The 72,089-nt window shown below is 35.7% G+C and overlaps 3 protein-coding genes across 3 annotated transcripts; all 3 read right to left on the minus strand.

Moving 5' to 3' along the window:
- Nucleotides 1-8,595: 8,595 nt before the first annotated feature.
- LOC131030508 (pectinesterase) lies at nt 8,596-11,485 on the minus strand. The gene is made up of 2 exons (XM_057961359.1): nt 10,375-11,485; nt 8,596-9,379 (listed from the first exon to the last, which is right to left on the minus strand). Exons 1-2 carry the CDS (start codon nt 11,450-11,452, stop codon nt 8,685-8,687), a joined length of 1,773 nt encoding a protein of 590 aa, XP_057817342.1. The 5' UTR covers nt 11,453-11,485; the 3' UTR covers nt 8,596-8,684.
- Nucleotides 11,486-22,917: 11,432 nt separating this feature from the next.
- LOC131030517 (pectinesterase-like) lies at nt 22,918-29,216 on the minus strand. The gene is made up of 3 exons (XM_057961368.1): nt 29,036-29,216; nt 24,894-26,006; nt 22,918-23,612 (listed from the first exon to the last, which is right to left on the minus strand). Exons 1-3 carry the CDS (start codon nt 29,214-29,216, stop codon nt 22,918-22,920), a joined length of 1,989 nt encoding a protein of 662 aa, XP_057817351.1.
- A 6,826-nt stretch (nt 29,217-36,042) lies between these two features.
- LOC131030518 (pectinesterase-like) lies at nt 36,043-39,518 on the minus strand. The gene is made up of 2 exons (XM_057961369.2): nt 38,477-39,518; nt 36,043-36,734 (listed from the first exon to the last, which is right to left on the minus strand). Exons 1-2 carry the CDS (start codon nt 39,516-39,518, stop codon nt 36,043-36,045), a joined length of 1,734 nt encoding a protein of 577 aa, XP_057817352.2.
- Between the last annotated feature and the right edge of the window lie 32,571 nt (nt 39,519-72,089).

Raw genomic sequence — 72,089 nt, forward strand, 5'->3', positions numbered from 1 at the left:
TGGAGAAACCCAACCTTGCTATTGATTATTCTTTAAAACCTAAGATCATCCCCACCCACTTTAACCCCATTAGAGAAGTGCAACAAAAGCTCTCTCCGACTCCACCTACTAAGAAAGTGGAGGTGTTGAAATCGAATGAAGAAGAAGAGATTGAGGATTATGAGTCCTCCTATAATTTGTAATCTGACTAGTTCCCTATGGCTTCCAAGGAGGTTTCCCCCTTCCCTCCTAATCAGGAGACTCCTTACTCCAAGAAGGGCCCCTTTAACTTGGAGTTCATCATTTTAAAGCTGGAGGAGAATGTGGAGTGGTAGGAATTCGTGACCAAATGGCTCTTATCATAGTTCTACATGGCTATTAGGAAGATTAACACAGGCGATCCTATGATAGAGGTTAGGGTGAGTAGATGAATGGGTTATGGAAGAGAAGGATGAATGGGTTTGAGAAGTAACAAGAAATATGGTCGAGAAGTTGGAAAATTGGGAGAAAATTGAGGGGGTGTTAAAAGAGCTTACTAAGAAGGTGTTGCAAAAAAATGAAAATAGGATTATTTTGGAATTGAAGGAAAACTAGTAGATCCTTAAGAATAAAATTGAGGAGATATTTAAGCGAATTCAGTAGACCGGTTCCAAAAAAATAGCTTTTAATTAATTAGAACATAAATTAACTAATTAAATTTTATTTTTTAATTTAATTTGATATTAAATAATCTATACAATAATATTATCTTTAAATATACAATTAAATAAAATATTTAAAAATATAATACTTAAAAAATAATATAAAATAAAATATTTAAAAATTAAACTAGAAATTTTGCCTTTTAAAATTAAGAAATATGGAAACATGATTATTATAAAAAATAAATGAAAAAAATTACTTATGAATTATCTAAATCCCATCCAAGATGAATAAAGCATAGAACTTAGGCATGTAGAAACTATATGATGGCTAAGATTCTCTAATAATCTATTTTAAGAAAACTTCTTTAAAAGACAACAAATTTAGGGAGGCACAAAAATGGTAATTTCATCTTTTAATGTTTTTAGGCTTACAAATATTGTTGTTCGCATTCCTCATCTTTTACATTGCTATACTCTACTTGGAGAAACATTACCATCATTTAAAAATTTGTGATGTCATGTTCACATTTATTATACAAGCCATGTTTAGTCTTGGTGCCAAACTAATCAATTTCAATTCTTTGACAGTTTGCATGTGTAACTCAACTTCTTCATATTAGTCTAGACTAATGAATAAGGACTTTTTCCAATAGTTACACATCCATTAAAATTTATGAAACCATTCCCGGAAATAATCAATAGTAAGAGTAATTTTGTTTTGTCTTTTTGATTGGAACTTTTCATCATAACTTACATTAAGAAATATATAACATAATTAAATAGTATTTGGTATTTAGCTTTGTATAGTTTTTGATAGAGATAAACAGGTTTCACAAGGACCTGAAACCTAAAGTTTTACAAACCAAGGCCAGCAGCCAAAAATACATTAAACAAAAGCGAAACAGGGGATAAACCCCACATAGACCCAACACCAAAAAACAAGACGAAAAGACCCAAAAAATAGGAAAAAGCACTCAACTGAGAGAGTGCACCAAATCAGTGTTCTTTTGAATAATCTTCTTGTTGATTTTCTCCAGATCCTCCAAGATAAATTTGGAGGTACCCTATTCCTAGTTTTGGCTCTTGGTTCTAGTACAGGGACCCAAACTAGTCTTCCCACCAGCAGCACTCTGACCACCCTCCAAAGCATTTTTTTTTATGTTTTTCCCCCAAGGGAGGTTCACTGGCTATGGGTCTGGTTCTATAGTTTCCCATCATAGCATTGATTTTCTCCAAACTTGCAGCATTGTTACTCATCGCCTCCCTTCTGATTTCCACCAGATTAGTTAGGATGTCTTTGATGTCATACACATACTCCTCCAGCTTATCAATTCTATGCTCGTGGAAGATCTTCAGAGTTTCAACATCTTGAGATATCTTCTGAATCATACTCATGATTTTCTCAATTTTACTAGGCCCAGGGGAGTTCGTGAAGGTTTCAATAATTCCTTTAATTCCATCTTTTAGAGTTCCAATTTCCTTATCCACCCACTTCCAACATTTTTCTTGGCCTCTAGTGCCCTCCAAAAGCAGGCCTTACAGCTTCTTCTCCCCCTTTTTCTCCCCCTTTTTCTCCCCCTTTTTCTCCCCTTCTTTCTCCTTATTCACAATCCCTTGTTTCTCTTTATCCACATTGATGGGAATGTCTAACCTAATCTCATGGTCCTTGTCTTTGGACCCACTTGACATGGTCAATTTTGTTTTCATTTTGATGGGAGTCTCCAAGTCTTGCATTTTATAGCTACTGGATTTAAATTTGCTTGTCGCACACCTTGGAGGGTTCGTTTTTCTACTACTGTTAGTTTTCAGGGTCACCATAGGCTCCCCTTATTTCTTCAGTCTATACTTAGGGTCCTCTGAATCCTTGATATCATGCAAATCTAGAGTTGTGCCACTATCATCCTCTTCCATCTCCATGTCAAAAACAAAATCCACCTTAGGGTTAGAAGAATAAATGTGTTTTTTATCCATGGGGGAGGGTTTCAATTCATGGGCTTTGGCATACTTCATGATTAACATGATAAGAGCCTTATGAAGCACCGGATTATCTTGGTTCTCAACATGTTTAGCTAAGCTATTTTCCAAGGATAAAACCAAATAGAAGGGGATTAAAATAATTTAACCATGCCTAAAGTGATTTAAGATTGTAAAATGATACAAGAAAATACTAGCATATCTGTCATCAAGAGTGATATACCTCATAATGAATTATGTCATGTTAGCCCAGAGGGAATTCAGTTCTTTCCTATTGTGGCCACCATCAACCATTTTAAACACCCTCTACCATTCCTTTTCCTTGTCAAAAAAGCAATAATGGCCTCCTCACCCGAGTTCCTCTTTCTATAAAATTTCATGCCCTTCATATCAAGACTAGTATTAATGGCAACCAGGGTTTCATCAACCTAAAATTCAGCTCCATACATAGCCAACACACCCTTATTCCATCCTTTGAAAAATCTTTCAGTAACCAGGGGAGAGTTACCATGAAGTCTCTCTAGATAGGGAACCATCCCACCGTCAGAGATTTCCTCCTAGACCTCCTTATTTTTCTTCCACTTATCATAGGCTGTGGGTTCATGCCTATTCTTGTCCCCTCCCATTATGTTACTCAGGCACTCTAGGAAGCTACACTTCAGATGCAAAACCAGAAACTGGATGAGCTTAAAGTTCTAAAACTTCTCAAAGCAAAAATAGTTTGAAATACCATCCCAACGGCTCCCATCCGATCATAATCTTTTAGCATTAAAGTCATTTGTAAGGCCAAATATATTGGCATCATTTCTTTCCAGGTCGCACAAAATTTTCGGGAAGGTTTCCCTTCCCCTCCACCATTTAATCACCACATTATCAACAACCAAGTTGGCCACATTATTCACTTGTTTATTTCCTTCCCAAAAAATATGTGAGATCTTGAACTCCTCCAGGCCAGCAATCATTTCAAGGCAATCCTTAATCAGGTTCAAAATAGTCCAGCTAGGTTCAGTACTACCCCTGATGGATTTCAAAATATTAAGTGAGTCACTATCCAACCAGACCCGTCTAAAGCCTTCCTTTCTAGCCATGTGTAGACCTATGTAGGTGGCACTGGCCTCCACATAATGGTTATTTTGAGTGCCCAAAGGGAGCTCCACTGTGGAGACTAGCAAACCCAAATGATTCCTCGCCACTCCCCCACAACCTTTCGGCCCATAATTTCCCTTGGCCTTCCCATCAATATTGATTTTGATCCACCCTAGAGGGGGAGGATGCCAAGACACATTCACTCTGTTGTGTTTTATTTTATAGAATGGAACATATATATCCATACAAATCTACCATCATTTGATAGTATCCCATTCCTCCTAGTTAGAGTCAAGTGGAGGATCATTTTTTCTGCCAGGGCAATAATTAAGAAAGTTTTCTTTAATAACATTCCTTATTTTGATTGCCAACACTTGAGAAGTGGACTCCATATCTCTGAAAACACTATTATTTCGTTCCTTACATATACCCCAGGCAATATGAGACAGGGATAAGTTCCACAAAATACCAATTGCCTGGTTACCTTAGGGGCACGTCCATTGGCACCAAAAGTTATGTATAGAATCAGGAGGGACCCAATTAAAATTCCACAAATTGAGAAAGAAATACTAGATATCCTTGGCAAAGGAACAATGTCAGAGAAGATGACAATCATCTTCAGCATCTTCTTTACATAAAAAACATCTATTAGTGATGGGGATCCCACGTTTACACAGATTACCAGTTGTAGAAATCTTGTTTTGCGTGAATAGCCAAAAGAAGATATTAATTTTGGGAATTAAGAGTTACATTATTATTCAAATATAATATCAAATTAATTGAATTGAAACAATAATCATAGCGTTACATTGTTACGTTAATAAGAGTTCTACAGTCACATAAGGATGTAATCAATCAATGTAAACAAAAACCTCTTTTGGATATATTTTACTTCCTTGTGCTTATCTACAACTCATGCAATTTGAACATTCTGATGTTACAACTCAGTTGTTGGTCGCTTAACATAGTTGTCAAAAGTGGAAGAGGAAATGGTTGGAGTTCTTGACATTATGCAAATCTATTTTTTTCTTATATCCTTGGTGTGCTCAATTTGTTTTTGGAGAGCATGAGCATTAACAACATTTGCAGTAGGTGGAAACCAACAATAGCTCAAAAGCACATATTGGACTCCATTCTTATGAATGGAACCATAAATCCTTCTTTGGACCAAATAAATGAGATTAGGATTCAGCTACAGTATCATGGCATTATGGAATGCAAGAATGTCTTCTAAAATATTTTTTGTGAGAGCATTAATAATGTCATTTCTGTTGTCCTAGTCTACTTTGGGGATGTTGCATGTTAGAATCAGTTTTTTCTGTTGCTATATAGTGCAATCATTGAACTTGAATTTTATTTATCTCTCAAAAATATTGGGGTTTGGTTGAATCTTCCTTGTCTCAACTATTGTTGGAGGTAGAAAAGGATTTGGATGGATAAAGCAAATGAAGGAGCTTCTTGATTTAATGGTTTGTAGTTTGTAAGAAACTTTTAAATGTTTTATTCCCCAACAAATCCCATTGACGAATCTTGTGTTTCATTTGAATTCAAATTTGTTTTGAGAAAAATTTGTATATGCAAAACGGAGTGATAGTCATGACTCAAACACTTCAATCTTCTAAAAATATTGAACACCACCATAGATCCACTCCCAAGTTCATCAATAATATGTTGAAGAGAAAGGGAGGTATTCTAATGATCATCTTTATGACATAATTTTCCATCATGAGTGAAATTAATCAAAGAAAATCACCGTGAATAGGATCAACAAAACCAAAATACCACGACCTAGTCTTTGTACTAAAGATTTAATTATACTTAGGAGATTCTTAGTTTCCTCAAATGTCTTCCCTAGCATTTGTACTAAATATTTAACTCTACCTTGGAGATTCTTAATTTCCTCAAATATCTTTCAGTCTCCTACATCGAGACCTGTGAAGAGCTTCCTTGTGTCATGCTTAAATTTATTGAAATCAGTAGAGGAATCTTCCTTTTCTTGGTTGAATTTTCACCATGAAATTATATCTGGGGCTTCTTACCTTTTCCATATCTGCTTTCATTGTCTACACAAGATGTCACTAAAACAATGCATTCCACAATAAAACTAAGGCAATTCACCCTAGGATCATGGAGACAATAGATTATGTCAATTGTATCTCCAAGTGAGACCAAAATGGATGTCAATTTTTAGACAATATTAGAATAGTTCTTCACTTTGGACCATCATTGTAGTATTATAGAAATTTAACAGTTATCTTTAAAATGATATTTCTCAGTGTATTCTACATTGATATTGTAAATTATAGCTGAAGTCATCTATTTTCCATACAAACCAGCACTTGATCAAAAACAAAAAATCTACAAATCACAACAGATTTTTATGCAATTTCTATTGGTTCAATCCTCTTAATCTACCTTCCCAATTCTATTTACAATAAAAAATCTGTTGAAAAACAATTGTGTTATGTGAATTTGTGCTTTTACAATTGTATTGTTTTGTATAAGGAATAGTCATTGCCATTATAATTATGCTTGTTATAAATTAAATGAAATTAATTCTAGATCATATAAACTACATATATTTTTTAACTAACTGATATAGATTGATTTACTAGTAAGCTTTTTTATAAAAAAATATAGATTATTTAATTTTTTTATCTTTTTAAGTGATAAAATTTATTGTCTTATATGTTTACACTCTTAGAATACATGTTCATCGTATTCTCTCACCATTCCCAACAAGGATCTCGATGACTAGAAAAAGAAAAATATGTTATTAAATACATTAATAATAATATTCTTTCAAAATGTATAATCACAACATTCAATATTAATGATACCTTTGGTTCATATTTATGGGTCAAACCATCATGGTTGAACTACTACATATAATTCTTGACATAATTGCAACAATGGTTTGAAATCATCACTTTAAATCATAGAGGATAAATAAGGACCCTTAAGTTTGAAATAAATTCAAATCAACAAGATTTATTCCTTAAACTAAAATGAATAATAATATATATTTAAGAAAATAATTCTTTGATCAAATTATGCATGACGAAACAAAATAAAATAGTTAACTTGAGAAGTAGTTTCTATTCAGGTAAGGATCAATCTACAAAACTAGTAGAGATTGTTATAACTTAAACAAGTCATAGCGTCCCCTAGTGAGTGGTAGTCGGTAAGCACTACCTAGGAAGAAGGGGTTTTAAAAAGGGATTTCTACTATAAAAATACAATTCACATTAAACTTAAATAGAATTACATATATTACACATTGATTTCATGGATACAAGTATATAAGAAGTATGAGTATGTGAGGGACATAAATAGTACTTGATTTTTCATATGTGTTGTCGTTAAGTTAGTTTTCAATCGAATAACAATAAATGTTAGTACAAATATATTATGAAATATTAGAAATAAGATAACAGATTTTTTGATACTTAGAAGAGTTCTAGGTGAACTTGAAGTCTTTGCCCAAAGCAATTGTCCTTGTTCCATTTGGACACAAGTACTGTTTCGTCTCATTCATACATAAGTTACTTGTAAATACTTATCTCGTATAGATAGATGTGCACAATGTTGCACTTCGTGTATAAATAGTTATTTCTCGAACATACAAACAACAAATAAAAGTATAATTAATCTTAGTTTTAAATTACAAAAATAAAATAAATTAAATTTTATGTAAATTTTGATACTCATATACCCTTGATCTTCATACATTTACACTCCTATGTGAAAAAGGTATCCCATTCTATTATCTACCATTAAAATTTCTTTTGCAATGCAATATAGGACTAGCTTATAGTTATACAATTAACATGAACATTGGATGAGTTAGCCATCTATAAGTCATACATAATAGTGGAGAATAATATTTAGAACATATATATAATTGCAATTTGTAGATTTGTATAGCTAGGGTGTCGACTATTGAAATTTACTTATCTTGATTTTGATGTCCAAGTTGTTGTAAGGGTTATTAGTATTTAAGAACACCTTGAAAAGTTTGTTGAATTGTGAGGATCAATTTATCTTTAGTTAAATGCCTAGTTGAACTATCTTTATAGTTTTGAGCACAATATTTAGAGACACCAAGAAAGTATATGATATCATGAGTATATAATGTAGAATATATTCTTCTTTACGCCATTTGACCAAGATCTTTCTTCACCTTCCAACATAATTTGAAGTAAGCAAATTGATATCTTTAAATACAACCAAGCACATGTATGAACCTAAGCGTGAATTAGGCTAACTCACAGTCACTAATAGAAAAAAAAATTCAATTTTATAAATTAATAATTTAAATTTAGAAGTGTAAAAGTATCCTTATCAAATATGTACCCACAAATATAACCAAAACAATAAAAATAACTATAGAAATAATTAAAAACGAAAAAATATTATAGACATAATACATAAAAAAAATATGACATTTATATACTTATTATCGTATTTAATACAATCTAATAAAAAAATATCTAGAATACGGTATGGATATACATACTAGGTGTAGATAATAAACTAGCATAGTTATAGAGAGGAAAATTTATGTAAAATTGCAAATAGATATCATTATCTAGAATATTATTTTAGTTCTACATTATTCCATTTAAATTATATTATTTTCTATCACAGTTGACCTATTAGATAGAGCAAAATCCAAATTAAATAAAACATGAAACTTGATGGATAAAGATATTTCAAAATACATTTTCAATTTATATGCTTATCCTTGCTTTTTGTTTTTCTTTCATGTATTCTTGCTGATCTCCTATAAAAACTTGCCATTATAGACACTTATGAACATAATAATTAATAAAAATCACAATAAAACAAAAATTGACTTCAATTTTTTTTTTAAATAAATATATTTATTAATTAAATATAATTACACACTAAAAAATAGGAGAACGAAAGATCACTCCTCCCAACGTAAATGGAATCGCCTTATGACAAAATGCAGACGTCTACCGCGACGCTCACATGTCAAGCGGTTAAACCTTCATCAAAGGGAATTCCCGTCGCCTTCAACCACGAAGTACCTATAAATTTCCCAACTGTAAATTTTAGGGCTTCATGTTCATCGGTGATTACTTTATACCCGGGCCATGTTACACGGCCGTTGACCACAGCTCCGGCACCAAAATTCTGATATTCGGCATAATACAATGTGCTCAATGCGAAATCTCCGTCCCATTCTAGCCAACCTGCAGGATTGATGATATCATTCAGTTCAGAAAGCATGATAACTGTTCGCGAATACAATTTCCACGGCCTCCCAAGGTAAGTAGGAAAAGTGGCAATGGAGGCAATCAGATCGGCTTCTCCTGAGATTTTGCAGTTTTGGATGGAGATTCCAGTATTCTGGTTGGGATCTGTTCTCCCTTGAGCTGTGATAGTATTTTTTTGGCTTGCACTCGGCACTCGAGCAGAAATGGTGCAATTCTGAAACACAACAGCAGCATTTCCGAAGATGAAATCTACTGTACCCGAAATGTCGCAATTCTTGTAAAATTGGCGTTGAGAAAGTGTGTATAGAGTGTCTTGGTAGGCGCTGATGTTGCAACTCAGGAAGAGCGACTTGTCCGATGCAACTCGAAGAGCCACAGCTTGATGGTTAGATGGGCCTGCATTGTTTCTGAATTGGATGTCTTTAGCAATAAATTCCGCTCCATCCACAGCTGCATTTTAGTTACAGTTTAAATTCAGTCAGAGCCTTTCATAATAACTTTGAATCATCATTCTAGAAACATGGTCTAGTCTTAGATCCTTAAAAAAATTCAATAGAACTATCGAACATTCAAAGGAAATGATATACTGCAACGCTTTCTAAATATTCTTTTCTATATCAAACAATTCAGTTTTTCATTTTTCCGGGGGTATCAAATTAAAGAGCATATGTATGTTTTAAGATTTTCACAATTATTTGTTATCTTAAATTTGACGTTATCAGTTTGAATCACATTCAAGAGGAAAGAAATTTCTAAAGACCAAAAAGTAAATGAAAGCATTGAAGGAGAGGGAATGGAGTAAGTACAAAGAATGAGGATGAAATGAAGACAATAATGAAAGCAAATATATAAAAGAAAACAGGATATAAAAAATGAAACAATATCTGTATGCGTGACTACTAACTCCATAGTTAACTTAGATCGAAAGTAAAAAATGGAAAAAAGTAAAATAGAGATATCTAATAACTGTAAAATAAAACTGAGAGAATAGGAAAATACATGAATAAAAATAGTGGTATGGTAACTGAAAATATATATACAAACGAATTACAAATAAACGAACGAACTAAAAACTAAAAATTAGAATTATTAATTTAAGATTACATCATTAAAAGTGAGAGACATAAATGAAATTTACAATTTTATATACTCAATAAGAACTAAGGGATTTAAAATTAATAAGTATTACAAAATACACATATAACTGAATATATTAATAAATAATAAAACAATGAATAAAAGACAAGAGGGAACTAGATAAAAGAATAATAAATAAACCAAGTCCATAAAGGTTCAACCCTTATATTAAATAAAAATATTTATCTATTACGTAGAATGGACCTAAATTCATAATAGAAAAATTAAAATGCATATAAGATATGTCTAGAACTATATAAAAGAACATATATTACAATCATAATCCAGGAATAACAATTGAGTCTTACCAAATGTTGCAGTACTGTACGTAGGTGTGCCGCCCACAAAGCTCTTACTCCCAGTTACAATTGTTTTTTCCATTCCATCACCGACTAGCATCAACATTGTCTTCCTTTTGTTCACTTTCACATACTCTTGGTAAATTCCTTCCTTCACCATGATAATATATCTGACCTTGCTATTATCAGGGGCTGCGTCCACTGCCTCCTGAATCGTTTTGTAATTTCCAGACCCATCTTGCGCCACAATCACATTAGATGTTACCTCACTCTGTAGAAGCCTTCGATCCTTTGCAGAGACCCACGCTGGAAACCCATTTGTGACAGGATATAAATTATCTGTCAACAGACGTCTGGTAGTGAAAGAAATCTTAAATTTTCCTAGCAAATTTGCAATATTGCTTATAATAGCCAGACAATTGCTGGTCAACTCCGTCAGATTTTGCACCATGCTCTGCATCTGAGCTTTAGCTTGACTTGAACTGGTGTTGGCCAAGCCCTCAACACAGGTGTCCAGATTTGTGAGCGCAGCACTGAGCCAAGTCCTTGCATCACCTGACGGATCAGTCAATGAATTGAAGTTGAAATTCTTCAAGTCATCATTAGAACTATTTAACTGATCTATAGTTTTGTCTATCAACTCCTCACAGTCATTGAGAGCCTGTTGTTCGACTGGATCAGTGATCTGTTGTGTGAGATTAGAAACCAGAGGGAGGACCTTTTGTGCTTCTCTTAAGGCTACGACCATTGCAGCATCAACAAGATCCTTGAAACCTAGCTTGGAGGAGCCAGGGTACGATGAAAGGCTTGAAATGCACTTCTCTGGATAGAGCGTGACATTACAAACGGCTGTCATGAGCTTGCTGGATGTTTGCATTTGGTTGGGCCATTCACCGTTTCTTTTGCTTTTGAATCGAACCACTGCAACTGCAATAGAGGCAATTATAGCTACCAGAACCAAGGAACATATGAAGATTATGATGATTCTTCTTCTTGTCTTCCGTCTGGCATCTAAATTCATTTGATGCAAGGGATCCGCTTTGCCATACCCTTTGAATGAATGCATCTCCTCGCTCAATGCATGCATTTTGCTTCTTGACTTCTTCTTCCCTGGGCTATAACTCAGTGTCAAAAAAGTGTTCCCTGAAAGAAATGCAAGCTCACATCAATTTATATACCGAATGCCCTGATATTTTCAATGACTAATCGTCCATTACTCGGTATTACTGATTCAGTCAGATGATTACTATATTTTAAAATATTATTTTACCCAACGGCATGTTCTGAATTGCTCGTTGGGTTGAAGTTAGGGCTATTTTAATGGGAGCCGGTTAATAGAATAAGATGATTGAGTAGAGAAAACTGTTGACAAAAAGTGGCAGACGTCACTGGTACAAGTTATTGCCTTCCCCATGCAACGATGTTAGCCCTGTTCCACCGCGTTTCGACCTGTCCGCGTAGCGTAATGTATGTGCTACGCGCCCACTGCCTTCACTGCAAACACCACAAATCCCAACTTGTCTTTGAGGTATTAAACTATTATCATTCTGTTAAACGTTGGAATCCTTCAAAGTTGTCTACCTCAAAATTCGTGTTTTACATTTGAGAATTACTTACCTAAATTCCTTTCCATATGTTACCTTCCAAGCTTGTGTTGTAGCTGTTAGTCTTGAATGTATCCACAATGAATTTCTTGAAAATGGAAATAAATAATCACATTAAATTTGTACCACATGGAACTGTCTATGAAAAACTATATCCTAATTGAGGCATTAAACTGAAGAATTGCCCGTATGGCCAGCCTTAAACAGAACAAACTAAGCTTTGACTACTTAGGTGGCTGTGGACCCATTTCTTCCCCTGACAGCTCATTCCCATCCGTTTCCGTTCAGAAAACAATCGTCATTAACCTTTTGAATTTGAACACTGTTCCCGTAATGATCGCCGTTAACATTTTGAATTCTGAATTTGAACACTATTCCGGCGTGTTTCATTGCATAGAACAAAGCGAATGGCATTCGAAACTGTCGTCTACCTCGCAGCTGTCATGGAATACCTCGCAGCTGAGATATTTTCATGACCTTTCCTGCTTTATGCAGCGGACAGAAGACACGGGTGTCCTCACAACACAGTCAATGCAGCAAACAAGCTTCCATTCTGATCAGTTTTATTTGCCAACCTACACCCTACCTGTGCCAAAATGGTAGCTTTGAAACAGGGTATGTGCATCTTTTAAAGCAGAATGTAAGGACATCCATTAAAGCAGGACGTAAAGGCAATTATTATCAGATGCTACAATTGGAAATGCTCTGTTTGACATGTTTGCAAAATGTGGAAGTATAGACAAGGCACATGAACTGTTTGATCGGAAGCCTCAAAGAAACGTGGTCTCATGGAATGCCATGGTTGCAGGATATGCACAAAATGCGTTTGTTGAAAAGGATTTAGAAACTTACAACCAAATGTGATTGGCGGGTAAAAAATCAGACTCAGCGATCTTTGCCAGCCTGTGGGAAAATGAGAGCTTCGGAGCAGGGTATGGACATCCATCACTCACAGAGATGATGTAGCTGCAACTGCCATGGTAGACGTATGAAAAATGTGTAAGCTTAGACGAGGCACACGAACTGATTGACAGAATGCCTCAAAGAAACGTGGCCTCATTTGAACGCCCTTGATTGCATGGTATTAACAAAATAGAATTTGAGGTATCTTCACGGACTGCCAAAATATCCAAAGATGGTCTGTAAAAGCACACCAAATATTTGAAAACCTTAAAATCTTTACAATTTCATTGGATGGTCACCAAATGTTTATAAGTTTTATAATCTTGGAGAAACTATTAATTTTTCAAATCACAATATTATTAGGTTTTATGATTTCTATACCTACAGCCTTCTTTACATATAATCTTGTTTTAAATTATAATTCTCTTAATTTTTTGTCATGCTTTTTTCTTATTGAGCTTCCAAAATTATATCTTCTAATGCATTTCAAGAATGATTACTATGTGCTTATGAATATGAAAGATTTGATATGCTAATATCTCATGGGATTGTAGTATTCACATGCACATTTACAAAATTCTCATGTTTCCACATTTTCCTAGTACTAAATAACTTTGTGAGGTTATGCACACTATAGGAATTCCGAACATTTAAGAATCCTAATAATTTTGTCACTTGCTTACAGCCTTCCACATTTTACACTTCTATTACATCTGCATATTATAAACTTTTATAATTTTAAAATATTCATTGAGGCTAGTTATTGTCTACCTATTATCATGGCCCATAGTATCATAAGATCACTACATGAAAACTAACTCCTTTATAGCCCTTATATATGAATTCACTCAAACCATAAGAGATGAAGCATGAATTCAAAGGAGTGTCCCCTCCATTTAACATCATCTCTACATTCAAAGATATATCAAATATAGATGATCTTGGATATTTAAATATGGAAACACTTCTTGTAAAGTATATATTTAGATAATACGAAAAACCCATGCAAGATGCATTATTAATAGTGGGGTAGTCTAAGTTGTTGCTTTCCCTACATCTATCCAGTATCTTGAATTAGTTAAATTACTTGTGTAAAGAATTATGATCCCAATCTAAATTAAAATTATTGGCCTTGCTAATCAAGTGTTCCTAGATATCATGCAACAGTGGACTGGGGAGCATTTCAAATTTCTCATCATGCAAAGTATAATGCCCTAACTATTGTTGAAGGCACCTAGACTTAACTTGGATCCTAAGCTATGATTTAAGGTTTCCTAAGGTGCCAAGCAAGAGTAATTTCTAAACATAAATAAACAATTTTTAATCCATTTTAAATATACTAGTAGGGAATCAAAATGTTAGAAATTTTTAACCTTGGATGTTCAAATTTGTGACTATCATCCTTGAAAATAAAGAAATAAATGATTAGGAAAACCTAATCAATGACACCTTACATTAGAAATAGTTACAAGTTCAAGATGCCAAAATTTTTATATGACATCATATTCAATTTATCTTATAGCAAGGAAAGCTACTTATTTTGGACTAGTCAAAGTTGGAATGATTTCCCTAGGGAATTTTTTTTTTTATGAATCATATCCTTAATTGTGCAAGACAAAGACATTTTAAAAGAGGATAAAAATGTGATCTACTTATGTAGTGCCCCGCTCCCTTGAAAGGTTGGTGCACATAATGAAGTCAAATTGGGAGGGCCAAAGCCGTATTGGTGGCATGACCACTTATGTTCTTAAGGTTAGATTTTTCCTTATACATGTGCCTACCTCATTAGGCATTCAACTCTAAGGAGTCAAATTTACTTACAAATCCATTGCCAAGATATTGAATTTTCACTATCATTCAATTATCAAATCCTTGACTAGGCCTACACATACTTTAGAGTTTGTTGGCATGTGTAGTCCTTGCTTACTATTCATTTTTGAGAATGAAGGCCAAGTTTGATGTGCTAAAAAATTGTGGAACTCATGGCTATCCAATTGGCTCATCAAATAATTAGAACCATAGATCATATATATTGAATAGTCATTGAGTACCCACAAGCATTTCTTCTTAGGAATTGTCTTAACTCCAGCAAGCTATTAGATCTTTGATTTAATGACTTATAGGGTGTAAAGTACAATACCACCTCCTTATTCTTTTTTCCATTGATGATCCATCCAAACACAAAGTGGGCCCACTTGAAATGCCATGTCACAACTTAGGGATTTTGTTATTTCATGGAACATATAGAAACTTAACAATTTCTCAAAGGAATCAATGAAAATGCATGCCATTGTTTAAAGTGGCCCACTATATTATTGTACTTAAATGGTTGATCTAACATAGACAAAAGATAGCATAATTAATCCAAACAAAATAGCTATATGAAATGGCAAAAGTAATTGCGAGAACCCCTCTCCCATTTCTTGCTACTCAAGCATTTTTCTATTTACTTGAAGTGTTCCTCACCTTTTATTTTTTACTCATGCTCCACCTCCTCCTCCAATTTTTGATATCATATATATGTTGATTTATGGAAATAATTCAATTAAATGTTTGTGTTATCATCATAACAATCTTTGATGAATACCCTAGAAGCATATAGAAGTAGTGATCTACATTGCACCCTATGGATACAATTTTACAAAGCCAATGTCACAATCTATAATGCCAAATTCACAAAATAGAAAACAAAGGTAAAGAAGTTTCTAGAAACTAAAAATACAACCTTGTTCCTTCAATATTAGTTCAACCATGACACAATGCATATTATTATAGTGCAAGCCTATTTGTGAGATCACTTCAATTAGCATCATCAATAATCTCCATAAAAATATCTTCAATGTTTAAAATCATAGAAACAATTCACATCTCTCACAACAATTTCCCTTCAAGCAATTGTGGAGATTAATTTCATTTTAGTGTAGCAATCAAAACATACTGAAAAGTTCTTCACAACTCTAATAGTTGTTCTCATAGGGCATGTCTAACATACCAAAAGGAATTGCCAACATTTTCACTATCATGGCAAGGAAATAATTTGTTTCCCTCCTTTTCCACATCATTGAGAAAATGTCTTGAATCTAGAAAATACTCTACTACCTTCATCTCCCAAGCCAATCTCTCCAACTTTGCATAGATCTCGTGTCTGGATATGATTTGTCTCCTATACAAAATGCATGTAGTATTTCATGGCCTTCAATCCAACTACATAGATAGGGATCTCTTTAATTCTTTTATCTATCATTACGCTCCTTATCATTTGAACCTCAAACCATTGGCCCATTTTTGCATAGATGTTTGAGAGAGGTGCATCATTTTTAGTATCAAAATCAAGAAACAACATCATTGTAAATATTATTAAGGTTGTGGTCTCATGGAGGGGCTTCAAGAACTATTTTTATGTAGGAGGGGGTTCCATGAGGCTTTCTTGATAAATAGCTACTTAAGTTTGTAATTTTAAGTTGGTGCATTTGGGGTAGGGTTAGAAATTATCCCTACTAGCGTAAGATTTTTTTTGCCACTTGTCAATCATTTAGAGTTTTTAGATTTCCAACCATTAATTTTTTTATTATTTTATATCTATATATAGTCTGTTCAATTGAATACGAAAAATAACAAAATTTATAAGACCACCAACTTTTTTTAATTTTGAAACTAAAACATTTAACAAAATTCATCTAACCTTTACACTATGATAGATGTCCATTCCTTGTTCCAAAGCTCTCATTTGGTACAGGCTGGAAGGATGCTGGCAAAAGGTTGCAGAGTATGGCTTTACTTTTGCCAAATGAAGTATCTTTCGAAGCTCCCATTTTTGCAGAGGCTGGGAATACGTTGGCAAATGTAAGCTAATGGGGTTGGAAACCTGCTTGATGCATACGTTGGAAAAGCGCGACTGCTTCCTGAGGGCACCCATATCTTATGTCCGCTGGAATAACAGTATTCGATGAGAGGCTATTCCCTTTTTTATGTGATCAAACACTTTATGGCAGCAGCGTGTGAACAGTATGAGTGTGAATTTGAACATGAGTTTCCTTATGCGCGGGAACTGATTACTAACCAGTGACTCTAACGGCAACTGTTTAGGAGAACGGGTAATGGTGGGGAACGAAACAGGTTGAGCGGGCCCACATGCACCACACTAAGCAGTCAACGTTTAGTGTGTGAGATTTAAGCCAGGCCTACCCGTGTTTGGTGTATAGCTTCTAGGAATCTTTATTCCTTAACAAAATTATCGTAAAGGAAAACACTTTTACTAGTGGAGAGGAGTCAATACATGATTATCCTAATTTTATGCTTTTCAAAATTATATGTGGACATTTCAAAAAAAATTCAATTTTACACAGTAGTTTACTTGTTAAGTCTTCTACTCAAAAACAAAATTTCAGTTCCATATGGTCAAATATGATGCCACATCAGCATGCATTTTTTGTGAAGGTGTCCAAAATGGTTCCAAATTGTCATAAGACCCATAGGTGTGCACTAAGTCATGTTTACTTGGGCACTGATGTGGCATCACATCATTGACTTTTTAAAAAAAAATTAGAGGTACTTTTTTGGGGATAAGCATTTACATGACAATTTTAGGGCACCACTATTGGTCTAAAAGTATCTATGTACTATAACATGTACTAGTACCCCTATCACCTACTGGTCCCTCTCCCCTAATGTTACAAATTTTATGAATGAATAGTTGAATGTTAAATGTTAATTAAAAATTAATGGTAAAAATAGTGTATTTAAGTATAATAATAATTAAATTAAATTAAATTTGATTCTACATTCAAATTTGTTTGCTTATATAGAATTTGGATAATTTTCTCATTTTTTATTCTATGTAATAATTATTTCTAAGTTGACTTCATGATACTAGATATAGTTTACAAAAATGTAGCTCTATCTTATAGTGTAACAATCTAACTTGGTGTTGTACATACTTTTGTTTCTCAATCAATTTGCATGATACCTTGGGAGGCTACCATATTATTGGAGTCAAGTCCTTTGAAGTCAACACCCTAAAATGATCAATTTTACAACCTCGGCAAGTGCTTGAAAGCAACAAATGAGTGAAACTATTGTATGATGTGAACTATGAAGAGACTATATTTTATTTAATGTTCAAATTCAACTGATTTTGTAATGAATGCTCCTTTTAAGATATAGGAATTGAAATGACTATCAAATATGAACTAATCTTAAATGAACAACTTTAAATACAAGTGAATCGAGTGGCAGAATTTTATGCCAATGAAGGGGTTTGTGCCAATGAATGCATAACGTGGCAGATGAGAGACTAACTCAAGGAGGTCATTGCCTTGATGAGGTATGACCGATCACATGTGCAAGGTGTCCATATCCCTATGGAATAATTATTATGGTGTTAGGAATGGATTTTATTTTCTTTATTATGTGGAGTGTGAAAGAAGCCAAGAGATTTCCTGCAAATATCATTCATTATCTTTCCCATGCTTTCTCAGTTTTTTGGGAGCTCTTCTTGGTAATATTTTTTCCTTGTTTTTTCTACTTCTCGTTTGTCATAATTGATTTGTGAAGATGGGAGGCGACAGAAGGAGAGTGGACCCCATAGATTGTGGAGAGCTAGGAAACAATGCTACTATATGGAGAATCTTGCTAAAGGGAGGGTTGTGAGATTTTGCCAAGATCTAGAGGCAATGGAAAGCACAAATAGAGAGACAAAATATACAACAAGAATAAACTGTATTCTCATCAATAGATAAATGATCAATAGATCAATCGTTGTTGTTGTTCCATACAATGTAGGAGAAATAGTAAAATATTCCACATGAGGTGGATCACCCACCGAAGGTGGAATTATCACTCCACAATAAGTGGATATGATAAAGCAACAACAAGATCACACCATAAAATGTGGAAATTCTCCTACATACACACTCCCAATGTATGCACATCTCCTTAAGTGTCTCATATGCAAAATACAATGTGGTGCATGTACCTAAGTAAACTTAAGTAAAGTGTAATTATATCCAACATGAATAATTAATTACACCAACACCCCCCCTTAAGTGCAACTTAGGGGAATGCACTTAAGTCTAGAATGCAACTGACCAATGCAAGATGGGTCCCGACTACAAGGCCATGTTAGGTACAAATGTACAAATTCAAATGCAATCTCCCATAAAGCGGGGAAAGAGAGAAAAACCACATGGGAAAAAACTCCCCCCTAAAAGGGAGATGATGAAAGCACACAATGCTCTCAATGATGAATAAGAGAGAAGAAGAGACCATGAAGCTTCCCCTCAATGTAAAATCTCTAAAATCTCCTGCAAGGATGGTCCAAGATGTTGACCAAAAATACCTCCCCATAAGGAAGAAAGAGAGCCAATGCTACACCAATAATGTCAAAGTGTGACAAAACCAAGTACCAGGTCGATGACAATGAATCACTCACTGCAACAAAACTGAAGATCAGGCATGGAGACAACCTGCTTTGAGCATCATCTAGATACTCATAAATAGCAGAAATATCGGTACAATCAAAGTCTCATGGGAGCCATGCACAAATGTGTAGAATCTAAGTCTCAACTAGAGCCATGCACCAAGTCTCACAAGATATTCCTAATCTACGTGTACAAGAGGATTACATCAAATAGTCATCAATGACAAGATACAAAGAGGTGTGGCACTTTATTATAGTGTGAGTACAAAATTGCTCATGCAAGAGCATACAAATATTGAAACATGAAGATGATGCCACCAAAGAAGCCCTATAGAATACTGTAGATGAAGATGCCTCCGATTGGGATGTCGCCAAGAAAAATATAGGAGCAATAGGCCCCCCCCGGCTGCCGGTTGGAAGTGTTGCATACAGGTATGAAGGTGTGCAAGAAAAAAATAGTATTCCCATTTTTGCTTATTAAATGACAAATTTTGTTTTTAAAAACTTAATTAAAAGTTTAATAAAAACAATTTATTAAAATGCCCCCCAAAAAAACTTTATTAAAAAATAATAAAGAAAAAATTAAAAAAGGCATATGTCATTTAAAAAAAAAAAAATTGATATTAAAAAAATTTAATAAAAATTTATTAAAGAAAAAACTTCGAAAAAGTTTTTTTTATTTAAAAGAGAAATATTTAAAATTTTTATTTAAATTAAAAAAATTACCTAAAAAATTATAATTTTAAAAACTTCTAAATTAAAAAAAAAAAAAAATGACTTACGCTTTGATACCATGTGAGATTTTGCCAAGATCTAGAGGCAGTGGAAAGCACAAATAGAGAGACAAAATATAGGACAAGAATAAACTTTATTCTCATCAATAGATCAATCGTTGTTGTTGTTCCATACAATGTAGGAGAAATAGTAAAATATTCCACATGAGGTGGATCACCCACCAAAGGTGGAATTATCACTCCACAATAAGTGGATATGATAAAGTAACAACAAGATCACACCATAAAAGGTGGAAATTCTCCTACATACACAGTCCCAATGTATGCACATCTCCCGAAGTGTCTCATATGCAAACTACAATGTGGTGCATGTACATAAGTAAACTTAAGTAAAGTGCAATTATATCCAACATGAATAATTAATTACACCAACAAGGGTTAACGTTGTATATTTAAAAACTCCATGGTTGGGACCCCAAGCTTATGAAGATGTTTGCAAAGGGATGGAAAGAAGGAAAATTTTCCCCCTTTGGCAATAAATTCACCATTCATGAGAACTTGGTTTTAGAGGTCACTAGCCTTTCCACAAATGGCCTTAAGTTTTTCACGGATAGGAAATCCTCAGATATGGTGGCAAAAAAATTTCCAAAAGAAGACAAGGAGAGAGAGAAATTGGTTAAAGTGTCCAAAAGTAGCTATGAAACGTCTCAAATCAATATGTTTGGCATGAAGTCCTGAAAGTTATCATGCAACAAATTACTCTAGATGGGCACTTCACAAGGGCTTTTGGTCATCACTTCGTGCTCCTAAATCACCTCAGGCACAAGGTTAGAGTCGATTTCCCTTTTTTTTTGTTGTCTTCCTTGAATGCCACTATTAGGGAACCTAGAAAGAACCCTAAGAAGAACCTTGTCCTTCATGAGGGTTTACTTTTGTTAATCTATGAGTATTTTAAATCTCTGACTTCAATGACTTGCTCATCCAATCTTTCTCCTATTTCGGTTTAAGATGATGATGAAGTGGGAACTAGTTACTTGGAAGAGGAGGAGTGGAACACAGAGATCGATGATTCAAAGTTTGAACCACATAAGAAGAAATGATATCCTAGGGCTAAAAGGAAATCCCTTGTTTCTGAGAAAGGGAAATCTAAGGTAAAGAAGAAGTCTCCATTCCCTGCTATGGATATAGGGAAATCTAAAGTGAAAACGAATTCCCCCTACCTCTAAGAAAGTGGTGACTTTGGAGTCCCCTGCTGGTAGTGATTCTTATACCTCCTACCCTACCATAGACAAAGAAGGGAGACCCTTTTTCTCTTTGGACAGTAATGAGGATTCTCACTATATTGAATTTTTTTCAGGAATACCTTGATGATATTATAGCCATAGCACGCAATGGTGCCATTTATTTCTCTAGGCTTATAGAATGAGTCCTTTATGAAATAAAGGAAATCAAAATTAAGAAAAGGGCAATTATTAGTAAATAGGAGAAGGGTATTTTGATTGTTGGAAATGAAATGGATAAAAGCAATAATCAGGATAATAGAGGAAATGAGTTATGGAACGAAGTTGAGAAGAAGACCCTAGGTGATGGTTTGCACAAAACAATGGACTACTGAAAATTACTTACCTTGATTTTGATGTCCAAGTTGTTGTAAGGGTTACTAGTTTTTATGAAAACCTTTAAAATTTTGTTGAATTGCGAGGATAAAGTTCTCATTAGTTAAATGTTTAGTTGAACTAGTTTTACGGTTTTGAGCACATGCAATAAGAAATCGTATGATGTCATGAGTAGACAATGTAGAATAGACACTTCTATACAGTATTTGACCTAGATTCTTGTTTTACCTTCCAAAAAAATTTGAAATAAGAAAATTGACATATTTAAATGCAACAAAACACACATATGAATATAAGCATGAATTAGTCTGGGTGACAATCACTAATAGAATAGAATTTGTAAATTTTATTTTGAATTTCAAATTGAATAAATTTATGATTTAAATTTACAAGTATAAAATTATCATTATCAAATATGTACCATCAAATATAACCAAAACAATAAAAAATAGCTATAGAAAACCAAAAAATAAATTATAAACATAATCCATATAAAATTATGACACTTATATACTTATTATCAAATTTAATACTATCTAATAAAATAATCCCCATAATATACTATGGATATACATACAAGGAGTGGATAATAAACTAACATGCTTATATTTAGGAAAATTTATGTATGATAGATATTAGTTTTTCATTATTCCATTTAAATTATATTAGTCATTAGCACAATTGACCTGTTAGATAGAGTGAAATCCAAACCAAATAAAGAAAGAAAGTTGGTGCATAAGGATCATTGAAACTACATTTTCAATTTTTATGCTTATCCTTGCTTTTTATTTTTCTTTCATGAATTCTCACTAATATTCTATAGAAACTGCAACTATTGTGGACACTTATGAACATAATAATTAATACAGATCACAATAAAATAATAATTGACTAAACTTTTATTTTTTTTGATGAATAAATATCTATTAAATAAATATAATTAGACATTTTAAGGAAGAGGACATGAGATCACTCCTACCAACGTAAATGAAATCGCCAATGACAAAATGCAGATGTCTACCACGAGGAATGGCTTAAGCCACACACACTAAGCATACACTTCTAGACTTAAAAGTATTAAACATTGAGAGTTGACTGGTGTTTTCTAGGTTTAATATGTTGTTCAAGGTATGTGGTTACACTAAAAATACACTTCTAGACTTTAAAGTGTTAAACACTCAAAATTGACTAATATTCTTTAGACTTAATATATTGCTTAATATATAAGATTTAAGACTGACCCTACCGCAACGCTCGCATGTCAAGCCTTGCTTACATCATGCGGTTAAACCTTCGGCAAAGGGAATCCCCGTCGCCTTCAACCACGAAGTACCTATAAATTCCCCAACTGTAAATTTCTTTGCTTCATTTTCATCGGTGATTACTTTATACCCAGGCCACGTTACACGGCCGTTGACTACAGCTCCAGCACCAGAATTCTGATATTCAGCATAATACAAAGTGCTCAATGCAAAATCTGCGTCCCATTCTAGCCAGCCTGCAGGATTGATGATATCACCCAGTTCAGAAAGCATGATAACTGTCCGCGAATACAATTTCAACGGCCTCCCAAGGTAAGTAGGAAAAGTGGCAATGGAGGCAATCAGATCGGCCTCTCCTGAGATTTTGCAGTTCTGGATGGAGATTCCAGTATTCTGGTTGGGATCTGTTCTCCCTTGAGCTGTGATAGTATTTTTTTGGCTTCCAATCGGCACTCTAGCAGAAACGGTGCAACTCTGAAACACAACAGCAGCATTTCCAAAGATGAAATCTACTGTACCCGAAATGTAGCAATTCTTGTAAAATTGGCGTTGAGAATGTGTGTAGAGAGTGTCTTGGTAGGCGCTGATGTTGCAACTCAGGAAAAGCGACTTGTCCGATGTAACTCGAAGAGCCACAGCTTGATGGTTAGATGGGCCTGCACTGTTTCTGAATTGTATGTCTTTAGCAATAAATCCTGCTCCATCCACAGCTGCATTTCAGTTAAAGTTTAAATTCAGTCAGAGGTTTTCATAATACCCTAGAAACATCATTCTATAAACAAGATCTAGTCTCAGATTCTTGAAAAATTTCAATGGAACTATGGAACATTCAAAGAAAATGATATTACTGCAACGCTTTTTAAATATTCTTTTCTATATCAAAGAATACAGATTTTCGTTTCTCCAGGCTATCAAATTAAAGAGCATATGTATTTCTTAGCTTATCAAATGTTTAATATTATAAGTTTTTTATAATTATTTGTTATCTCTGGCTGTGAGTGTATATGAGATTTTTAATATCTACGTTTTGAATCATATTTTGTGATTCATCATTAGAAAAAGGGAGTTTAATATTATAAGATTTTTATAATTATTTGTTATTTCTGGATGTGAGTGTATATGAGATTTTTAATATCTACATTTTGAATCATATTTTGTGATCAATGATTAGAAAAAGAGAGTTCTAAGAAGATCTAAGATAATTGCAGCTCTGAGACTGAATGAAAAAGGAACTGAAAGGATGAGAGGAGAGAGGAGTAAACATTAAGAATCAGACATCAAATGAAGAGAATAAAAATACCAAAATTTTAAACAAACAAGTTGGTAAAAATGAAATAATATTTGTACACCTACTAACTCAGTGAGTTAAGCAAAAAAAACAAAGAAGGACAAAAATAAAAAATAATTAAATAAAACCTTTGAGATATCTAAGAACTGTAAAATAAAACAATTGTGATACATAAATATAAAATATAAATAAACATGAATGAATGAAGAATTAAAATTATAAATATAAGATTGAATCATAAAAAAAGAGGGTCATAAATAGAAATTACAATTTTATATACTCAATAGTAATCAATAAGAAAGACTTAAAATTTAATAAATATTGTGAAATAAACTTATAACTAAATATAATAATAAATAATAAAATGATGAATAAAAGACAGTAACAAAGAAACAAGAGAGATTTAAAATTTAAGAAATATTGCAAAGTAAACATATAACTAAATACATTAATAAATAAATAATTAAACAATGAATAAAAGACCGATATGAAAACAACTACAACAGTGACAGAGGAAACCAACAGATTAAAATAATAAATAAACCAAGGTTGAAAACTTATATTAAATAAAAAATTCTATCTATCCATTATGTAAAATGGACCTAAATGCTTAGTATAAAAACTAAAATGTATAAAAGACACGTCTAAAACTATATATATATATATAACAATGAAAATCCAGAAAATAACAATTGAATATTACCAAATGTTGCAGTACTATACGTAGGTGTGCCGCCCACAAAGCTCTTACTCCCAGTAACAATTGTTTTATCCATTCCATCACCGACTAGCATCAACATTGTCTTCCTTTTGTTCACTTTCACATACTCTTGGTAAATTCCTTCTTTCACCTTGATAATATATCTTACCTTGCTATTATCAGGGGCTGCGTCCACTGCCTCCTGAATCGTTTTGTAATTTCCAGACCCATCTTGAGCCACAATCACATTAGATGTTACGTTACTCTGTAAAAGCCTTCGCTCCTTTGCAGACACCCACGCTGGAAACCCGTCTGCGACAAGGCAAAAATTATCTGTCAACAGACGTCGGGTAGGGAAAGATATCTTTACCTTTCCTAGCAAATTTGCAATATTACTAATAATAGCCAGAGAATTGCTGGTCAACTCTGTCAGATTTTGCAACATGCTCTGCATCTGAGCTTTAGCTTGACTTGAACTGTTGTTGACCAAGCCGTCAACACAGGTGTCCAGATTTGTGAGCGCAGCACTGAGCCAAGTGGGTGCATCACCTGACGGTTCAATCAATGAATTGAAATTGAAATTCTTCAAGACATCATTAGAACTACTTAACTGATCTATAGTTTGGTTTATTAATTCCTCACAGTCATTGAGCGCTTGTTGTTGGACTGGATCAGTGATTTCTTGTGGGAGATTAGAGACCAGAGGGAGGACGTTTTGTGCTTCCCTTAACGCTACCACCACTGTAACATCAACGAGATCCTTGAGACCTAGCTTAGAGGAGCCAGGGTACGATGATAGGCTTGAAATGCACTTCTCTTGATGGAGCGTGACATTACAAACGGCTGTCATGAGCTTGCTGGATGTTTGCGTTTGGTCGGGCACTTCACCATTGCTTTTGCTTTTATATCGAACCACTGCAACTGCAAGAGATGCAATTATAGCTACCAAAACCAAGGAACAAATGGAGATTATAATGATTCTTCTTCTTGTCTTCCTTCTGGCTTCTAAACTCATTTGATGGAGGGGATCCACTTCGCCGTAGTCTATGAATGAATCCATCTCGCTTCTTGACTTCTTCTTCTCCAGGCTATAACTCAGTGTTAAAGAAGAGCTCCCTGTGTAACACGAAAGAAAATCCAAGCTCACATCGATTATATGCCGAGCGCCCTGACATTTTCAATGGCTAATCGTTGATTACTGGGTATTACTGATTCAGTCAGATGATTACTGTATTTTAAAATATTATTTTACCCGACACCGCGTTCTGACTTGCCCTTTGAGTTGAAGTTAGGGCTATCTTAATGAGAGGAGGTGAGAGGAGGTCAAAGGGTATAGATTAATAGAATAAGATGATTCAGCAGCGAAAACGGTTCACAAAATGAGGCAGACGTCACTGATACAAGTTAATGCCTTCCCCATGCAACGATTTTAGCCGTGTTCCACCGCTTTTCGACCTGCCTGCATTACGTAATGTATGTGCTACACGCCCACTACCTTCAGTGCAAACACCACAAATCACACCTTGTCGTTGAGGCATTAAAATAGTATCATTCTGTTAAACGTTGGAATCCTTCAAAGTTGTCTATCTCAAAATTCGTGTTTCACATTTGAGAATTACTTATCTAAATTCCTTTCCATAGCCGGTTACGTTTTAACCTTGTGATTGTAGCTGTTATAGTCTTGAATGTATCCACAACGAATTTCTTGAAAATGGTATCCCATTAAATTTGTACCATATGGAACTGTCTAAGAAAAACTATATCTTAATTGAGGCATTAAATGGTAGGAGAAGGGCTTCAAGGCACTTGCTTACACTGAAGAATTGCCCGTGTTTGGTGTAGAGCAATTTTCTTGGCTTGCGAATCCTTTGTTTCACAATATTCTTTAACAAACTTATCGTAAAGGAAAACACTTTTTCTAATGTTGGAAATTAGTTTTTGGAATTGATAGTTGAACCGTAAATGTTAATTAAAAATTTAATTGTTAAAATAATATATTTAATTATAAAAATAATTCAATTAAATTTGATTTTATATAAAATTTATTTGTTTTAAAATTAAAAAAAGTAGAGAATTTGGATATAATTTTTTATTTTTTATTCTACATAATAATTATTTCTAAGTTGGTTTCATGACACTAGATCAAGTTTACAACGTGTGGTTCTATTTTATATTGTAAGGATCTAACTTGCTATTGTACATATTTTTGTTTCTTGGTTTGTAAAATACCTTGGGAGGCTACCACATTACTTGGGTCAAGTCTTTTGAGGTCAACCCCCTAAAATGATCAAGTTTACAACCTTGGCAAGTGTTGGAAATCAACAAATAAGTGTGAAACTATTGTATGATGTGGATTATTGTTGGTGTAATTAATTATTCATCTTGGATATTATTACACCTTACTTAAGTTTACTTAGGTACATGCATACCATAGTAGTTTGGGTATGAGACACTTGGGTGTTTGTGCCACATTGAGATAGTGTGTGTAGGAGAATTTCCATCTTTTATGGTGTGATATTGTTACTACACTATCATATCCACTTATTGTGGAGTGATAATTCCACCTTCAGTGGGTGATCCACCTCATGTGGAATATTTTATTGTTTCTCCTACCTACCACACCTATTTCCTACCTACCCTTGTTTCTTATTGATCCACATGTCATGTTTATGTGCTCACATATCCATATAGCATTTCCTATATAAGCAGGTTCATATTCATTTTATGTAATGCTTGATGATCCCGTTGATTAGTATTTTGCATCATTGATAGGAATATAATTTTTTCTTTTCACGTTTTGTTCTCTGTTATTTGTGCTTTCCATTGCCTCTAGATCTTGGCAAATTCTTACAATTATGAAGCAGATACATTTCATTTAGTGTTCCAACTCAAGTGTTTCTATATTTATGACATGAGAATTTAAATGGTTATTGAATATGAACTAATTCTTAAATGAACATCCTTAAATACAAGGACATTACAATTCATCAACAAATTTTATTGTTGGATCCACATTACATGAAATCATGCATGACAAAAAAATAATTCATGGAAAAAATGTCATAATTTTGAGGAATAAGTATATAGAAATTAGAACTAATAAATAAGATGGATATATGAGAATAAGTAAAAATAGAATATGCTTAAGAGGGATGTGTAGTAATGTTTGTAGTAATGGGTGTAGGTTGAGTAAATGATGGTAAAAATGATTGGGGAAGTAGCTAAACTTAGGGCCATATGTTTTGATTAGTAAATGCAGGATAGTCCTGTACCTTACATATTCACATGGCAACATCAAGAGAACATGAGGGATGCACAACCAGAAAAACAACCCCCCCACCAAAGCATAGCAAAAACCTACCAAGGCAAAAAGAGAACTGACAACTAAACTAAAAGACCACCAAATATCGAAAAAACCAAGAAGACTATAAAACTAAACAAATACCTAACACAAACACATTGTGATGGTCTACTACATGGAGGTACCTCTTTCCTACCAATCTTGGCACAAACTAAGCACTTTATCAGAAAAAGACACTTTTTTACTCGAACCATTCCTAGAGCTAGAGGAGATGAGCATGGAGTTAGGAGTGGTTTTAACCATTGAAGCAATGGGGCTAGATCCTGTGGCTAGGGACTTCATGTGTATTCTTTTCTTTGTCATTCGCCTTTCCATTTAGTCATGGATGGCCTTTAGGGAGGCATTGTGCTTGCTAGCCATATTTCTGCAAGCAACATTGACCTCATCAATTTGCATTTTGAGGGCCTCATGGATTTTCTTAACCTCTTCCAACTCAAGCTTGCTAACTGCCATCTTGATCTTGGAATCAAAATCATCAATCTTTCTACCAATCATTTTCCACTACCCAATCATGCTAACAAGATCACTGGTAGTTTTTCAAACCCTGTCCTCATCCAAATCATCCACCCAAGTGTTGGCCTAGCCTTAGCATCAACCACTTTCTCCAGCTAATTGATCTTCATAATGGTGAGATTCATGTGAACAAAGAGAAACTTAATAAACTCTTCATGTCTTTGAACATCATCATGTAGGTCCTTCACAATTTTAGCCAGTGTCGAGGTGGTGCTTTGAGGGTTGGGAGTATCACAGAAGGGAGGGTTTGAGGGGGGAGGGCTAGAGTTACAATCTATTTTAGCAAGGGACAAATCTAATCCCAAAGCATCTAAGGAATCTGAATCCTTCGAGGAAAGAGACTCAAAACCAAAATCATTTTCTATCTCATTAACCACATTGTGTTGTAATTCAACTTTAGTACCCACATCCTGATCTTTTTTGGTGCCAGCAATGGCCTTAAATTTGGCCATTCTAGTACGGTTTTTCTTAATGGGCATTTTAGAACCTAAATGAGGCATGATATATTCTCCACAATTGGAGGCAATAACAATAAGGTCAACAAATAGATTGGGGTCATAGGCAGGGCCATATGTTGATATGTAGTTGTATTAAGAAATTGTTTCCAAATGGATCCAAAATTAAATGGCAACTAGCATGGGTATGCTAGTTTTATGTTTACACTCATATAATAGGTATAGATGTTGGAAGAATTGAGTTAAGAAATAACATCCTAAATTAATGATACAAATTCGAGAACAAGTGGATAGAACTTTTCCCAAAAACTATTTTTGGTACGAAGGATAATATGCACTTCTATAACATAATGAAACCTAATAGCTCTAAGAGGGATACATTAACCTTAAATTTTCATCAAATAAAAATAATGAGAATAATAGGGCACAATTAAAGCCAACCCTTTTCAAAAATTAGAAATATTCTATATTTTCATTCATTAGTAATAAAGTAGAAAAGATACTAAATGCTTGCACTAGACTATATGCAATAAAGTTTAATGCACCACCTTGAAACATAGTTGATTTAATTAGTGAATTTAATTTCTCCAAACTATTTTGACATTATTTAGGTCATTTTCTTTCCCTTTTCCCTTTTATGTTCAATAAGATTTATTATAAAAAAGAAAATAGTCCTCATAGCAATTTTTTTAAGGAAATAAACATTTTGAGAGTTGTTAGAACTATAGAAGAAACTCTCAATTTTTCACCTACATTATCAAATGTGTCGATTTATTATTTCAAGTTCAAAATTATAATTTTTTTTGTCATCATGTGTGTCTTTAAAACTACACAAATTACAAGGGAACATTTTCAAGTAAATATCTCTCTAAAACATGTTTTTGACCCACTTGTGTTCTTTTCTTCATCTCACATCCTTCAGGTTTCCTTGAAATCAACAACTAAATAATAATATTCTAGAATAATTCCAACCAAAAATATATTATTTGGGCTCTCTCTAAGAATGCATCGAGACAATCTTTAAATTGATGATTACTAATCATTATTGCCCATTGGTTGCTTGAAATTTAGCTAGTAGTTCAAAATTATCAATTTAATATAGTGAGGCATATCTCATTGACATTCAATTACTAATTAGTGAACTTATTATTAACTATTCATTATATGAAAAAGGTATTAATCATTAGTCATCAAATGAGATCTTTAGATCAATTGTTTGTTCCTTGAGGTATTTTTTCGATTGTTTAGGGGAACAGTGTTTGAAACATGTAGAGATTAATTAATTCATGTATTAGAGACACATTTGGAACAAATGTGTTAGTTTTTTTCATGTGTGGGAAAGAATTTTTCAATATTATTTTTTCTCATTCAATGCCTTGCTCCACTGCCCCTCTTTCACTTCATGATAAAAGTACCTTTTGAGGAAATTTTTTGGCATAATCTCTATTTTGTTGAAAGTGGTTCCCTATGGATTAAAATGAGGAAATCTATGACTTGGAATGTTAATTGATGTAATTTAATGAAGGGAGTAACCCTCCTTAAACTTTGTTAGGGGGTGGTCTTTTTTTATCTCGTGTGTTTGCTTTCGTTGGTCTTCAAAGCATCTTGTTGTGAATGCATAGCCCTAGTTAAAGGATTGTTTGAATTTTATACTATGCCTCTATTGTGTGGGGATTTCTATGGTACTCTCCTCCCCTATTTTCTATTTAAATCCATTATATCTAAGCATTCTAGATGTTGGATCATTCTAGGTATTCACAAATAGATGGGAAACATGGCTTTTGCATATATGGGTCTGACTTGGACTTGGTGTCTGATGATGTCTCTTGTTTTGATTAAAAAATTTCTTTGGGAATTGTGTGGCATGATAGCTTGTAAGTATCTAAACTTATGTGTTGTATATGGACATATCTTCTTTATGGTTTTGAGCATCTTTTTCTTAGCCACATGGGGTTCGCCTCCTTGTACAAAAAAAAAAAAGAAAACTTACTTTTGAGCCATACTCATTTTTATTAATAAATAATATATTTATGAAGAAATTTAGTAATTTCTTTAGAGTTTTTTATTACTCGTTACCTAATGTGCATTTTTTTATAGTTACTTAAAAGTGTCGGTCATACCCTCACCAAGTTATCCACATCATACACTTTAATCGTTTTGATTTTTTTAAACCATCGTGGAGAAGCATGAGCATCAGTGTATAAATGCGCTGAAACCGTTTCTTTACAAATCATCATGAATAGACTTCTGACTATGTCTTGCCTTGATCAAGAATATTTCATTCAAGGGTGTAATCATGGATGGTTATATGGCTGTTTTTTTAATACAACACATATCTCCTTTAATGCCTATTCTAGAGGGGAAAGAATCCCTAAATATTTTTAAAAAGGAAACTAAATAAAAAAAGATGAAAACATTTTAGATACTTTAAAAGAGAAATAATGAAATACTACCTTTAATATAATAGAAAATATGAAAAATATTCAAGACCTAGGATTTTCTCACTCCTATCTATGTCATTATGTGAGTGAAGAGTAATAATACTATTAACTATGTCTTTTTGGAGAATTCCTTATGTTGTAGACAACTAATTGAACATCCTTATATATGGTCATATGTATTTCTATACTAGATTTTATCGGAGATTGAAGTAATTTGTGACTTGCAGAGGTTGACCTTTTATTGATCACAAGCAACCAAAATCTTGAGGGTGCACTTCGGATTTGCTTCAAAATTCACTAATCAATTGAGTGAGAGAAAATTAACATGTCCTAGAATGGATCAATGAGACAATGAGAATCATATAACTAAAATTTGGGTCATTACTATATTAGGGAAGTTTGTCTTATTCTCAACAAGTAGAATTGTTCTTGTTCCACTGATTTAAAGAATTATAAATATTGCATGAACCATGAACAATGAATCAAAATCTAAGCATATTTGAAGTAACTTTGACATATAAGGAAAATATTGACATGGTCTATTATTTGAGGCCAACAACATTTGTTGTTATTCAAAGATATTAACTCTAGGAGGCCCTTACTAGTCTATTTCAATAAATATTTTACAAAGGCAGTGAGATGATTTTCTTTAGTATCCATAGAAAAATGTAAGAATTTTCCTATTGGGTTTCTAATTGCTTGCAGGTTAGATTTATTGCATAGTTGTATGAAGGGTAGGGAAGCTAGACCTACATGAGGATTATGATGACGAAGTCTATATCAGTGTAGTTTCTTGACAGACAACCCTTACCTCTAAATCAACTATCTGAAACAAAATAAATCATAAACATCCAATTTTAATTTTGAAATAAAGAAAATCAATCATTGAATTTAGAAAAACATAAATTGAATAATTCTCTAATACCATATGTAAAATTAAAAAATTAGAGGAAAAAATAGAAAATTGTTGTAGAAAAATTCTTAACACAAACACAAAAATTATTTTATTTGTTCAACTCAAAAGTGGAGTACATCATAACTTAAATAGAGGTCTTTCTCAAGCTTCTTTATTCTCTTCATAGTTTGCATTTCAAGCAATGAGAAATTTGTCCTTTTAGAGAATTCATAGCCCTTACAATAAACAAGAATCATGTAGCTAAAAATAGAGCATGCATAACATGCATTAGTCATTGTAGGAGAAATGAAGGTTAAGACATTTTTAACAACAATTAAACTACTCATGAAATTTAAAAATATGTTATCAATCTAAGAATGAAATTATGCATGTGGAAGCATATTGGTGAACATGTAATGCATGTTGTGGAAGATTTATAAGAGCTCTCAAGTGGAATACCTATGAATAGAATCCATGTCTTCTTGCATTGATTGCATATAAACCTAATTAGTACATGCACCTTCAAAACATGATGGTTCTGAATTGGCCAAGTTAGTCGATGTTGTAAAGGATTTGGATCACAATTGTTTCATTCAAAAGGAGGCGAGGAAGAAGAATTGTCAAGCTTTGTTTCACATTCAAATAGCTCTTGGTAAGAGCTTATTTCTAAGAATTTCAACAACAAAAATTGCCAAAGATGCTTGGAAGACTCTACAAGAAGCTTACCAAGGTAGTGCTCAAGTTAAGGTTGTCAAGCTACAAACATTAAATTGAGAATTTAAGAATTCAAGGATGCAAGAAGCGGAAAGCCTAGTCCAATATTGTGTTAGAGTCAAAGATGTGGTCAGTAAAATGGATACATTTGGGGAAACTATGAGCACTAAATTTTTGATAAAAAAAGGTGTTGTGAACCTTGACACCAAGATGGAATCATATTGTCATAATCATTGAAGAAAGAAAGGACAACGCTTCAATTCAATCAACTAGTTAGATCTTTGATGTCTCATGTGGCACAAAATATTTGTTTCACTCCCTTCAGTAATGAGCTAATATGGACGATGTACCAAAAGTTTGTTTGAGTGAAGATGACAAAGTTTAAGGTAAGGATATGTGTGAATCTCTAAATTTTGCAGGCACAAGATTTGATATTAAAAACAAAGGTTGTTTTGAAAATAATGTTGGTTGGAAAATGATGTAGACAATGGGTTATAAGGGAAGAGGATTAGGAAAGCATGGGAAAGGAATTCAAGAGCCCATTCAGCTAATTATGAGGCTAAAGAAAGAATTTTGTGGACATGGTAAAAAGATAGATCTAATGTTGCTAGTATTACAAGTTCAAGAAAAATAGCTCAAAGAATTCAATGTTCACATTGGCACAAAGAAGGATATGACGTGGAGAATTGTTGGGATCTTCACCCTTATTTTTTGAAGGTTGAAGAATCATTGTGAAAGGTCATGTTGGAATAGAGAAAGAAATGGACAATCTACAAAAGGTTCTATGCAAATTGATTATGGTTGGATCGATGGATTTTGTTGGAAAAACTTAATGAATATGTTTAGAAGGTTGTATAAGTCAAGTATTTGAATGTTAAAAGAGACAATGGTTAAACCATTTTTTTATTTCCAAGTCAAGTGGCTGATGACTGCTCTTTGTGATTGGTAAATTGAAGTGCCATAAGTCTACTTTAGAGAGAGGAATGGAAGGATTTGTGATCTCTCAAGAAGGAGAGAAATGAGTTAGATGAAAGTGTTGCACATTGAGTTGAAAAGATCTAGTTTTCAAAGTTTCGAGATCAGATTGTGAGTCTCAACATCAAGGGGGAGTATGTTGAGAGGTGATGCATGAGTGTCACTACCATGCATCTCATGTTAACCACTATGCTTCCACAAGCATAATTTTATTTTTAGATTGGTAACCTATTTTTAAATTGCATGATCAAATTAAATTTTTGTTTAAATTTAGTTAACAATGGCATAAGCTTTGTTTCTCTTGCAATGACTAATGTTTGCTCCATTTTTATCTACATGATTACAGTTTATTGTAAGGGCTATGAGTACTATAAAAGGATAAATTTCTCATTGCTTGAAATGCAGTCTGTGAGGAGAATAAAGAAGCCTAAGAAAGACCTATATCAGAGGCATGATGTACTCCATTTTTTAAGTTGGAAAAATAAAATAATTTATGTATTTGTATTAAGATTTTTTCTGCAGCAATTTTCTATTTATGCCTCTATTTTTCAAATTTTACAATTAGGTTCAAAAGAGGCGTACCAAGGCTTAAACACATAAAACTTGTTTATACTTGAACTAAGTCATAGAATACATAGTGAAATTATTATCCTCATTTATTTTATAGTAGATCATGAAGAAAGACTACACTTAGGGTATTAGATCAAATAGAGCCTTAAATGTCTACTTCCATTCCTTGGTATACCATCTATCTAACTCTTTCACACCTAGTTATAATTCATGAAAGGTAAAAATAATAGCCAAATGCTTCAAATAGTAACATCCATGTCCATCCAATGACGGCTCCTAAAGTGAACATCTTTTGAGAGAAACATTTGATATAGTCTATAATTAGTTTATAGGTTTCTCATGTGAAACCCACACATCCTATTCATGGTAATTTCCTCCATCCCTTAAGTCCACAATTTCCATGCATCCATTCAAACAACCTTCAACTAAAATTTCGACCTAAATGAAATCCTTCTTAAATTAAAAAGAAGTAGAAAGAGATGTCTTATATATCTAAACGAAAAAATAATAAAAAAGAAACCCCCCCCCCAAAAAGATATATCTAAACTAAAACAAATTTAAAACCATGAAAGGGCAATTTATGGTGCCTATACATGACGTATCAAAATCCTAGAAATCACACCGTTGTTATAATATTCTCCTTATTAATGAGATCCTTATCGTAAGGAGGGAGAGAGAATTCGGGTTTCATTAAAGATATTAACAATTGATTGTGAAGGGTCTGTTTTATTTGGTTAGACTATTATTTATTAAATTACATGACAGATGCAAAGAAAATTAATCTTTTTTTTTTCTGAAATAATGGATTCTTCTGAGCCTTTTAAGGAAGTAGCAGTACGAGGCACAGATGCAAACGAAGAGGTAGTGTTAAAAAAGACGAAAAACATTGGAAGGGATAAATTTTTATGGATCTAATGGGTATCTCATCAAATTCGGACAACTTACCTTTGGTAAAAATAATTCACTTGGTTAATTACATAACCTTCAGCTGAAATCTGAACATGTCACATTAATTTCAATAAATGAAACAGTGTTTGATTGCAACCTCACAACGGAATGAGTTACAAATGAAAACCAAATGAATGGTGCTGTAAACCGAATCTGCTTAGTACGATTAATTACAACAATTTATTTTTCAATCTTCATCTTTAAAAACACTCACTCTTCCTCTTCTTGAAGATGGATTGTTGAATGAAATCCAAATTTTGAACCATTTATTTATGAATCCTCATGGGGTCAAGCCATTGGTATGTTGAACCCCAGCCGCCTCCAACCACGAAGCGCCTAAAAAGTTTTCAACTGAATAGTTTTCAGCCTCGGTTGTGTCGATCACTTTATGTCCAGGCCAATCGACACGGTGTGTTGTAGCGCCTCCGGGCCCAGAGTTCTCATATTCATAGTACTGCAAGGTCTTTAGTCCAGCATTTCCGTCCCATTCAAGCCAGCCAGCAGGATTAATAAGACCATCTAATTGAGATAACATGAACACTGTCCTCGAAAAGTTTTTCCACGGCCTCCCAAGGTAAGTAGGGAAACTGTCTATGTTAGCAACAAGATCGGCTTCTCCGGTAATATGGCAGTTTTGGATTACGATTCCAGTGTTTTCGTTGGGATCAGTCCTTCCTTGAGCGGTCAGGGCATTCTTCTGGTTCTCACCAGGACGCCTTGCAACCAAGGTGGAGTTCTGAATTACCACCACACTATCTCCAAAGATGAAATCTACAGTTCCCGAAATCCAGCAATCTCTATAGAATTGCCGATATTTACGTACATAGAGAGTATCTTGGTACGCACTGAAATTGCAACTTAAGAAGGTTGAAAAGTCCGATGCAACGAGAAGAGCCACCGCCTGATGCTTTTCTGGGCCCGCAGTATTTCGGATCTGTATGTCTTTAGCTATGAATCCGGTTCCAAATACAGCTGCAATTCAGTCACTGCGAAATTTAAGCCTTCATGATCTAATTCTATTCTATATATATAAATCTACTCAAGTGCAATATAATTTAACATTGCAAAACACTTTATTGGGTATACTTGTGAAGAGATTTTAGTCGCACTTAAACGAAGTAATGATTAAATGTTCTATAGATGTAGTATTCTCCCATCTCACAATCTAATCTTAAACAGTTAAATTTGAGGCATATAAATATTTTCATTAATCTCAATTCTAAGGTTTAATCTTTGAATAAGGTGAATAGAATGGATAAATAGTATTTTTCTATAATGAAATTTTACAAAATTAATTCTGATGGCACTTCGTAAGATAGTTCTAATGTTATGGGGATTGGTGGAGTTGGGAGGGATAGGGGAGAGGGTCTTATAATGGAGCAGGATACAATATTGGGGTTGGTTGTTGGGCACAATTAGTTCAATACTGGAGCATAGGAAGTGTCATGTCAATACTTATTCTCAAAAAGATTCCAATAAAATTGAAAAAGTAGCCAAATATGTGATGTCACATCAGCACACCAAAAAACATAATTTAGTGTACAATTATGGGTCAAACTTCTTTTTGGGACTAGTTTGGACACCTTGGCAAAAAAGGTATGTGATGTGGCATCATATTTAACCATGTCAACATGAAATCGATTATTTAAAGTGGGAAACTTAACAAGTAAGCAGCTATACAAAATTGAAATTTTTTTGAAATATCTAAGACAAAATTTGGGAGATGTGAAGTTAGGGTACTCCACTATACAACCCTCTCCTCTAGTGCTATGTCAATTCATCTATTTTTGTGAGTTATGGAAATTGATAACAAAATTAAATGAAAGCTTGAGCTCTATTCATTTGAATTTTTTTGGATTCGATTGTGTGTATTTTTTCACATCAACGTTTCGAATCACACTTCGTGATTCATCTCCTTAGGATTCTTTTTCATCGTGATGATGAATCATAGAGTGTGATTCGAAACGTTGATGGAAAAAATACACACAATCGAATCCAGAAAAATTCAAAAGAATACAGAATGGATTGTGGAAATCTCATAGCATTAAGCTTGAGTTCTCCTCATGCTAAGGGAGAAATCTCATAAATTAGGTTGGAAAAAAGAAATATGTGAGATGGACTTCATGGTTTTGGTTTCCCTCTTGATTAATGGAAAAATTTCAATGTGATCTAAGAGGTTGGAAAATAAATTGTCATTCCCTCAATTCCATTCATATTTTTAGAAAGTAGAATGTTGTTGCTAATTGCTTAACTAAATGAATATATAATGTTGATTGTAACTAAAATATTATGAATTAGAAATCTCTACCTTAATGCTTCTTAGAATGATTCAAGTGTAAAGTTTATTTTTGTGAACTCTTCTTTTGTGATTTCTTCCGAAATTTGTGGACGACTTAGTAGTAAATCTATTCGAATTTTTGTTCTATATAATTATCTGACAGCTAATACTGTTTGAAAATTGTTCTGTATTTTTTCAACTTAAAAATTAATAGTCATATTTCTTAAAAAAAACAAAAACATTCCAAGACACTCAAGACAGATCGTGCACAGTTAGTTAAGAAAAGATTGTAAATGGTATTTAGCATGTATAATTAGTAGTTTTAATTGGTGCCATGTTCTCGTTCTCCTGACTCTATAAATTCTGATCTAATTCAATTCAGTTCAATAACTATGATGACGTAAAAATAAATCTAATATCACACAGTTTGGCTTACCGAATGTGGCAGTGTCCATCGTGCTTATAGTTTCATCGTCCACGACATTTTTATTCCCAGTGACAATTGTGTTACCCATGCCATCACCGATTATCGTGATCATCGTTTTCTGCTTGGATACAGTCACATACTCCTCATAAACTCCCGCTTTCACCCTGATCACAAATCTGGCATCGCTCTTATCCGGAGCTGCGTCCACTGCATCCTGGATGCTTATGTAGTCCCCATATCCGTCGGCGGCGACAACAAGGTCGGCTTTTGTACTTTCCAGAAGCTTTCGATCTGCTGCAGAAACCCATGCCGGGAAACCCCTGTGAGAAGGAAGTCCATCGGATAACAGACGCCGTGTACGAGAATTTTTCCCCAACACGTCGACTATTTTGTTAACAATGGCAAGAGAGTTGCTGACCAGCTCAGTCAAATTCTGCGTGGTGCTTTCAACCTGAGCTTTCACGTCATTTGCCGGCAACTCTGCAAATCCGTCCCTGCAGGTCTCAAGATCTGACAGAGAAGCACTGTGCCATGTCTGCACATCACTAATTGTCTTCATTGACCGAAGGTCGACAATCTTTAATAGGAGGCTGGAGCTATTTAACTGCTCGATCGTATCATCCAGAAAATCCTCACAATGCTCAAGCGCCAGACGTTGGCGGGGATCGTTGCTTTGTTCTCTCAGATTGGAAATAACGACGTGGGCCTGCTGTGCTTTTTCCAGCGCCACCATCGCTGCAATATAGTCGAGATCTTGAGGTCTGGCATTGGAGGCGCCAGGGTACGATGAAAGGCTTGAAACGCACGTGTCTGGATAGCGTGTGGCGTCGCACGTGGCCTTTAAGGACATGCTAGTTTTCTGTGACTCACTCTGTGTAACGTCTTTCCCGTTTCTTGACTGAACTACTCCGATTCCCACACCGATAATCATGGCCACTAAGACTATGGAAGATATTGAGATTATTATCATTCTTTTCCTCGTTTGTCTCTTCTCTTCCAACCTTGCCCGTTCCAGCGGGTTCGGATATCCATGGCCTTTGAATTCATACATTTTCTCTACTCTTCAAAACGTAGAGATTTTCTCGTTTGCAAACTCCCAATGACCTTGAAGGCTATCCTGGTTCAATTCGAATCTTCGTAGAACATTTATAGCTCAAATCATAGGTTATTTGATTTTGTCCCTGTGTTTAGGCCTGCAAATGTTGAAAATATAATAATTGTGTGGAAGCTGCCTGAGATTAGACTAATGGAGAGAAAAAGATTGTATGATGTATGGTGTGGGTATAAAGTGTATATACTAATCGACACAAATGCTACGGTACAAGCACTCACGCGGTTTGGCGGAAAAAGCCAGGTGAGTTTGACAACGGGACAAAGTCACCAAGTTAATGGCCGGCTCAATGGAACTGCTGATTAATGCGCCAATTGGCCACCCTTTTGCAGGCATGAACATCCTTTTCAAGATTCGTATCCAGCATGTTAAGATTGACGCTACATATGTCGAGCATACACGTTAATATCGATATGAACGAAAAAAAATCTGTAGTATCTGAATAATACAAATGTGAAGAAAACAACTAATTAAGTATATTTTTTGTTTTTTTATTGAAGGGTGAAGACTGTAATCTAGTCATTTGATGTTACAAACGGAAAGAACAAGAGAAGATATAGGATGAGGTTATAGAAGCCCACAATTACATTCACCGATTACGAATCCACCGGTTTAGGAAAGCCCAAGGTGTCACGAGCGATGACAAGAATAAAGGATACAAATTACAACTGAAAAATTAGTGCTGGAAAAGGCTAGTCTAACGAAGCTATACAAAGTACAAATAATTGACTCAAATATAATAAAAAATCAGTCCGAAAAAAGAAATAGAATAAAGATATTGCAATTTAATTTTTATGTATAAAGCAGATAAGTTGATCTCAGTGATTTTGTATTATCACTAGTTATATGTTTACCAATAAGTAGTATTATATTTATGAAAATGATTACACATTGAATTTTATAATTGAAGTGATTAGTAAAAAAATTTAAAATATATATTATTTTGAGATAGTGACTAGAATGTAATTAATTAGGGTCATCACATCTACTAAGTATCTTTAAATATCAAACTCATAATTTGGTTGAGAGATGCTTTTGTGTCTATTAGCTTCCTTACATAATTTGTATAAATAATGTTTCAAGTTTAGTACAAGTTTAGGATTAAGAGCAAATATATGTCATGTTTGATATTATAACATCTTAAAAAATAATATTTTTAAATCCAAGTGTACGGAATTTTTATATTTGCTTGATGTATGATAAATATTTGCTATAATTCATCTAAGGTCTTACATCTAGAATCTAATATCATGTCACATCCCTAAACCTAAGCACACAAATATGTCATGTTATTTTTTTTCTTCCTTGAAAAGCTAAAAGGGCATATATTTTTGTGTTCATGTATCATGTGTTATCCTACGGATTTAGAAATATGAAATTCATTTCTTTAGGTACCTTCCTTATAAAGTGAATTATTTGATATCAAAATTATTTGTTAGGCCACAATTTCCTCATACGTTTTCACTAGCTAAGAGTTTCATATCCATAATAGTTAACATTTAAAATTTGGGAAATGACACATTTTCTAGAGCTAAGATTATTATTAAGTAGAGTCTATTCAAGTGATGACATCTAAGATTTCGAGTGTTTAAATGATATGGATTCAACAAGAAAATGTAGAAGTCAAAGAATAGATTTAATAAAGGGAATTATTCTCTACAAAATAAACTACAATATTGTATATTTCCAATATGCCTTTGTGAAGAAGAGGCTGCAAATATATAGGAATTAATATGCCTAAAATAAAGGATCTAGAAATATTTTTTTAAATCTCAACGTGAGATGAAAAATAATAACAAATACAATATTTTTCTCCATTTCTCAACGTAAGATAAAGAACAATATCTCAAATACACAAATACAATCATCATACACTAACTTATCTTGATCTCAACGTAAGGAATTTTTCGTTGCAAAGTTTGATAATGCTCAGGATAGAAACAAAATCTTATGTGATCATTTTTTTAGCTGGGAGGATAAATTTTTGTTGATGATTAAGCCTTGGCACTCTGATTTCAACCCTTCTAATAAAATGTTTAATAAGATTCCGATCTAGGTTCGGTTTCCTAATCTTCCCTTTCATTTATGAAATGATTCTCTTTTAGAGGAAGTGGGTAACGCCCTTGGTGATTTTCTGATGGTGGATGATGAATCCTTTGATATTTTCCACTCCACCTTTGCCCGCATACTTGTTGATATGGATATTTCAAATGGGTTGCCTGTTGAGATTTTACTTAAATCTTCAAAGGGTTCTTGGGTCCAATCTTTGGACTATGAAGGAATTCCCTTTCGATGTAAAAGATGTTTCAAAATTGGGCATGTAGCTGAGCATTGTGGTTTTGAGATAAAGGCATCAAATGCCACATGGTGGAAAGATGCTTCTGAACAACATTATCTTGTTTCAAAGAAATCCAATCAACCTAGGAGTTTTTTTGAGGTGGTTGCTTTGGAACCATAGGATCTTGGGGCATCCCCTTTGGTTGTCTCGCTTGTTTGGGCTGCTAAAATTGCACAAGTTTCTCCTATTGATTCACCTAATGTGAGAGTGATAGGGCTGCAGGAAGCTTCTTCTGGTGACAGCGATTTGGCTATCATTTTTGGTGGCTCTTTTGAAAAGTCCACGCCTGCTGGGAGAAACATAGAGGATATTTTTCAGCCTATAGTGAGATGGTTTGGCATGACAAGGCAATGCATGTGGAAGAGGGATGGTTTTTTGTCAAGGGCAAGAAAGCTAAATCTTCAGAGCCTTCTTTCAACATGACTCTACGCTCCCATAAGAGTAGATCTAAAGGTAAATATTGATGGTTCTAGATTGGGGGCTAGCATTAGGCTGGCTGTAAGATGTTCTCTTTGCAACCCTGTTTTAGAGTGGTTGGTTGCAAGCTGGTCTTTTTGCAGTCCTTTTTTCCTTGGTTGTTTTTACTTTCATGTTCCTTATGTTTGGACAACTTTTTGGTTCCGAGTTCCAGATCCTTTCAAAATTTGATTGTAAAGGGCTTCGCATCCCTTCAAACCCTACTTTTCCTTTAATAAAAAACTCATCCTAATCTCCTAACAACTAGGAGACTAACATTTTACTTTTCACTTTTGACTTTGTTTTTTGACATTTACATAAGATAAAAAATAATAAAAAATAATACTATTCTAATAAAATATATTTATCCTATGTATACCCTACAAATCCTCAACATTCCTCCCAACAATATCATTAGACTCCAATTCTTGTAGAAGAGAAGGAAAATCTTGATATAGTTAATGGTGAGAGATCTAATGGGCCTTACATGGAAGCTAACCTTATTTGCCAAAAAGGTAGGAAGTGGTGGAACTGCATCATTTCTAATGAGTCTTTGTATCAAAAACTCTATTAGAATCAAGAGAAAGTTGAATATTAGGAAAAAAATCTAAATGATGGCTAACAAAAGGCTTAGTTTATAGCGTTTACTCATGGTAGTGCTTGAGAAGATCAACGTTAAAAATATCACATATGCCCAATTAGGCTAGAAGATCAAGTTGAAAATCATTTTCAAACATCTTTCTGAAGAACAGTGTAAGGCCTATAACATAGTGGCTTGACCTTACTATATGCTTTCTCTTGGAAATGACATTTGTCCAAGTATAGCCAAACTTTATCCCCAACTTGAAGATTATGAGGGACATGATGAGAATAAGTTGTTTTTTCTTTTCTTAAGTCTTTTTAGAATCTAAACTACTTTGGATTGAAGATTTAAAAAAAATTGAATGAAAGGGTTAGACCTTATCTTTCTCTTTCTAAATATGCATAGTGGCTGGAGATGGTAAAAACAAGGACAATTCATATGGAGTGAAAGGCTGAAAACCAAGGCACACCTCAAAATGTAAGTGACTTATAAAGGATTGGACTACCTGGTTGTATGCATGCTCTATGTGGGTTAGGATCAAATACCACTTGGAAGGACATCCATGGTGATGAATTCTCAAACTTTGTATAAGAGTTTGGTTCAGAACTCTAGTCTAACTATCCAAATGAGGATGAAAAAGAAGTGGACAAGTCAATCAAAAGTCCCCAAATATTCCACAAGTGAAGAATTTGGTAAGGACTAGATCCAAACTAATTTTAGCTGAAAATCTACAATTTGTAGGTACAAAATTCATAGGGTAATGTGAATAAACATTCAAGAAACTTGATTGGCTCTTGTGATTACAAATATGATTTGAGAGGCTCATGTCTCTAGAAAAATAAATGTTAATGATCTATTTAGTTGAGTCTCACTCACATTAATCTAGTAAGGTAGCAATTAACTTCCAAATCTTTATCTTGAAAATTAATTATAAATTGGTAGAGTTTTGAGACTTATTTAAGAAACATGTTGAGACTTGTAAACTATCAAATCCTTTATAAGGGTATGTGCACCAAGTTGTGGTACCAAAAGGGGGTCTTAATATGCCACTTTTTTCTAAAATCAACAAAGTTTAAACTTCAACGAAAAATTGAAGATAGTTAGACTCTAAATTTGAAGATGCAACAAGAATAAGAGTCAGAGTGCTTCAAGTCTACTTTCTAAACTACTATTTTTTTTGAAAATGGTGGAGATTAAGGGCTTCAAAAAGGGGGGCCACAAAAAGTGGTCCTATTTTTATGCAAAAAACTTAACATAGCATCTGTTGTGGCCCCCCTAAAATGTTAACTTTTTTTTTTGAATTTTTAAAATCGCTTCAGTGAGAAATTAGCTAACACCTTGTAGTTTATGCCAGATTTTTTAGCTAATTTTTTAATGAGTATATGATTATTTACTAATTTTTGAAGTGGACACATCCTGAAAAATAGAAATTTGATCATGCTCCTCCCTAAAATCATTGATAACTAATCAAAAATCATTTAAAAAAAAAAAAATTGTGTAGAAAGGAGTCTAGTTTCTAAAAATGTAAGTTTCTTCAAAATATGAATAACGTGTAAAAAAGTATACCCAAAATAGTGCATGTTGGTTTTTGACCAAAAATGAACACACTAACAAAAGAAATTATAGATGAAAGCCTTAACCGAATCAAGATGTGAAAAGAATTACATGCTTGGATAGCTAAGAGAGAGATCGAGGTCTCTATGGTACGTTTTTTAGTTTTATTGAAACACGTGCAAACATGATGGAGATCACGACCAAAAATATGTAAATTTTTTTGAATCCTCTGTTAAAAACACGTCTCAGGCCTAAAATGGTCATCCAACCCTTTGGGTTGGATGCCCAAGTACAGTCCAACCCAAAGGGCTGGTAGTTTCCAATGCAGACCATTTGGTGAGTGCCAAATATGGTGCTCGCCAGTGCGCGCCAAATGAGAAAAGTCAAATTTTTTCATTTGGCATGCTCCAAATTTGGCGTGTGCCAAATGTACTACATTGTCCAATTTGAAGGTTTTGTGATGCAAATTTTTCAACTTGGGCACAAGTTATACCCATCATGAGAGGAGGATATATACATGAAATATAATATTTAAGTATAAGTCACTTTAAGTTATATTTCATGTATATATTGGTAGGATGTTTGAGAGTGGTTTCAACTCTATAGGAGTTATAATGTAGATTCTTGTTTTTAGAGGATCATATTGACTTTCATACTTAGTCAAATTTCAGTAATCAACATTTTCCTATTAGCATTCTTTAGATTCATATCTCACTATCTTTATCTTCCCTAAACTCTACACCTATCTCTCTCCCTCTCTCATCTCTCTCACTTCTCTCTCCCCTCTCTAGGTATATCCCACCCTCTCTACCTTTCATCCCTTCCTTGTACCCTAATTTATATCCTTGACTCCCTTCCTCTCTCTTCTCTCTCACTCTCTTATTATTTCTCTCTCCTCCCACTCATTTCTCTTGTTCACTACTGATCCCTTCTATCCTCTCTCTCCCCATATCTAGGGCTCTCCTTCCCTCCCTATTCACCTCACTACCTATCCCTCCCTATATTATTACCCACCTCTCTCTCCCCCTCTAGGTTTCTCACTTATCTAATTGTCCACCCTCTAGTTATCTCCCTCCCTCTCTACCTTTCTCTCCCTTTCCTTTGCCCCTATCTATTTATGAACACTCTCCCTCTCTTCTCTCTCTCCAAACCTAGATCCATCTCCTCATTCTTTAGGTCTCTCACTCTCTCCATTTCTACCTCTCCATCCATCCCCTCTTACTCCTCTCTTTGTTCTTCTATCTCTTCTCTCTCCCTTCCCTCTCTAGATCTCTCCCTTCCTTTCTTCCCCTCTCCATTTATATATCCTTTCCCCACTCTCTTATTGTCTCTCTTCCTCTCTTATTCTCTCTCTTCATTGTCTAGTTCATTAACTCTCCAACCCACCCTCTCTCCCCTCTCTAGGTTTCTCCCTCCCTTCCTCTCCACCTATCTACCTTTGCATATGGGTCTCATTACCCACCTCTCTTTATCCCCCTCTATCTATCTCACTCCTCTCACAAAATCTAGGTCTCTTGCCTATCTATATGTCCTCTCTATAGTTCTCTCTCTCTCCCTCTCTATCTCTCTCCCCCTCCTCCTTAACATACGACCCACAACAACACCAAGTGGTGTCCTAAGGGGTCACAAGAAACCATATGACCCTTGACAACACTTAAGGAGTCATATGGTGCCCTAAGGGCACACGATATGACACCTTAGGACACAATACAACCCATAACGACACCATATGATGTCCTCAAGGGTCATATGGTGTCCTAAACGGTCATAGGACATGATATGACCCCTTAGGATACAATATGAGCCCTAATGACACCTAAAGGGTCATATGGTGTCCTAAGGGGTCATATGACACCATATGACCCCTTAGGACATAATATGATCTTTAACGACATCTAAGGGGTCATATGGTGTCCTTAGGGGTCATAGGAAACCATACAACCCATAACGATACCATATGGTGTCCTATGGTGTCATAGGACACCACATGACCCCTTAGGACACCATACAACCCATAACACACCATATGGTGTCCTAAGGGGTCACAAGACACCAGATGAGCCTTGAGGACACCATATGACCCATATTGACACTATATGGTGTACTAAGGGGTCATAGTACATGATATGACCCTTTAGAACACAATATGACCCCTAACGACACCTAAGGGGTCATAGGACACCATATGACCCCTTAGGACACAATATGAACCCTAACGGCACGTAAGGGTTATATGGTGTCCTAAGGGGTCATAAAATACTATATGACCCCTTAGGACACCATATAACCTAGAACGACACTATATGGTGTCCTAAGGGGTCACATAGTGTTCTAAGGGATCATAGGACAGCATATGACCACTTAGGACACCATACAACCCAGAATGACACCATATGGTGTCCTAAGTGGTCATAGGATACCATATGACCCATTATTACACAATATGATCCCTAATGACACCTAAGGGGTCATATGGTGTCCTATGGAGTCATAGGGAACTATATGACCCCTTAGGACACAATACGATGCATAACAAAACCATATTGTGTTGTAAGGGGTCATATGGTGTCCTAAGGGGTCACAGGACACAATATGACTCCTTAAGACACAATATGGCCCCTAACAACCCCTTAGCACACTATAGGACCTATAATGACACCATATGGTTTCCTAAGGGGTCATATGGTGTCCTAATGGGTCACATAACACCATATGATCCCTTAGTACACCATAAGACCCATAATGACACCATATGGTGTCCTAAGGGGTAATAAGACATCATATGACCCTTTAGGGGCAATAAGACACCATATGACCCTTTAGGGGTCATATGGTGTCCTAAGGGGTCATATGGTGTCATTAGGGGTCATATGGTGTCCTAAGTGGTCATATGATATTCTATGACCCATTAGGATGCCATATGACCCCTTAGGACACCATATGACCTCTAATGACACCATATGGTATCATTAGGGGTCATATGGTGTCTTAAGGGGTCATATGGTGTCATAAGTGGTCATATGGTGTTCTATGACCCCTTAGGACACCATATGTCCCCTAAGACCACCTAATGGTGTCCTAAGGGGTCATGTGGTGTTGTTAAGGGTCATATGGTGTCATATTGTGTCCTAAGGGGTCATATGGTGTTCAATGACCCCTTAGGACATCATATGACCCCTAACGACATCATATGGTGTCCTAAGGGGCCATATGGTGTTCTATGACCCCTTAAGACACCATATGACCCCTTAGCGCATGCCATATGGTGTCGTTAGGGGCATATGGTGTCCTAAGGGATCATATGGTATTCTATGATCCATTAAGACACCATATGACCTGTTAAGGGTCATATGGTGTCCTAAGGGATCATAAGGTGTCCAAAAGGGTTATATGATGTTCTATGACCCCTTAGGACACTATTTGACTGCTTAGGACACCATATGACCTCTAAGAACACTATATGGTGTCCTAAGGGGTCATATGGTGTTGTTAGAGGTCATATGGTGTCCTAAGGGGTCATAAGGTGTTTTATGACCCCTTATGACACCATATGACCCCTAACAACACCATATGGTGTCTTAAGGGGTCATCTAACATTGTTAGGGGTCATATGGTGTCCTAAGGAGTCATATAGTGTTCTATGACCCCTTAGGACACCATATGACCTCTTAGGACACAATATGGTGTCGTGAGGGGTCATATGGTGTTGTATGGGGTCATATGGTGTCCTAAGGGCTCATATGGCATCCCAAGGGGCCGTAAAACACCATATGATGCCTTAGAACACCATATGTTGTCATTAGGGGTCATGTGGTGTCCAAAGGGGTCATAGAACACCATATGACCTCTTAGGACACTATATAGTGGCATTAGAAATTATATGGTGTATGGGGTCATATGGTATCCTAAGGGGTCATAAAATACCATATGACCCCTTAGGACATCATATGGTGATGTTAGGTGTTATATGGTGTCCTAAGGAGTCATAGAATACCATATGACCCCTTAGGACACTATATTATCCCTTAGAACACCATATGACATATCCTAAGGGTTCATATGGTGTCTCAAGGGGTTATAGAACACCATATGACCCTTAAGGACACCATATGACCCCTTAGGACACCATATGGTGTTTTTTTGGGGTTATATGGTGTCCTAAGGGGTCATAGAACATCATATGACCCCTTAGGACACAACATGACTCCTAATGACACCATATGACCCCTCAGGACACCATATGGTGGTCTTAGGGGTCATATGGTGTCCTAAGGGGTCATAGAACACCATATGATCCATTATGACACCAAATGACCCCTTACGACACCATATGACCCCTAACACCATATGGTGTCCTAAGGGGTCATATGACATCCTAATGTGTCATAGAATGCCATATGACCCCTAATGACACCATATGACCCTTTAGGACACCATATGACCCCTAACGACATGATATGGTGTCTTAAGAGGTCATATGGTGTTCTGAGGGGTCATATGGTGTTCTATGACCCCCTAGGACACCATATGACCCCATTTAACATGCTAGTACATGACATGACCACTTGTGACACCATATGACCCCTCAAGACATAATATGGTGTCGTTAGAGGTCATATGGTGTCCTAAGGGGTCATATGGTGTCGCTAGGGACCATATGGTGTCTTAAGGGGTCATATGGTATTCTATGACCCATTTGGGCACCATACGACCCCTTAGGACATCATATGACCCCTAATGACACCATGTGGCCCTTTAGGCACTATATGACCCCTAATGACACTATATGGTGTTGTTATGGGGCATATGGTGTCATAAGGGGTTATAGAATAGCATATGACCCCTTAGGACACTATATCATGTTGTTAGGGGTCATATGGTGTCATTAGGGGTCATATGGTGTCCTAACGGGTCATATGATGTCCTTAGGGGTTATAAAACATGAAATGACCCCTTAGGACACCATATGGTGTCGTTAGGGCTCATATGGTGTTCCAAGAGATCATATGGTATCCTAAGGGGTCATGGACACCATATGACTTGTAAGGAAACCATATATTGTCCTAAGAGGTCATATGGTTTCCTAATGGGTCATATGGCCCACGATGCTCCTGCACATACCCAGATGGGTTATATAGAGATATGAGATATCTAGAGGGGGAGAGAGGCGTGAGAGACCTAGATAGGGTGAGAGAGAGAGAGGGTTGAGATAGATGGAAGGGGATATAGAGAGGTTGGTAATGAGATATGGATGGAGATGTAGAGAGGTGGAGAGGGAATGAGGGAGAAACCTAGAGAGGGTTAGAGAGGGTGTGATGGAAAGCCGATGATGTAAATGATAAAGAGAGAATAAGAATTAGTAGGGAAGGGAGAGAGAGATGGGGATAAGGAGGGAGAGGGACATAGAGAGGGAGAGGAGAAGAAAATAATGGAGATGCCTATAAATGGGAGGGAGGGATAAGAGAAGAGATGAAAGAATAAAGAGAGAGAAGAGTATGAAGGGATTGAGTGAGAGGTAGACATGGAGGGACTACAAGACCTAGGGAAGGAGATGATGTAGAGGTAGGGGAAAGCGAGAAGAGGAGGAGAGAGTTCAAAAATAAATAAGGGTAAAGGGGGAGGGAGATATAGGGGAAGAGAGAGGGAGAGAACTAGAGAGGGGACAAATAGATAGGTGAGAGAACTATTTTGGGAAAAAGAGATGAGAGACCTAGATGACAAGAGAGAGGAATGAGATAGATAGAGGGGGGGAGAGAGAGGTGAGTAATGAGACATGATGCAGAGGTAGATAGGTGGAGAAGAAGGAAGTGGTAAACCTAGAGAGGTGAGTAATGAGACATGATGCAGAGGTAGATTGGTGGAGAAGAAGGAAGTGGTAAACCTAGAGAGGTGAGAGAGAGTTGATGACCTAGAATGTAGAGAGAGAGAATAAAAGAGGAAGAGAGAATAAAAAAGTGGGGGAATGAGATATATATGGGGGTATGCATGGATGGGGAGGTAGAGAGGGAGAGGGGAAGAAATGAAGGGAGAGACCTAGAGAAGGGAGGGAGGGAGAAGATAAGAGATATAAGAACAAAGAAAGGAGTAAGAGGGGATGGATGGAGAGGTGGACATGGAGGGAGTGAGAGACCTATGGAAGGAGGAGATAAAGAGGTTAGGGGAGGAAGAGAAAAGGAGGGATTTCATAAAGGGATAGGGTTAAGGAGGAGGGAGAGAGAGGTAGAGAGGGACATAGAGAACTATGGAGGGGGCATATAGATAGGTGAGAGACCTAAATGGCCAGAGAGGAGTGAGATAGATAGAGGGGGATAAAGAGAGGTGGGTAACAAGACCTATATGCAGAGGTAGATAGGTGGAGAGGAAGGGAGGGAGAAACATAGAGAGGGGAGATAGGGTGGGATGGATAGGTAATGACCTAGACAATGAAGATAGAGAATAAGAGAGGAAGAGAGAAGATGAGAGAGTGGGAGAGGGAGATAGAGAGGGAGAGAGGAATAAAGGAAGGTAGAGACCTGGAGAGGGGAGGGAGGGAGAATAGAAGAGATAGAAGAATAAAGAGATGAGTAAGAGGAGATGGATAGAGAGGTAGACATGGAGGGACTTTGAGACCTAGATAATGAGGAGATAGAAATGTTTAGAGAGAAAGAGAGAGAGAAGAGAGGGAGAGAGTTCATAAATAGATAGAGGTAAGGAGAAGGGAGAGAAAGGTGGAGAGGGAGGGAGAGAACTAGAGGGTGGACAATTAGATAAGTGAGAAACCTAGAGGGGGAGAGAAAGGTGGGTAATAATATAGGGAGGGAGAGATAGTGAGGTGAATAGTGAGAGAGGGACAACCCTAGATATGGGGAGAGAGAGGATAAAAGGGATAGTTAGTGACCAAGAGAAAGGAGTGGGAGTGGAGAGAAACAATAAGGGAGTGAGAGATAAGAGAGAGGGAGAGAGTCAAGGATAAAGAAGCGAGAGAGACAAAAGATGGAGAGAGATAGGTCTAGAGTTTGGGGAAGATAAAGAGAGTGGGATACATAGCTAAAGAATGCTAATGGGATCATGTGTTGATTATTAAAATTTGACATGTCGATTGTTGAAATTTGACTAAGTCTGAAATTTTATATGATCCTCTAAAAACTAGAATCTACATTATAAGTCCTATAGAGCTATACTTAAATTTTATATTTCATGTATATATTCTCCTTTGGGGGTGGATTTAACTTGTGCCCAGATTGAAAAATCTACACACTCACAAAACCTTCACATTGGACAATGTAGAACATTTGGCGCGCACCAAATTTGGTGCTCACCAAATGCAAAAAATTAACTTTTCACATTTGGCGAGCACCAAATTTGGCATGCGCCAAATGTGAAAATTCAAATTGTTCATTTGGCACCCTTCAAAATTTTGCATTTAGCGACTGCCAAATAGGGCAAGCACCATATTTGGTGCTCGCCAAATGGTTTGCTTGGGAGAATACCAACCCTTTGGGTTGGATTTGCCTTGGGCATCCAACTAGTAGGTTTAGACGACCTTTTCATGCCAATGACGCATTTTTATGAAAAAGTAAGAAGTGGCACCTTTTTTGGTACCACAACTTGGTGCACTTACCCATAATATAGATTCGTTATCATTTCTAAGTTTAGAGGGAGCTTCATTGGAATAAATATTTAAGATAGTAATACTAGAATACTATACATATTTTAATATTCTTATTTTTAATTAAAATTAAAGATGCAATCTTTCTTTCTACAACATTTTATCTTAATTTATTTTTTATTATCTACAACTGCTTTATCCTTCTATTTTTACCTTATTTTCAAATCATATAATACTAGTATATTTGCATAATACATATTGTGCTCTTCTTAGTTCATATGTGTTGCTCATTACCTCTTGAAGGTTATATCATCCTTGTTGGAGAATCTATAAAAATCAAATCTACAAAAAATTCTTCATTAATCAAAAGACATCAACCATTACATGGGAATACCTTTTATAAGTTGTAGGGTATAAAAAGTGGACCATTATGAAAAATAATCAGATTCTTTTGGGATTCAAATGATACTTTAGATAACTATGACCTTCAAATTTTTCTAGTAAATTAAATGTGTGTTTTAATCAAGCATATAAATCACTTGAACATTTTAGTCTCCATAAATAAAAAAATATAGAATTTTTTAAAAGAATTTTGATGCCTCAATTTTGTGAAGAAGAATAGAGTTGATGTTCTTATGGAAAAAAAATAATTCCTTTATGTAATAAGATAGCATCTAACTTTTATTTTTGTGATTTGCATGTAAAGAAGAGAATTGAACCTCTATACAAAGTTTTTTGTTTTAATATAAATAAAGTAAGAATTTTTCACTATTCTTTCCATATTATATTTTTCTCTCTTTGCCTCCGTCATAGTTCACATTTGTAAAAGAATTAATGGAAACATTGATGTTGGAGGAGGCAAAAACAAGTAGTACAAAAGTTGATAAGGATTTTGAAATGGAAGGTGTAGATGGATAATTCTAATCTTTACAGATTGGAAAATTTTAAATGTAATGACCTTACAAGTAATAAAAAATTGTTGTTATATTTATTTGGTTATTTGACTTATTGATAGAGTTCTAAACCTAGACCCAAAATATTAATATGTTTAGGTAATGGTAAATATAGATTGATCTCAACATAGACACATGGATTCACATGAAAACTCATCTAGACCTATGAAATCATCCTAATGTACAAATAATATCATGTGAATAATGAAGAAAAAGTGAATCTGTCATAAAATTTATAGACACCTAAAATGATTAGATTTAATGAGATCCTAAATATAAACTATTTCTTAATTACAATTGTAGTCACATAAATCTGTCCACTTAATTAAATGAATACTTAGTATTTATTTGATTATTTAACCATCAATTAATAATTAATTAAATTAATATTTAATTAATTCATCTTAACCCTCTTCTCCTATTAATTAAATAAATTATTCAATTTATTTGATTTAATTCACTTAACCAAATTCAGACCATTAATTAAATAAATAAATCATATTTATTTAATTAAATCTTCTCTCACATTTAAATAAATTAATATTTATTTAAATTCCCCCAAAATCCCACCTCTCACATTTAAATAAATTAACATTTATTTAAATCACCTTTATCCTCAACCCACTTGCATTTTCCTACAAAAGCAAGTTGCACAATTATTTTAAATAAATAATTTATTTAAATCACCTTTATCCTCCACCCACTTGCATTTTCCTACAAAAGCAAGTTGCACAATTATTTTAAATAAATAATTTATTTAAATCACCTTTATCCTCCACCCACTTGTATTTTCCTACAAAAGCAAGTTGCACAACTATTTTAAATAAATTATTTATTTAAAATCCTATTTATCCTCACCCACTTGAAACCTTTAATGGTTTCCCTTAAAGTATTCAAACTTGATGGCTTTAAAGTCTTCAAAATTGATGGCTTCCTTCTATAATCTTCTTAAGGCTTTAATGGTTTTCCTTAAAGTCTTCAAGCCTTTAATGGTTTCCCTCAAAGTCTTCAAGCATTTTAATGCTTTATCTTCATTTTTCTCATTTAAATAAATTAATATTTATTTGAATATTTATCCAAATGCAAATTACACCATTTAATTGAAATAAATGATTTTATTTTAATTGAAAATACCAAAATTTCTCCCACTTGCATTTTCCTACAAAATCCACTTGTATGCCTAAACCCCTTCTAGATTCTTCTAAACCCTTCCTAATTAGCCTAATCCATCCCCTAAATATTGTCACATTCCTAAGCAAATTGGAGTCACTTCTCAAAGACTCCAAAGTCTTTGAAAAGCAATTAATGCTTTGTGTGTTCAACAAATTAACCCTCAAAGTCTTTGATAACCATTGAAGGCTTTCAACCTTCAACCACTTAATCCCCAAAGTCTCCAATAACCATTAATGGTTACCTCAAACCCTCCCACATGGTTAAAACATTTGTTTTGACTCAACCTCTACCCAACCCAAAGGTCTCATCAGGCCATTAATGCTTTGACCATGATTATCTCTTAAACATTTGCACAAAGGTTTATCCTTGGATTAACTCTTAATCCAATGGGTAATCTTAATTTAGACTTGACCCTTACCTTCTAGATAACCATGAGGTCTTCTCAGGCCTTTAATGCCTCCAACCTCTTCTCTCAACCCAATCCTATGTTGACACTTGTCACCATTTTATTGGTGCCAATTGTGCACATGGATCCCCAACTTTCAAACTTGGCCCTTGATTAAACCATTCAATCTTAACCCTTCATTTCCCCATTTCTTCTATAAATAGAACCCTTCTCCTCAAGCAAAAGGAAGCATTTAGAGTATTGTTGTTATACTAGCATTAGCATAGAGCTTTTTCATAGCATCACTATCTACTCTTGCATAGTATTTTCTTATCATATTCAACCATCTTGAATCTCCATATGGCATCCATGGCTAGTGCTAAAAGCTGAGAGCTACACTCATTTGGGACTTGGAGAGGAGAGGAACAAGGGAGGAGCAACTATGAGCATCTTGATTAGCTATTTTATTCTATGTTTATATGCTTTCTATTTCATGCTTAATATCTCTCTTGATATGCCTATTTAAGATAATCTTTTGTTGCTAACACTAGTGTTTGTTTCTTGTGCTCTTGTGTGTGTTGCCATCAAACAGATTTTCTAATCCTTTTTGCAGAGCATCATTTGGTGAACTCGACGTGAATCCAAACACCGAAAAGATCAATTTTTTTTTTAACCAATAACATGTTTGAATGTTGAAAATGTCACACAGGTTGCGCTTTTGACACTGTTTTGGTGCGTTTGACATTATTTTGGTGCTATTCACTCTGTTTCAGTGCTTTTCCCTTCTCTATCTTTCCCTTTCTTTTAGTGCGTTTGTGTTAAATAGTACCTCTGTTCAAACGCAGACTAGCGCTATTGTAACAAAATGTTGTACAAATCACCTTGTAACCAAAAAAAAAAAAAATTAGGCTTGTAGAAGCCCACCAAATAGGCAGATTTTACTAACTATTTTTCTCTTTTGTGCAGATTTAAATTAGATTAAAAAGTAGATTTATATTTTTTACTAACTTGTTTTTTGAAGTTGGTTTTAAAAATGAATTCACTTTTTATTTTGGTTTAAAATTAACTTCACATTTCAAATTTGGGCTTTTAAAAAAGAATCACACATTTGTTTGGGGCTCTTAAAAAGAATTTCATTGTTCAAAGGTAAAAAGAACCACAAACTTATACAAAAACAACTTTATTTTTTTTGCAAGTTAGGAAACAAACTTCGTTTTGGTGCTTAAAATCAACAAGGCAAATTTTATTTCTTGCATCAAGATAAAACTCACAATCCACACTTCCATTTTTGGTGCAAATAAAATTCACAATCAACTTGTCTCATTTTCAAAGCAATTTTACTTCATGCAAACGTGTTTTTCATTAAGTTGACCAGGATTTTCAAATTCTAGTTTACTCAAACAATTGCCTTTGAAAATTAAAAAGAACACCATGATTGTTGGAGCAACATCTCCAAATAGTTAGATCACATTGCAATGACAGATTAAAAAGAACAAGTGTTTTTCGTGCTTGGCACACTTGTGCAAAGAGTTGGTCGAGTGGTCCTACTTCTAACACACACTATCCTCTCCCTTGGCTTTCGTGGTCCTAGGTGCAAGAGAAAAGTGTTAGTAACACTCAAAATTTTATCTTTTTAAGAGAGGCCTGCCAAGAGACACATCACTTTTGGGAATGACCTTGAGCGGTAAATCCTTCGAGCCGCTATAGAAATCAGGTGTGAGTGAAAGCTGTAGCCTTGGGTATAGCTGTTCCTACAGTGTAACTAGCTGAAAGGACAAATGGGCCCCACCACCAGTTACAAGGCTCTTAAGTGAGTCACTACAGAATGAACTTATGTCTGAAAACATCGAACATGACTAAACACCTTTAAGTAGTAGCCCACCCATTCTATTGATTGAGGATATTTGCGATATAATTTAGTGCAAGAGCATAGATGGTTTTGCTCCCAAGATACTCACCATACATATTTCCTTGAGTAGAAACATAGCTTTTTGAAAAGTCACTTGTGGCTTGATAAAAGTGGTGACTCCACCATCATAGGGATCATCTATTTGTTATGCTCGTGCAAGACTTAGTATATCACATCCTTACCTGCCACGGCGGGATTCATAAGGTATGTAGTACCAAAGTCGAAGAAATATCAAGATGTGGGCTAAATTTATCACAACTGGCCTTTTGACCTTAGGGATAAAAAGTGTTTGAAGTGTGTTCATTTTACAAACCTAGTGCAAATTGAGCCGACTTCAGGCTTTGGAAATACACCTTAAAATACATCTAAAGGAAGGGTCAAAAACAAGTCCAAAGGATTGGGTTGATCTAGACCCCTACTCATTTGTGCCTTTGAGGCAACATTCTTGTGTTTGTGTGCTTGCTTTGTTTTCTTGTCAAAGAAAAATCAGAAAATCAATCCCAAAAACATAGTATTCATCCAACATTTCTCAAAAAAAAACAAAAATACCAAAAACAAAGTGCAAACAACAAAGAGACAAATTTTATGACCATTCTTCACATCTTGCGAAAGAAGAAGTGTCATCAGAATATCAACTTAAAAAGGAGACCATTAAGCTCAAAGACTTTGATCAAAAGGAGGAAATTCTTCTATCTCAATAGACAAATTTTTGTCTCACATAGAGTCTTTCTACATCGCATGCATCTATACCTTCAAGGTAAAACAAACGAGTTTGATTCAGAATCATTGAACCACAGAGCTTTTATGCAATATAGAGCTCTGAGTTATCACAAAAATCAAGGAGGAAAGATTAATCCCAACTTCTTCCCAAACATCTGTATCACCTACAACACAGCTCGAGAAGTGCCACCAATGCCTGAAAGGGAAGAAGTAGAGTTTGTTCCATTTGTAACACAAAGTTTTTATTGAAGTTGAAAACAAAACATCCATCATCTCATTCATACATCATTATTCCATCATCAATCCATCCCAAAACTCTCAAAACATTAAGAGGTTCTTGTCCCAAGATTCCTTTTTTAGATATTGCTTGAAATCAAACACATCACATCACTTTTTAGATTGTTTCTACATCTAGGATAAGCTCATCCTAAGAGACACATCTACGCAGGTTAAAACTAGTTCATGAGTGAATCCTCTCATTACTAGGTAGTCAAAATCTGTAACACATCTCAGATTTCTCTACACCTTATCACATCCAAAACTCCTCAAAACAAGCAAGCAATTCAAAGAAGGAATTTCGGTTACATCTACCTTAAAAGTGCTAGAGATCCACATACAACACAAATCACCAATCATCAATTTTTCATTTCATCAATAACTCATCATCATCTTCAATCAACTTCAACACAAACTTGCAAACAAAATGGCTCAAACCCGATCGCGATCAAGGCAACGAGAAATAGAAATTGAGGAAGAAGAGGACAACCTCAATGAATTTCAAGAAGCACTTGGAGGAAATGTAAATGATGAAAACCCAAGTACTCCCACTCCTTCAACAATCGAAAGGGTTCAGCATAACCCTCATTTTAACAGATTGTTTGATGAAATACTTAGGAGCAATGCGGATGCTCACTTCTTAAAACTCGCTCAAGAAGGAGCCAAACTCCCCTCGGACTTTGATCTTGCCCAATTAAGACAAGCATCAGAAAGACAAAGTTGCCATGAGGAAGAAAGAGGTAGAAATCACATCAGATATAACATTCCTCGAGGTAATCCACCACCTCCTCCTCTAAATGAAATGGAGATGTTGCGGCAACAAGTCGAGAATCTCGCCCAACAACTTCATAGTGGTGTTAAGACCAATCAATTCTCACTTAATGATATCTGTCCCTATCCGTTTGATAGGAATCTTTATATGCCACCCTTTCCACGCGGGTTCAAAACACCCAAATTTGAAAAATATAGAGGAAAGGGGGATCCCCGTGATCATGTCTGAGAATTTCATTCCGCTTGTCTTGAAGTGGCTTATGAGGACACATACCTAATGCGCCTTTTTCTCCAAAGCTTGGGAGGAACAACCACATCATGGTTTTCCCGACTACCAAGTGGCATTAGAACATTTGAGGAACTCATCCAGAAGTTCCTATCTCATTACTCTTATAATATTGAACGCGACATCACCATGGCTGATTTGTGCAATACCAAACAAAAACCAGGTGAACTATTCTCAGTATTCCTGCAACGATGGCGCCAAATGTCTAGCAGACATTCTCTTCAGTTACCTGAATGAGAACTAGTGGAAATTTTCATTTCCAACTTAAACGAAGAAATGGAATTTCACCTGGATGTCAAAGACATAGACTCTTTTAACGATATGATCACCAAGGGTTTAAAATGTGAAAGGGCACTCATCAAGAAAGGACTCATCAAAATCTTTAATGAACCAAAAGATGGTCCTCGCCCGCGCTTCAATAGCGATAAACCGAATTTCTAGAACAAGAACAAGAATATCGTCAACGATGGAGTTGTGGATGCCAGGACTGTCCAAAATGCACAACCTGTGGTTCGGTTTGCAGGACAAAATCCTCCACCTCAGAATAACACAAATTTTCCTTCCAATCAAGGTCGCATCACATCTCACGATGAACCAAGACCTCGTCCACAAAAACAAAAACGCGCATATACTCCCTTAGGGGAACCCATTGAAACAGTGTTACGACAACTCATTTCTCAAAATTTGGTCACTCTACCTAAACTATCAAACTATGAACCTCAGGTCAGACTAGCATGGTGGCGAGATACTGAACACTGTGAATTCCATCAAGGAAGAGGACACAAGACAAGTAATTGTCACCGATTGAAAGATCTCATTCAGGATCTTATTGACTGAGGAGAAATTGAGATTGAAGGACATGACCCAAAAACAACAAATAATGATCATTTGATGTTTAAGAATCCACTTCCATCACAAGATCAAAGGGGTCCTTCCACTTCTCGGCGAGGCACTAATACCATTGATTATACGCAGGATGCGTATAACTACACTGTAAATCACCTGTATGATGCCAGTGAACAAATTGCAACTATAACCTTCAAAAATCCCACCTCAAATTGCAATGTTGTTATGCGTCGCGGAAAAGTCACCATCAAGGCAGCTCCACAGGGCACCACCTCCGTCCTGAAGCAATATAACCTTGTGGAACAATTAGACAAAACCCCTGTGCTCATATCCATTTTAGAACTATTACGCTTATCACCATCTCATAAAACAATCTTGGATCAAGCACTCCAAGAGGCGTCAGTCCCTGCAAACCTGAATACGGACCAGTTTCAAGCCATGGTTGGAAATCTAAAGTCATCACCTTGTCTCACTTCTTCTGAAAGTGACAACTCCTCCTTCCAACAACCGCATAACGCCTCACTCCACATTGAAGGCTTTATCAACCAACACAGGATCAAGCGAGTCTTGATAGATAATGTAGCAGGCCTAAACATTTGTACACAACAGTTGGTCACAGCATTGGGATATGCAATAGAATCAGTGGATCCTCGCAAGAAGATCACCATCAAGGCCTATGATGATGCAGAGCGTTCATCCAAAGGAGCTGTGGTACTACCGATCCGGGTTGGCCCTGTGGTAAAGCACATAATTTGTCAGGTTCTGGACCTTCCTCTGCCATATAATCTATTATTAGGGAGACCTTGGATACATGCCATGCAAGCTGTTCCATCTACCTACCATCAATGTATCAAGTTCCCACATAACGGTACAGAGATCACAATCCTGGGCGATGCAAATCCCTTTGCATTTTGCCATAATATCAACCATCAACCAGAAATTACTGTTCCTAATAATAGGGAAGCCATTTCCTCCACATCATATGTAAGTCCCGCCTCTCTTGCTAGTTTGAACACCCCTATACCCAAGAAAGAAAAGCTTAAGATGAAAGTAGCAGAGGAAGGTCCTGGAGAGTACAACTTGAGTCAGCTCTTTTGTGTAGGACAAATGCCCACTTCTCCTAGAACACATGGTAAACCACAACAATTACTCCAAAAACCCATAGTCACGCCCGCATGTGCTTTGACACCTTTTATCCTTGGAAAGAGTCAAGAGGAAGAAACACAAGATGAGGACCTAGCGGACTGGATCTATAAAGATCCCATCACCACTGACATACCATGAGTTACACTTCCTATAGAACAGTATGGCAAAGGCCTCCTCATTATGCAAAGAATGGGATATGATGGTCAGAGTGCTTTGGGATACTGCAAACAAGGACGACATGAACCGCTGCTGCCAAAGTTCAAGCCCAAAGGTAATACAGGCCTAGGCTTTGAAAAAGAGATCCTTCCTAAACTCAGATTCAAAGGAAAACCCAGCAAACCATTTTGCCCACCTACGACAACGAGGACACCTTTCATAATCAAAGCACCATCAAGCCATATCCCCACTACCCCATCAAGGCTCACAACTCCACCGCAACCATCACCAATGCCAAACATCCCACCAATCGAACCAGTAATCCCATCTGCGGCAGCCATCACATCAATAAAATCATTCGCAGCCACAACTGTATCAGAACCCGCAGCAGCATCTATGGCACCAACCATTCCAATAGAAACCACTAAATCAACACTGTCGATACTTCCAGTGACAAATCCTTTAATCCCCATCACGGTTCCTGCAGCACTGATCACCACAAAGGTACATAAACCAATCACGCCTGCAGTATTCAACTCCAGCGACATCCCAGTATGGTATAGCAATCGGATGCTGGAAAGTGATTCAGAGACCGACTCACATGAGTGGGAATTTGATTCTGTACAGCTTAACACTTCAGATGAGGAAGGCACATCACCACCTCCACCATGCAAAGACATCCCTATTTATGGAGAAGCACAGATAAAGACCACTTGGGTACCTGAGCTGGAAACATCTTCCACAGACCCTACGTCTCATCCTACGCCTGATTCTAACAGGGAAAGTACCATCAACGACCTTCGCCACATTGTCTTAACCCTCACTGATACCTCTAACGAACTTAACCTAATCGATGATGTAATGCCCATTATCCACCCTGAACTCATCGAATGGAACCAATCAAATCCTCCATGTCTTGACCTCTTCCAAAACGATGAGGCTATCATTGACTTTTTGGAATTAAGGGATAATCTACCAAGCGGGGATCACAAAGCTAGATTCACCATTGAACTTAATAGCGCAGCATACTTCGGGGCGGATGCCAAACCCTTCAGCTGCAAAAACATAACAATAAAACATGGATCTTCTAGTGAAAACCACACTATGGCGCTGTTTGATCCGACAAAAGTAAAAAGAAAGAGCGTATCCAATGGTGAAAACCTCTCTGAGGCACCTGAGGATGAAGGGTTTGACATTCTCCCTGCTAGTACACAACAGGAACGATCAACGATTCTTATCGAGGAAACCAATGAATACAATGTGGGGACTCCTGAAAATCCTCATATTATACATCTAGCATCTCTTCTCACTCCAGAGGAACAGCCTAAATTTATAGAGTTCTTCCAGCAGCGTCAGATCAACTTTGCATGGTCATATGCAGACATGCCTGGGCTTGATCCTGATTTAGTTATGCATCATCTCACAGTAGCAGAAGGAGCCAAACCTATCAAGAAGAAGCTTCGTAAGATGCATCCCCAGATTGCAGTGCTAGTCAAAACAGAACTCAAGAAACTCCTGGATGTTGGTTTCATTAGACCAATTGATTATGTAGAATGGATCTCCAACATTGTGCCAGTTGGCAAACCAAAAGGGGGCATCCGCATTTGTACTGACTTCAGAGATCTGAATAAGGCATGTCCTAAGGATGACTTCCCCCTACCAAATATCGACATCATAGTGGATTTGACAGCAGGACATGCCATGCTTTCACTCATGGATGGCTTTTCAGGATACAATCAAATAAAGATCGCACCAGAGGACCAACATAAGATAGCCTTCACATGTCCATGGGGCACATACTGCTGGAATGTAATGCCTTTTGGTCTAAAGAATGCAGGAGCGACCTATCAAAGAGCAATGACCACCATCTTCCATGACATGATGCATACTATGATGGAAGATTATGTGGATGACTTACTAGCAAAATCACTCACCAGAGAAGGACATCTCCACATCTTAGATAAAATCTTTGATAGACTGGAACAATACCATGTTCGACTCAACCCAAAGAAATGTGTCTTTGGAGTGACCTCCGGGAAGCTTCTAGGATACATTGTCTCAAGCAAAGGCATTGAGGTCGATCCAGCAAAGGTTAAGGCAATCATGGACATGCCACCTCCAAGGAATATCAGTCAGCTAAGAACACTACGAGGATGGCTTCAATCCATCCGCAGATTCATTACACAATTGGCTGATAAGTGTCACCCATTCACACACCTACTACACAAGAACATCCGCTTTCATTGGGATGACAAATGCCAACAAGCATTTCAGGTGCTTAAAGACTATCTCATGAATCCACCATTGCTGATGCCACCAGATCCAAGTAGGCCGTTGTTACTTTATATCTCAGCAACAAGTACAACATTGGGTGTCCTACTGGCACAACATAATACAAAAGGAAAAGAGTGTGCTATTTACTACATCTCTCGCACACTGGTGGGCTATGAACTCAATTACACACCTATTGAGCGAGCTTGCCTAGCAGTAATCTTGGCAGCTACTAAACTGAGGCACTATCTGTTAACACATAAAGTGCAACTCATTGCAAAGATTGATCCACTCAAATATTTGCTCAGCAAAGCAGCATTGACAGGTCGCTTGGCCAAATGGGTGATGATTCTAAGTGAATTTGACATTGAGTATGTAGATCGTAAAGCTATCAAAGGTCAAGTTATTGCAGATCAGTTGGTCGATGCACCACTCATAGGCTATCATCCTCTCATTTCTAATTTTTCAGATGAAGAGATATTCATGATCATAGAAGTACAACCATGGAAGCTATATTTTGATGGTTCATACACTAGGCACGGATCGGGGGCAGGCATTCTATTTATCACACCTCAAGGTGACAGCATCCCGAAGTCTTATAGGCTCACATTTCCATGCACCAACAACATAGCAGAGTATGAGGCCTTGATCACAGGACTCAGGCTAGCCATACAATGGAAATTACAAGAACTACAAGTATATGGTGACTCCCAATTGGTCATTTGACAAGCAACAGATGAGTATCAGACCAAAGATGATAAACTCATGCCATACAAGCAAATGGTGGACACTCTAAAGACATCATTTACTACTATCACTTTTGAGTAGATACCAAGAGATCAGAATCGAGCTGCCGACGCTATGGCTACCATCGCATCTCTCCTAGATCTTCCACAGAATTCAACACGCTACGAGTTCTTGGTAGAACAACTTTGGATCCCCGCTTATGATATCCCCGAATCTGAGATGATATGTCGCCTTGTCGGTTCTTAATCCCCATGGTACGGTGAATTCTACACCTATCTCTGCGATCACACCCTTCCTCCCAACCAATCAAATAACCAACGTAAAACCTTCATTCGCCAAACTGCTCGATATACCATTATTGCCGAAACCCTATACCGATGCGGTCTTGATGGTACTCTCCTTCGATGTCTGGAACAAGATGAGATAAAAAAGGCTTTAGAAGAGGTACATGAAGGAATTTGTGGGACTCATTCAAGTGGTCCATCATTAGCCAAGAAACTCCTGCGCAATGGATACTATTGGCCATCTATGGAAAAGGATTCCTACTACTTTGTCAAGAAGTGCAAGAAATGTCAAGTTCATGGTGACCTAATACATGCACCAGCCTAGGAACTGCAACCAATCACAACACCATGGCCTTTTTGTCAATGGGGCCTTGACCTTGTGGGTAAGATTCATCCATCTTCATCCAACGACCATAAATTTATTATTACCGCCACCGAATATTTCACCAAGTGGATCAAAGCTGTTCCACTTACCCAAGTCACCGGCAAGTAGATCACCTCATTCATCCTCAACTACATCATCTGTTGGTATGGTGTACCCATGTCCATCATCACAGATAACGGTCTTCCTTTCAAAAATCAGGATGTCCGTGAACTTTGTGAGAAATTTCATATCCAACACCGCTTTTCCACTCCCTATTACCCACAAGGCAATGGTCAGGCCGAAGCATCCAATAAAAACATATTGAGAATCCTAAAGAAGACAGTCAATGATGCCGGTCACGATTGGCATGTTCAATTAAATCCAACACTATGGGCATATCGAACTAGCATTCGAACCCCTACAGGTGCAACTCCTTATTCATTGGTCTATGGTGTTGAAGCTATCTTACCTATTGAGGTCGAGATACCATCCTTACGAGTTTCATTGCACAATCTAATCGATGATGAAGCATATAGAGTATCCCGTCTTCAGGACTTAGAGTTACTTGATGAGAAGCGACAAGCTGCATACAATCACCTCAAAGCCTATCAGCAGCGCATGAGTAGAAGCTACAATCACCGAGTTAGATCTCATACATTTGAGGTAGGTGATCTTGTTCTACGACAGAATCCTTGCAACCAACCAAACAGAGAACATCAAGGCAAGTTTGAATCAAACTGGCTCGGCCCATATGTTGTCACTACTGTATTCGAGTCTGGGGCATATCAGTTGGCTACATCAGAAGGAGAACCACTTGCAGATCCAATCAATAGCATGCACCTCAAACGGTTTTATACCTAAGGTGTACAAGGCATCAGGCTCCCCTGCATATCGAAAAATACCAAAAACATTCAGAAAAATGTCCTGAAGAAAATACAAAAACATTCAAAAAAGTAAAGAAAAAACATGCATCCAAACGGTGAACAACCACTCTGGTGGCACCTTGGCTAAGTGCGATGGTGAAAACCTAGCAAACAAGTGCCACTCGTAAGGGCTATGGCTCCATTATCTTTTCAGACTTGTTGCGATCACATTTACTTCATACATACATCCATCCATCCAAAGCCATGGCTTGTTATTCATCTGTCATTAAGAAAGTACTCCATGCGTCTTGCATCCCACTTTTTCTTAGTCAGGTCTAAAAACTGGGGGCAATATCCTTAACCTATTGATGGAAGTGGATTCTACATTGTCTTATGCGTCATTACGTTCTTCATTCAAGCAATCATCAAAATACCAAAAACATTCAAAAATGTTCCACAAAATCCAAAAACATCACAAAACCATTGAAAAATCATACAAAAACATGGCAACACCTTGTACATACTCATCCATGCAGATACAAAACAAACATTGACAAAATACTCACACAAATGACCACTTATCACTCGACCAACACAATCAACATCAACAATCCAAACTGTCTTAAACAAGGATGCATCCTTCCTTATCAAAACAAAGACAAGATAACATTTTCTTTGACAAGAAAATTTTGTTTACGCTATCAAATACTTGGTTGATTTATGGTCTAGTAATTTATGTTAGGTTCCTACGGCATTGTTTTGTATCGTTTGCGCATTATTTCCGATGAAGTTCTGGGGCATGTACTAATGGTGTCTACGTGGGAAGTTCACTAAGCTACGTGATCTTATGCAAAATGCAGTCATAGATCACTACGGCTTGCTGACTACAGCGTATACCTCAACCATATGAGCATGAACCATTACCAAGGATCCATATTCTTTATTCTTTATGTATATATTGTTTGTTTGCAGGTACAATTCTCTTTCTTTGGTTCCTCCTACCTCATCCAAACTGGATAAAGGTTTTATCTCTTATTACGGTATGCACTTGTCTCAGGATATGATCAGTCGAAGATCAAGGAGGACGATCCAAGTCATGCATGAAAGGAGATAATCCTTGCCTATTCTGCAAGCAATACTCTGGTCAACTTGATCCATTATATCAAGTTGCTTGTATTAACTTGCTATATCAAAATCCATGTAAGAAATACTCTGGTCATCTTAAATCTTTATGTCAAGTTGCTTGTATTTTCTTACAACATTTTAAAGCGCAATGATGAAAAATAAAGCACCATGGATCATCATTCCATCTCATCTGTATATATTGCATTTCGTTGCATTCCACCCATCCATACATTCATAATAGCTGCATATCATGCATACGTAGTCATAATAATGCATACTCTATTTTACTCATCTTCTTCCATAGGACTCGGTCCTAGTCCTCCATATCTTCTATCTAACATCAAATCCCCCCTCACCCTCCCTATCTTGATCATCAACATCATCCTAATCCCTTCATCGCTTCCCATCCTCACTCATCCAAAAAAATTAAGCTAGTTACTCTGTCTACACAGATACATCAACTCACGCACACCTAGACTATCAACAGATACTCTGATCAAGTATCTTCGGGTCTCAACACGTAATCGATTATGGTAATCCTAGACTACATCAGGCATTTATCATAATGACCTAGTCTCAACGGGGCTGCCATGATTCCCCACAACCATCCATCACATGCACACACTAGAATGTAGAGAGAGAGAATAAAAGAGGAAGAGAGAATAAAAAAGTGGGGGAATGAGATATATATGGGGGTATGCATGGATGGGGAGGTAGAGAGGGAGAGGGGAAGAAATGAAGGGAGAGACCTAGAGAAGGGAGGGAGGGAGAAGATAAGAGATATAAGAACAAAGAAAGGAGTAAGAGGGGATGGATGGAGAGGTGGACATGGAGGGAGTGAGAGACCTATGGAAGGAGGAGATAAAGAGGTTAGGGGAGGAAGAGAAAAGGAGGGATTTCATAAAGGGATAGGGTTAAGGAGGAGGGAGAGAGAGGTAGAGAGGGACATAGAGAACTATGGAGGGGGCATATAGATAGGTGAGAGACCTAAATGGCCAGAGAGGAGTGAGATAGATAGAGGGGGATAAAGAGAGGTGGGTAACAAGACCTATATGCAGAGGTAGATAGGTGGAGAGGAAGGGAGGGAGAAACATAGAGAGGGGAGATAGGGTGGGATGGATAGGTAATGACCTAGACAATGAAGATAGAGAATAAGAGAGGAAGAGAGAAGATGAGAGAGTGGGAGAGGGAGATAGAGAGGGAGAGAGGAATAAAGGAAGGTAGAGACCTGGAGAGGGGAGGGAGGGAGAATAGAAGAGATAGAAGAATAAAGAGATGAGTAAGAGGAGATGGATAGAGAGGTAGACATGGAGGGACTTTGAGACCTAGATAATGAGGAGATAGAAATGTTTAGAGAGAAAGAGAGAGAGAAGAGAGGGAGAGAGTTCATAAATAGATAGAGGTAAGGAGAAGGGAGAGAAAGGTGGAGAGGGAGGGAGAGAACTAGAGGGTGGACAATTAGATAAGTGAGAAACCTAGAGGGGGAGAGAAAGGTGGGTAATAATATAGGGAGGGAGAGATAGTGAGGTGAATAGTGAGAGAGGGACAACCCTAGATATGGGGAGAGAGAGGATAAAAGGGATAGTTAGTGACCAAGAGAAAGGAGTGGGAGTGGAGAGAAACAATAAGGGAGTGAGAGATAAGAGAGAGGGAGAGAGTCAAGGATAAAGAAGCGAGAGAGACAAAAGAGGGAGAGAGATAGGTCTAGAGTTTGGGGAAGATAAAGAGAGTGGGATACATAGCTAAAGAATGCTAATGGGATCATGTGTTGATTATTAAAATTTGACATGTCGATTGTTGAAATTTGACTAAGTCTGAAATTTTATATGATCCTCTAAAAACTAGAATCTACATTATAAGTCCTATAGAGCTATACTTAAATTTTATATTTCATGTATATATTCTCCTTTGGGGGTGGATTTAACTTGTGCCCAGATTGAAAAATCTACACACTCACAAAACCTTCACATTGGACAATGTAGAACATTTGGCGCGCACCAAATTTGGTGCTCACCAAATGCAAAAAATTAACTTTTCATATTTGGCGAGCACCAAATTTGGCATGCGCCAAATGTGAAAATTCAAATTGTTCATTTGGCACCCTTCAAAATTTTGCATTTAGCGACTGCCAAATAGGGCAAGCACCATATTTGGTGCTCGCCAAATGGTTTGTTTGGGAGAATACCAACCCTTTGGGTTGGATTTGCCTTGGGCATCCAACTAGTAGGTTTAGACGACCTTTTCATGCCAATGACGCATTTTTATGAAAAAGTAAGAAGTGGCACCTTTTTTGGTACCACAACTTGGTGCACTTACCCATAATATAGATTCGTTATCATTTCTAAGTTTAGAGGGAGCTTCATTGGAATAAATATTTAAGATAGTAATACTAGAATACTATACATATTTTAATATTCTTATTTTTAATTAAAATTAAAGATGCAATCTTTCTTTCTACAACATTTTATCTTAATTTATTTTTTATTATCTACAACTGCTTTATCCTTCTATTTTTACCTTATTTTCAAATCATATAATACTAGTATATTTGCATAATACATATTGTGCTCTTCTTAGTTCATATGTGTTGCTCATTACCTCTTGAAGGTTATATCATCCTTGTTGGAGAATCTATAAAAATCAAATCTACAAAAAATTCTTCATTAATCAAAAGACATCAACCATTACATGGGAATACCTTTTATAAGTTGTAGGGTATAAAAAGTGGACCATTATGAAAAATAATCAGATTCTTTTGGGATTCAAATGATACTTTAGATAACTATGACCTTCAAATTTTTCTAGTAAATTAAATGTGTGTTTTAATCAAGCATATAAATCACTTGAACATTTTAGTCTCCATAAATAAAAAAATATAGAATTTTTTAAAAGAATTTTGATGCCTCAATTTTGTGAAGAAGAATAGAGTTGATGTTCTTATGGAAAAAAAATAATTCCTTTATGTAATAAGATAGCATCTAACTTTTATTTTTGTGATTTGCATGTAAAGAAGAGAATTGAACCTCTATACAAAGTTTTTTGTTTTAATATAAATAAAGTAAGAATTTTTCACTATTCTTTCCATATTATATTTTTCTCTCTTTGCCTCCGTCATAGTTCACATTTGTAAAAGAATTAATGGAAACATTGATGTTGGAGGAGGCAAAAACAAGTAGTACAAAAGTTGATAAGGATTTTGAAATGGAAGGTGTAGATGGATAATTCTAATCTTTACAGATTGGAAAATTTTAAATGTAATGACCTTACAAGTAATAAAAAATTGTTGTTATATTTATTTGGTTATTTGACTTATTGATAGAGTTCTAAACCTAGACCCAAAATATTAATATGTTTAGGTAATGGTAAATATAGATTGATCTCAACATAGACACATGGATTCACATGAAAACTCATCTAGACCTATGAAATCATCCTAATGTACAAATAATATCATGTGAATAATGAAGAAAAAGTGAATCTGTCATAAAATTTATAGACACCTAAAATGATTAGATTTAATGAGATCCTAAATATAAACTATTTCTTAATTACAATTGTAGTCACATAAATCTGTCCACTTAATTAAATGAATACTTAGTATTTATTTGATTATTTAACCATCAATTAATAATTAATTAAATTAATATTTAATTAATTCATCTTAACCCTCTTCTCCTATTAATTAAATAAATTATTCAATTTATTTGATTTAATTCACTTAACCAAATTCAGACCATTAATTAAATAAATAAATCATATTTATTTAATTAAATCTTCTCTCACATTTAAATAAATTAATATTTATTTAAATTCCCCCAAAATCCCACCTCTCACATTTAAATAAATTAACATTTATTTAAATCACCTTTATCCTCAACCCACTTGCATTTTCCTACAAAAGCAAGTTGCACAATTATTTTAAATAAATAATTTATTTAAATCACCTTTATCCTCCACCCACTTGCATTTTCCTACAAAAGCAAGTTGCACAATTATTTTAAATAAATAATTTATTTAAATCACCTTTATCCTCCACCCACTTGTATTTTCCTACAAAAGCAAGTTGCACAACTATTTTAAATAAATTATTTATTTAAAATCCTATTTATCCTCACCCACTTGAAACCTTTAATGGTTTCCCTTAAAGTATTCAAACTTGATGGCTTTAAAGTCTTCAAAATTGATGGCTTCCTTCTATAATCTTCTTAAGGCTTTAATGGTTTTCCTTAAAGTCTTCAAGCCTTTAATGGTTTCCCTCAAAGTCTTCAAGCATTTTAATGCTTTATCTTCATTTTTCTCATTTAAATAAATTAATATTTATTTGAATATTTATCCAAATGCAAATTACACCATTTAATTGAAATAAATGATTTTATTTTAATTGAAAATACCAAAATTTCTCCCACTTGCATTTTCCTACAAAATCCACTTGTATGCCTAAACCCCTTCTAGATTCTTCTAAACCCTTCCTAATTAGCCTAATCCATCCCCTAAATATTGTCACATTCCTAAGCAAATTGGAGTCACTTCTCAAAGACTCCAAAGTCTTTGAAAAGCAATTAATGCTTTGTGTGTTCAACAAATTAACCCTCAAAGTCTTTGATAACCATTGAAGGCTTTCAACCTTCAACCACTTAATCCCCAAAGTCTCCAATAACCATTAATGGTTACCTCAAACCCTCCCACATGGTTAAAACATTTGTTTTGACTCAACCTCTACCCAACCCAAAGGTCTCATCAGGCCATTAATGCTTTGACCATGATTATCTCTTAAACATTTGCACAAAGGTTTATCCTTGGATTAACTCTTAATCCAATGGGTAATCTTAATTTAGACTTGACCCTTACCTTCTAGATAACCATGAGGTCTTCTCAGGCCTTTAATGCCTCCAACCTCTTCTCTCAACCCAATCCTATGTTGACACTTGTCACCATTTTATTGGTGCCAATTGTGCACATGGATCCCCAACTTTCAAACTTGGCCCTTGATTAAACCATTCAATCTTAACCCTTCATTTCCCCATTTCTTCTATAAATAGAACCCTTCTCCTCAAGCAAAAGGAAGCATTTAGAGTATTGTTGTTATACTAGCATTAGCATAGAGCTTTTTCATAGCATCACTATCTACTCTTGCATAGTATTTTCTTATCATATTCAACCATCTTGAATCTCCATATGGCATCCATGGCTAGTGCTAAAAGCTGAGAGCTACACTCATTTGGGACTTGGAGAGGAGAGGAACAAGGGAGGAGCAACTATGAGCATCTTGATTAGCTATTTTATTCTATGTTTATATGCTTTCTATTTCATGCTTAATATCTCTCTTGATATGCCTGTTTAAGATAATCTTTTGTTGCTAACACTAGCGTTTGTTTCTTGTGCTCTTGTGTGTGTTGCCATCAAACAGATTTTCTAATCCTTTTTGCAGAGCATAAACAATATTTGCAATTTAATTTATAAAATTCATAAAAATGTTATTTACTATTCATATTTTCACTCAATATAATAAATTATAAAAAATTATAATATAATATTTTGTAATACAAAGCTACATAACCAAATCCATTCTCTAGTCCCCCCCGACACCAATTGATTAAAGTTAAATTTTGATAGCTCATCAAAAGGGAAACCGAGCCAGGTAGGAGTGGGTGGCATAATTAGGGATGATAAAGGTAATCGATTGATTGCCTATGTGGTCAATTTGGGGATCAAGGATT

The sequence above is a fragment of the Cryptomeria japonica genome, chromosome 2, assembly GCF_030272615.1.
Source record: "Cryptomeria japonica chromosome 2, Sugi_1.0, whole genome shotgun sequence".
Lineage (NCBI taxonomy): Eukaryota > Viridiplantae > Streptophyta > Pinopsida > Cupressales > Cupressaceae > Cryptomeria > Cryptomeria japonica.

Excerpts from the sequence above, each read along its gene's own strand:
- LOC131030508 (XM_057961359.1), bottom strand. The coding sequence starts at position 11,452 with ATGCATGCATTGAGCGAGGAGATGCATTCATTCAAAGGGTATGGCAAA. Across the intron at positions 9,380-10,374 it reads GTACAGTACTGCAACATTTG|CTGTGGATGGAGCGGAATTT; the intron begins GTAAGACTCAAT and ends ACTAAAATGCAG.
- LOC131030518 (XM_057961369.2), bottom strand. The coding sequence starts at position 39,518 with ATGTATGAATTCAAAGGCCATGGATATCCGAACCCGCTGGAACGGGCA. Across the intron at positions 36,735-38,476 it reads GATGGACACTGCCACATTCG|CTGTATTTGGAACCGGATTC; the intron begins GTAAGCCAAACT and ends ACTGAATTGCAG.
- LOC131030517 (XM_057961368.1), bottom strand. The coding sequence starts at position 29,216 with ATGGCCAAATTTAAGGCCATTGCTGGCACCAAAAAAGATCAGGATGTG. Across the intron at positions 26,007-29,035 it reads GTCCCTTGCTAAAATAGATT|GGAGCTCTTCTTTAACACTG; the intron begins GTAACTCTAGCC and ends CGTGTTACACAG. Across the intron at positions 23,613-24,893 it reads GTATAGTACTGCAACATTTG|CTGTGGATGGAGCAGGATTT; the intron begins GTAATATTCAAT and ends ACTGAAATGCAG.